This window comes from Periophthalmus magnuspinnatus, chromosome 24 (genome assembly GCF_009829125.3).
Source record: "Periophthalmus magnuspinnatus isolate fPerMag1 chromosome 24, fPerMag1.2.pri, whole genome shotgun sequence".
Classification (NCBI taxonomy): Eukaryota; Metazoa; Chordata; class Actinopteri; order Gobiiformes; family Gobiidae; genus Periophthalmus; species Periophthalmus magnuspinnatus.
Window position 1 is genome coordinate 26133973 of NC_047149.1, and position 71152 is coordinate 26205124.

General features: G+C 40.1%; 3 protein-coding genes across 4 annotated transcripts; 2 read left to right on the forward strand and 1 right to left on the reverse strand.

Moving 5' to 3' along the window:
* Positions 1-31073: 31073 nt before the first annotated feature.
* On the reverse strand, positions 31074-34093 carry arf6a (ADP-ribosylation factor 6a). The gene has a single exon (XM_033991161.2). The coding sequence runs from the start codon at positions 33326-33328 to the stop codon at positions 32801-32803; it is 528 nt and encodes a 175-aa protein (XP_033847052.1). The 5' UTR covers positions 33329-34093; the 3' UTR covers positions 31074-32800.
* Positions 34094-35518: 1425 nt separating this feature from the next.
* Positions 35519-50909, forward strand: prpf39 (PRP39 pre-mRNA processing factor 39 homolog (yeast)). 2 transcript variants are annotated; one of them, XM_033991160.2, is made up of 15 exons: positions 35519-35658; positions 36313-36645; positions 37389-37573; positions 37806-37931; positions 38198-38316; positions 39314-39481; positions 40383-40563; positions 40919-41026; positions 41540-41704; positions 42149-42275; positions 43445-43713; positions 45734-45918; positions 47029-47112; positions 48587-48713; positions 49881-50909. In XM_033991160.2, the coding sequence occupies exons 1-15, from the start codon at positions 35646-35648 to the stop codon at positions 49965-49967; spliced, it is 2277 nt and encodes a 758-aa protein (XP_033847051.1). In that variant the 5' UTR covers positions 35519-35645; the 3' UTR covers positions 49968-50909. The 2 variants fall into 2 exon arrangements, with proteins under 2 accessions (XP_033847051.1, XP_055088031.1); XM_055232056.1 differs by having other exon boundaries at positions 35541-35658; positions 49878-50909.
* A 1144-nt stretch (positions 50910-52053) lies between these two features.
* On the forward strand, positions 52054-54294 carry faua (FAU ubiquitin like and ribosomal protein S30 fusion a). The gene is made up of 5 exons (XM_033991164.2): positions 52054-52164; positions 52603-52681; positions 53424-53568; positions 53953-54008; positions 54087-54294. Exons 2-5 carry the CDS (start codon positions 52607-52609, stop codon positions 54210-54212), a joined length of 402 nt encoding a protein of 133 aa, XP_033847055.1. The 5' UTR covers positions 52054-52164; positions 52603-52606; the 3' UTR covers positions 54213-54294.
* The last annotated feature ends 16858 nt before the right edge of the window (positions 54295-71152 follow it).

Here is a 71152-nt window from a genome sequence, read left to right on the forward strand (position 1 = left end):
CTCTTCTTCTTCTTCCTCCTCCTCCTCTTGATCCTCTTCTTCTTCTTCCTCCTCCTCCTCTTGATCCTCTTCTTCTTCTTCCTCCTCCTCCTCTTGATCCTCTTCTTCTTCTTCCTCCTCCTCCTCTTGATCCTCTTCTTCTTCTTCCTCCTCCTCCTCTTGATCCTCTTCTTCTTCTTCCTCCTCCTCCTCTTGATCCTCTTCTTCTTCTTCCTCCTCCTCCTCTTGATCCTCTTCTTCTTCTTCCTCCTCCTCCTCTTGATCCTCTTCTTCTTCTTCCTCCTCCTCCTCTTGATCCTCTTCTTCTTCTTCCTCCTCCTCCTCTTGATCCTCTTCTTCTTCTTCCTCCTCCTCCTCTTGATCCTCTTCTTCTTCTTCCTCCTCCTCCTCTTGATCCTCTTCTTCTTCTTCCTCCTCCTCCTCTTGATCCTCTTCTTCTTCTTCCTCCTCCTCCTCTTGATCCTCTTCTTCTTCTTCCTCCTCCTCCTCTTGATCCTCTTCTTCTTCTTCCTCCTCCTCCTCTTGATCCTCTTCTTCTTCTTCCTCCTCCTCCTCTTGATCCTCTTCTTCTTCTTCCTCCTCCTCCTCTTGATCCTCTTCTTCTTCTTCCTCCTCCTCCTCTTGATCCTCTTCTTCTTCTTCCTCCTCCTCCTCTTGATCCTCTTCTTCTTCTTCCTCCTCCTCCTCTTGATCCTCTTCTTCTTCTTCCTCCTCCTCCTCTTGATCCTCTTCTTCTTCTTCCTCCTCCTCCTCTTGATCCTCTTCTTCTTCTTCCTCCTCTCCTCTTGATCCTCTTCTTCTTCTTCCTCCTCCTCCTCTTGATCCTCTTCTTCTTCTTCCTCCTCCTCCTCTTGATCCTCTTCTTCTTCTTCCTCCTCCTCCTCTTGATCCTCTTCTTCTTCTTCCTCCTCCTCCTCTTGATCCTCTTCTTCTTCTTCCTCCTCCTCCTCTTGATCCTCTTCTTCTTCTTCCTCCTCCTCCTCTTGATCCTCTTCTTCTTCTTCCTCCTCCTCCTCTTGATCCTCTTCTTCTTCTTCCTCCTCCTCCTCTTGATCCTCTTCTTCTTCTTCCTCCTCCTCCTCTTGATCCTCTTCTTCTTCTTCCTCCTCCTCCTCTTGATCCTCTTCTTCTTCTTCCTCCTCCTCCTCTTGATCCTCTTCTTCTTCTTCCTCCTCCTCCTCTTGATCCTCTTCTTCTTCTTCCTCCTCCTCCTCTTGATCCTCTTCTTCTTCTTCCTCCTCCTCCTCTTGATCCTCTTCTTCTTCTTCCTCCTCCTCCTCTTGATCCTCTTCTTCTTCTTCCTCCTCCTCCTCTTGATCCTCTTCTTCTTCTTCCTCCTCCTCCTCTTGATCCTCTTCTTCTTCTTCCTCCTCCTCCTCTTGATCCTCTTCTTCTTCTTCCTCCTCCTCCTCTTGATCCTCTTCTTCTTCTTCCTCCTCCTCCTCTTGATCCTCTTCTTCTTCTTCCTCCTCCTCCTCTTGATCCTCTTCTTCTTCTTCCTCCTCCTCCTCTTGATCCTCTTCTTCTTCTTCCTCCTCCTCCTCTTGATCCTCTTCTTCTTCTTCCTCCTCCTCCTCTTGATCCTCTTCTTCTTCTTCCTCCTCCTCCTCTTGATCCTCTTCTTCTTCTTCCTCCTCCTCCTCTTGATCCTCTTCTTCTTCTTCCTCCTCCTCCTCTTGATCCTCTTCTTCTTCTTCCTCCTCCTCCTCTTGATCCTCTTCTTCTTCTTCCTCCTCCTCCTCTTGATCCTCTTCTTCTTCTTCCTCCTCCTCCTCTTGATCCTCTTCTTCTTCTTCCTCCTCCTCCTCTTGATCCTCTTCTTCTTCTTCCTCCTCCTCCTCTTGATCCTCTTCTTCTTCTTCCTCCTCCTCCTCTTGATCCTCTTCTTCTTCTTCCTCCTCCTCCTCTTGATCCTCTTCTTCTTCTTCCTCCTCCTCCTCTTGATCCTCTTCTTCTTCTTCCTCCTCCTCCTCTTGATCCTCTTCTTCTTCTTCCTCCTCCTCCTCTTGATCCTCTTCTTCTTCTTCCTCCTCCTCCTCTTGATCCTCTTCTTCTTCTTCCTCCTCCTCCTCTTGATCCTCTTCTTCTTCTTCCTCCTCCTCCTCTTGATCCTCTTCTTCTTCTTCCTCCTCCTCCTCTTGATCCTCTTCTTCTTCTTCCTCCTCCTCCTCTTGATCCTCTTCTTCTTCTTCCTCCTCCTCCTCTTGATCCTCTTCTTCTTCTTCCTCCTCCTCCTCTTGATCCTCTTCTTCTTCTTCCTCCTCCTCCTCTTGATCCTCTTCTTCTTCTTCCTCCTCCTCCTCTTGATCCTCTTCTTCTTCTTCCTCCTCCTCCTCTTGATCCTCTTCTTCTTCTTCCTCCTCCTCCTCTTGATCCTCTTCTTCTTCTTCCTCCTCCTCCTCTTGATCCTCTTCTTCTTCTTCCTCCTCCTCCTCTTGATCCTCTTCTTCTTCTTCCTCCTCCTCCTCTTGATCCTCTTCTTCTTCTTCCTCCTCCTCCTCTTGATCCTCTTCTTCTTCTTCCTCCTCCTCCTCTTGATCCTCTTCTTCTTCTTCCTCCTCCTCCTCTTGATCCTCTTCTTCTTCTTCCTCCTCCTCCTCTTGATCCTCTTCTTCTTCTTCCTCCTCCTCCTCTTGATCCTCTTCTTCTTCTTCCTCCTCCTCCTCTTGATCCTCTTCTTCTTCTTCCTCCTCCTCCTCCTCCTCTTCCTCTTCTTGATCCTTCCTCCTCTTCTTCCTCTTCTTCTTCCTCCTCTTCTTCCTCCTCTTCTTCCTTTTCTTCTTCCTCCTCTTCTTCCTCTTCTTCTTCCTCCTCTTCTTCCTCTTCTTCTTCCTCCTCTTCTTCCTCTTCTTCTTCCTCCTCTTCTTCCTCTTCTTCTTCCTCCTCTTCTTCCTCTTCTTCTTCCTCCTCTTCTTCCTCTTCTTCTTCCTCCTCTTCTTCCTCTTCTTCTTCCTCCTCCCTCTCATCTTTTTCTTCCTCTTCTTCCTCCTTCTCCTCTTCTTCTTCCTCCTCTTCTTCCTTTTCTTCTTCCTCCTCTTCTTCCTTTTCTTCTTCCTCCTCTTCTTCTTCTTCCTCCTCCTCCTCTTGATCCTTTTCTTCTTCCTCCTCTTCTTCCTTTTCTTCTTCCTCCTCTTCTTCCTTTTCTTCTTCCTCCTCTTCTTCCTTTTCTTCTTCCTCCTCTTCTTCCTTTTCTTCTTCCTCCTCTTCTTCCTCTTCTTCTTCCTCCTCTTCTTCCTTTTCTTCTTCCTCCTCTTCTTCCTTTTCTTCTTCCTCCTCTTCTTCCTTTTCTTCTTCCTCCTCTTCTTCCTTTTCTTCTTCCTCCTCTTCTTCCTTTTCTTCTTCCTCCTCTTCTTCCTTTTCTTCTTCCTCCTCTTCTTCCTTTTCTTCTTCCTCCTCTTCTTCCTTTTCTTCTTCCTCCTCTTCTTCCTTTTCTTCTTCCTCCTCTTCTTCCTTTTCTTCTTCCTCCTCTTCTTCCTTTTCTTCTTCCTCCTCTTCTTCCTTTTCTTCTTCCTCCTCTTCTTCCTTTTCTTCTTCCTCCTCTTCTTCCTTTTCTTCTTCCTCCTCTTCTTCCTTTTCTTCTTCCTCCTCTTCTTCCTTTTCTTCTTCCTCCTCTTCTTCCTTTTCTTCTTCCTCCTCTTCTTCCTTTTCTTCTTCCTCCTCTTCTTCCTTTTCTTCTTCCTCCTCTTCTTCCTTTTCTTCTTCCTCCTCTTCTTCCTTTTCTTCTTCCTCCTCTTCTTCCTTTTCTTCTTCCTCCTCTTCTTCCTTTTCTTCTTCCTCCTCTTCTTCCTTTTCTTCTTCCTCCTCTTCTTCCTTTTCTTCTTCCTCCTCTTCTTCCTTTTCTTCTTCCTCCTCTTCTTCCTTTTCTTCTTCCTCCTCTTCTTCCTTTTCTTCTTCCTCCTCTTCTTCCTTTTCTTCTTCCTCCTCTTCTTCCTTTTCTTCTTCCTCCTCTTCTTCCTTTTCTTCTTCCTCCTCTTCTTCCTTTTCTTCTTCCTCCTCTTCTTCCTTTTCTTCTTCCTCCTCTTCTTCCTTTTCTTCTTCCTCCTCTTCTTCCTTTTCTTCTTCCTCCTCTTCTTCCTTTTCTTCTTCCTCCTCTTCTTCCTTTTCTTCTTCCTCCTCTTCTTCCTTTTCTTCTTCCTCCTCTTCTTCCTTTTCTTCTTCCTCCTCTTCTTCCTTTTCTTCTTCCTCCTCTTCTTCCTTTTCTTCTTCCTCCTCTTCTTCCTTTTCTTCTTCCTCCTCTTCTTCCTTTTCTTCTTCCTCCTCTTCTTCCTTTTCTTCTTCCTCCTCTTCTTCCTTTTCTTCTTCCTCCTCTTCTTCCTTTTCTTCTTCCTCCTCTTCTTCCTTTTCTTCTTCCTCCTCTTCTTCCTTTTCTTCTTCCTCCTCTTCTTCCTTTCTTCTTCCTCCTCTTCTTCCTTTTCTTCTTCCTCCTCTTCTTCCTTTTCTTCTTCCTCCTCTTCTTCCTTTTCTTCTTCCTCCTCTTCTTCCTTTTCTTCTTCCTCCTCTTCTTCCTTTTCTTCTTCCTCCTCTTCTTCCTTTTCTTCTTCCTCCTCTTCTTCCTTTTCTTCTTCCTCCTCTTCTTCCTTTTCTTCTTCCTCCTCTTCTTCCTTTTCTTCTTCCTCCTCTTCTTCCTTTTCTTCTTCCTCCTCTTCTTCCTTTTCTTCTTCCTCCTCTTCTTCCTTTTCTTCTTCCTCCTCTTCTTCCTTTTCTTCTTCCTCCTCTTCTTCCTTTTCTTCTTCCTCCTCTTCTTCCTTTTCTTCTTCCTCCTCTTCTTCCTTTTCTTCTTCCTCCTCTTCTTCCTTTTCTTCTTCCTCCTCTTCTTCCTTTTCTTCTTCCTCCTCTTCTTCCTTTTCTTCTTCCTCCTCTTCTTCCTTTTCTTCTTCCTCCTCTTCTTCCTTTTCTTCTTCCTCCTCTTCTTCCTTTTCTTCTTCCTCCTCTTCTTCCTTTTCTTCTTCCTCCTCTTCTTCCTTTTCTTCTTCCTCCTCTTCTTCCTTTTCTTCTTCCTCCTCTTCTTCCTCTTCTTCTTCCTCCTCTTCTTCCTCTTCTTCTTCCTCCTCTTCTTCCTTTTCTTCTTCCTCCTCTTCTTCCTTTTCTTCTTCCTCCTCTTCTTCCTTTTCTTCTTCCTCCTCTTCTTCCTTTTCTTCTTCCTCCTCTTCTTCCTTTTCTTCTTCCTCCTCTTCTTCCTTTTCTTCTTCCTCCTCTTCTTCCTTTTCTTCTTCCTCCTCTTCTTCCTTTTCTTCTTCCTCCTCTTCTTCCTTTTCTTCTTCCTCCTCTTCTTCCTTTTCTTCTTCCTCCTCTTCTTCCTTTTCTTCTTCCTCCTCTTCTTCCTTTTCTTCTTCCTCCTCTTCTTCCTTTTCTTCTTCCTCCTCTTCTTCCTTTTCTTCTTCCTCCTCTTCTTCCTTTTCTTCTTCCTCCTCTTCTTCCTTTTCTTCTTCCTCCTCTTCTTCCTTTTCTTCTTCCTCCTCTTCTTCCTTTTCTTCTTCCTCCTCTTCTTCCTTTTCTTCTTCCTCCTCTTCTTCCTTTTCTTCTTCCTCCTCTTCTTCCTTTTCTTCTTCCTCCTCTTCTTCCTTTTCTTCTTCCTCCTCTTCTTCCTTTTCTTCTTCCTCCTCTTCTTCCTTTTCTTCTTCCTCCTCTTCTTCCTTTTCTTCTTCCTCCTCTTCTTCCTTTTCTTCTTCCTCCTCTTCTTCCTTTTCTTCTTCCTCCTCTTCTTCCTTTTCTTCTTCCTCCTCTTCTTCCTTTTCTTCTTCCTCCTCTTCTTCCTTTTCTTCTTCCTCCTCTTCTTCCTTTTCTTCTTCCTCCTCTTCTTCCTTTTCTTCTTCCTCCTCTTCTTCCTTTTCTTCTTCCTCCTCTTCTTCCTTTTCTTCTTCCTCCTCTTCTTCCTTTTCTTCTTCCTCCTCTTCTTCCTTTTCTTCTTCCTCCTCTTCTTCCTTTTCTTCTTCCTCCTCTTCTTCCTTTTCTTCTTCCTCCTCTTCTTCCTTTTCTTCTTCCTCCTCTTCTTCCTTTTCTTCTTCCTCCTCTTCTTCCTTTTCTTCTTCCTCCTCTTCTTCCTTTTCTTCTTCCTCCTCTTCTTCCTTTTCTTCTTCCTCCTCTTCTTCCTTTTCTTCTTCCTCCTCTTCTTCCTTTTCTTCTTCCTCCTCTTCTTCCTTTTCTTCTTCCTCCTCTTCTTCTTCCTCTTCTTCATCCTTCTCTTCTTCTTCCTCTTCCTCTTCTTCTTCCTCCTCTTCTTCCTCCTCCTCTTCTTGATCCTTCTCTTCTTCCTCTTCTTCTTCCTCCTCCTCTTCCTCTTCTTGATCCTTCTCTTCTTCCTCTTCTTCTTCCTCCTCTTCTTCTTTCTCTTCTTCTTTTTCCTCCTCTTCCTCTTCTTGATCCTTCTCTTCTTCCTCTTCCTCTTCTTCTTCCTCATCTTCTTCTTCCTCCTCTTCTTGATCCTTCTCTTCTTCCTCTTCCTCTTCTTCTTCCTCCTCTTCTTCCTTTTCTTCTTCTTCCTCCTCTTCCTCTTCTTGATCCTTCTCTTCTTCCTCTTCTTCCTTTTCTTCTTCTTCCTCCTCTTCACACAGTGGGCGTGTCACAGGTGGAGGTTATACAGGGCCAGTTTGACAAAATGGCGTCTTGAAAATAGTCGATTAAAGATTAAACTCAAACATGAATCAGTCCAAATAAACTTCAGAGGCTCAACGAAAAGAAACGACTAGAACATGAAGAAAAACTCTGAACACAACAGTTTGCTGCTTTAGGTCTTTAAATTTCCAGACTCCTCCCCCTCTGTTCTGCCACGCCCCACCTGGATACACGACTCCTCCCACTTTTACAACACTTTATCACTTTATCTGGCAGCGTGGTGATGAGTCCTCGCCCGTAGAGTCTGATCCCAGAGACTTCAGCGACATAAAGAGACTGGACGAGCCGGTTGAACGAGTGTGTGCGTGTGCGAGTTTGATCATAACCTCAGAATAAGCCCCGCCCTGACCACACCCATCGCTGTGACTCACACTTCCTGTTTGTAACGCTCCTCTGATGTTTAACTCGCATCAGTGCTTCAGTTCATTGGTTTTACATGTGCAAATCTGAATTATAACTCAAACTCTCACGTGTTTATCTCATAAAAATGTTACAGCTTTGCGTGGAATTTTCCGCAGTATGGCATTAAACGTATCTATCCTGCGTTTATTCAATTAAAAGTGTGTATATTGCTAAAATAAACCCTTGAAAGTCATGCATTCTTACAGTTAGTGACCTGGAATAACACTTGGAAACACCTGCTCGTCTCCATGGAGATAGGTAACTTTAATCCCGTACTGTGGAACATTCCAGGCAAAAAAATAACATAAAACAAAATCTCCATGGAAACAAGCAGGTGTGGGACTCTCTGCCAGAAATTGACATATTTAGGCTTTAGAGTTCTTCCCTCAAACTGAAAACACTATGGGGTATTAAAGAGGAGGTATTTTACTTCTATGTGGTATTAAAGAGAGGGTATTTTATTTCTATGGGGTATTAAAGAGGAGGTATTTTACTTCTTTGGGGTATTAAATCACTAACACATTAAATATTACGTCAAACATATGCACCATGTTTCATTTTATTGTTTTAAAAATACTGTATTCACCAAAAACGCCATTTTAACGTGTTTAATAAGTCCCTCCTCCCTCCACTGTCCACTCTAACATGAAGTTTTTATTTAAATGTTCAAGAATTGCTACGTCATAGGCAAATTTGTCCTCTGCATTTGACCCATTGCTCTTCCTGTATCGCCACATGATGATACAAGTAAATACCTCCTCTTTAATACCACAAAGAAGTAAAATACCTCCTCTTTAATGCCCCAAAGTAAATACCTCCTCTTTAATACCCCGTAGAAGTAAATACCTCCTCTTTAATACCCCGTAGAAGTAAATACCTCCTCTTTAATACCCCGTAGAAGTAAATACCTCCTCTTTAATACCCCATAGAAGTAAATACCTCCTCTTTAATGCCCCAAAGAAGTAAATACCTCCTCTTTAATACCCCGTAGAAGTAAATACCTCCTCTTTAATACCCCATAGAAGTAAATGCCTCCTCTTTAATACCCCGTAGAAGTAAAATACCACCTCTTTAATATAATGTAACTTTAGTCCAATAAAATACTTGTAGTAACATATTTAACAGTGTAACAGTACTCCTCCTTGAGTAAAAGTCTGGATTACTCTTCACATTCTCATTTGTGTCCTCAGACTCACAGACAGAAGAAGCCGCTGATGCTAAGATTTCTGGGAACTCAGAGCTGCAGATGCGAATTATAAAAGTCGTCATGTGACATAAAGAGTCAAACTCCCACTGACGCAGCCTGCACTTCTGTTTAGACGTTACAAGTTTGAACCTGGGTCACGTAGGCCAAATAAATAAAAATGAAAAAAAACTGTTCCCTGCACTAACTGTTCAACTAAAAACTATATTTGAAGTATTATGTAGTAAGTGCGTAAATATTTGGCAGCCTGTGCGATCAGAGTGAGGTCAGCACATGAAACCAAATATGGGGGAATTTTAACTTTCCACGAGTCCTGTGTGCTGACCAGAGACTGTTTATATAAATGGACATAGCTAACCTGCTAGCCACCGCGTTACAAACAGGAAGTGATCATGTGTGCACTTCCTGCTTCATCGACTCTGGCTCCAATTCACTTTCTATTGAAAAACTGTGTCCTCTCTCTGTACCTGCTGCTGTCAGACTCATCATTTTGGTCTTAAATGTTCGTATTAACCCTCTACATGATCCTGGGGTTTTTATTTCACTTTTGTGTCTGTAAATCAAGATATGAACACATAAAACCAACAGTGCGGGTTCTGCTAGCCTCGATTAGCTTCATTTGGAGCTAAACGCTGTGGGTGACGTCACACTCACTCCGTCACTTCTTTACACAGTCTGTGGTTTTGTCTGATATCACTGTCAAAATGAAGAGCTAATACATTCAGTTCAAATTATTCATCTGTTTATTTATTTTTTACCATTTTAAAGATGCTCCGTTTCACTTTTTGGCAGAGAGCCCCCAACTGTTTGTCTCCATGGAGATGTTACTGCTTTTAGAACATTTAGATCATTTCAGTGACAAGTGGACAACAAGTGTAACTTTAAAGAGCCTATATTACCCAAATTTGACTCTTGCAGCTTTAATCCATGTTCTAATGTTGTTCCCTCCGCTTAGCAACGCTGTCAATCAAACCTGTTACTAACGCTAACAGGAGCGAAAGAAGGCGCCGGATTTGTCTGTTATTAATGTTCAGATCTTGATTTGTGAAATAAAAACTCCAGGATCATGTAGAGGGTTAATACGAAATATATGATCCAATACTGCAGTGTGTTCATCTGATTTGAGAAATTAACTCTAAAACTCTAAAAAAAAAAACTCAAATTACAAAAAAAACCCCTCAAAATGACAAAAAAAACCCCTCAAAATAACAAAAACAAACAAACAAATAAAACTTAAAATAACAAAAAATAAAGAAATAAACAATAAAGAAATAAATAACAAAAAAAATAATAAAAATAACTAAAATGAAACCTAAAAATAACAAAAAAAACAATAATAATTTAAAAAAACAAACTCAAAATAACTCAAAAAAATGAACCCCAGGATCATGTAGAGGGTTAATACGAACATTTAAGACCAAAATGAGTCTGACAGCAGCAGGTACAGAGAGAGGACACAGTTTTTCAATAAAAAGTGAATTGGAGCCAGAGTCCATGGAGCAGGAAGTGCGCAGATGATCACTTCCTGTTTGGAACGCAGCAGCTAGCAGGTTAGCTCTGTCCATTTATATAAACAGTCTGTGGCAAACTCTTTTAAGCACTTATCAGCTGGAGAATTACTGTTCATTAGCTTCAGATATTAGCGTTAGCATTAGCATTAGCACACACTGAAGTCTCCGTATGTGGCAGTTTGACGCTTACATCAGCTGCGTTAGATTCTGCAATAACAGACTTTAAAATGATGATGAAATTTGAAGAACAGGTTTATTTCTGCTGTGTTTTTATCTGTGGTTCCATATTTGGACACGAGCAGATCAGATACATGTGGAACACATTACCTCATCGCCGCACACGGGGCCAACGCCAGAACACAAACCGACCGCCCGGGAGGAAGGACACGGCCCGTAAATAGATTTTTGTAATTAACATGTTCATTTTAGGCGACAGTGGCTCAGTTGGTAGAGCGTTTGTCCACGGATCTGAAGTTTGAACCTCGCTCTCGACATGAACGTCATTGGTTGAGGGGGTCAAATCTGGTGACCCACAGGTTGGCGGTGCGATTCCAGCTCCCACAGATGAACGCTGTTGTTGCGTCCTTGGGCAAGACGCTGTGGTTCTTTGATGTAAAGCGCTTTGAGTGACTTGAAAGTGGGAAAAAATATATAAAAATGTGGCCAAAATGCAACCTTTTTGTACAATAACTGAAACATTCTGAACAAAAACACAGATATTTTGTATTTTGTATAAATATGCCGGGATTTTGGTCACTGAATAAACAAATACGAAACACGGGGAGACTTTTTTTTTACTTTAAAGGACCTGTGCCTGATTTTGTCCCATGTATTTGACCAAAAAGTGTCTTGCTCCAGTCCAGTTTTAAGCAGCTCTTGAGGTCAAAATGAGTCCGCTGTGTGCTCTCTGCGTGTATTGTTCGATAACCAGGAAGTGCACGTCAGCATGCTAGTTGTTTTTAGCATTACTGTTATGGCTCTGGCCTCTGAAAGTTGTGGAAAGAGCTTATAAACTCATCATGGTGAATATACATAAGTTAAGTGAGGAAGAACTTGGGACCACAACAAACACGTACAGCGCCTTTAAAACAGATACATTATTTTGAACTTTCTGTCGTTCAAATATTAGTTTTAGTTCAATAAATGAGTCATTTTTACCCCTTCAAAGTGTCAGCTGTTTCCGAGGCTTTGTCAGCGTTACTATGGCGACAGAGGCAAACAAGGAAAAGGGGTTTTGGCCATTTTACAGTCGTCTTCACAGCTGCACAAAAGGTCAAAGGTGATCTGTGTTAGAACAGGTTGCTGTTTGGCCGTTAGAGAAAAGCTCTCCATTTATGGGTCAATCGAAGCTCCTGCCCTCGTCTATGGTCCACGGGTCAGTCCTGGTTCAGTTTAGATCTACGTTCTCACTCTCATCTTTGGTCATGAGCTTTGTGTCATGACTGAAAGGACAAGATGGAGGATACAAGAGTTTAAATCAGTTTCGTCTGAGGGGGAGGAGCTCAGTCACCCGGCAGGAGCTCGGACTAGAGACGCTGCTCCTCCACATGGAGAGGAACAGCTGAGGCTCGGGCGTCCTGGGCCTCCTGGACGTCTCTCTGGGGAGGTGTTCATGTCCCACCGGGAGGAGACCCCAGGGAAAACCCTGGACACACTGGAGAGACTCTCGGCTGGGTGAAGTGTGTGTGGAGAGGGAAGTCTTCTTTTTCCTTCACTTGTTCTTCCTCTTCCTCTCTTCTCTCCTCTCTTAATCCCCATCCAGACTCTTCTCCTGATCCAGACTCTTCTCCTGATCCAGACTCTTCTCCTGATCCAGACTCTTCTCCTGATCCTGATCCAGTCTGCTCACAGTGAGGTCTAATTACACAGTCTCAGGTTTGTTACTAAACACAGTCTCTCAGTTCAATCTGTGTCGTCTGTTTGGTTTAAAAAGCCGCCGCAGCAGTGACCCGTCTGACTGGTCGTCTGACTGGCCGTCTGACTGGTCGTCTGACTGGTCGTCTGGTCGTCTGACTGGTCGCGTTCTTTCTATAATTTGATGATGTCAATTTTCGTTGATTAAGGGAATGCAAAAAAAAATTTTTTTTTTGTTTCTTGGTCAGTTTGGTCTCTTAGCAACAAGCTTTCATGTGGAAACAACAAAATGCACTTTCCACCGAAAGATGTTTAAATATTTCATGGCTCCATCTGCCTCTGTAGAGTTTTATGGGACAGTTTTCTCCAGATGCATTTGTCCCACAGAGACAGAAGGACGAGCCCTTAAAGCGGCACCTGAACACACCAAACTTTACAATTTACACAAGATTTTAACAAAACTCACAGAAGGGTTTTGTGAATCTAACTCCAAGTCTGATTTGTTCAAGGTTTAAGTCCATAAAATGAGATGAAATTAGAATTTTTAGGCAAATTCAGTTAGATATAATTTACTCAAATACTAAATGAGATCCAAAATCCTCTGTGTATTTTTCAATATCTGATATGACAAAAACAAACAAGAACTTTAAACCTGGTTTTATGTTTGTTTTGAACGTCCCAAAAATGCTCCATTTTGTTGGTTTTTTACACATAAAACGCCTTATTTCTATATAAAACCATTCAATGACAAAAACTTACAATATATTTGTTTCTTACATTTATCTGACTAAACTACAGCAGAGGTTTTAAATTAATATCTGTAAATTTAAGAGTTTTTCTTTTAACCTGCAGCGTCTCACCTTAAAGGGCCAATACGTTTATTCTAATGTTTCCTCATCACAAACAGCACATGTTTATCACACAAACCTGCAGATTTAGACTGAGCTCTTCTCTCAGACTGAAAACACTCTGTTCCACCTTGTGATGTAATCATGTGGTGATACAGGAAGTGCTCCACTGTGTTTTTAAACTCCACACACCTTCATTTCTAGAAACATTTGAATCATTTCAGCTTCTGGAATTGTCCAATCTCGACTGAACTAAAGGTAAAAGGAGCTGTTTTAACTTGAAAACTACCACTTGATGACATCACAAGGTGGAACGTCGCATTTTGAGCTTTGGAGATGTTACAGACTAATGATAAAGTGTGACTCAAACGTGTGAATGAAAAAAAACAGTTGATGTGCTCTCCACCAGAAATGATATGCAGTGCTGCTTTAAGAGAGAAGGACACAAAAGAAAATAACAATGATTTTTTTTTTTGAGGGGGGGGTTTAATGTTTGGGGTTTTTTTTGGTTTTTTTAATGCATCTTGGATTGTTGAAGTGTCCTCTCAGTGAGTCCTCCCAAAGAAGTGACTCCTCCTAAAGGACACACGGCCGCTGTCCAGCAGGCGCTCTTCTTAGGCTTGCCCCACCGTGAAAAGGATCGGTTCTTGAAGGTGTTGCGGCCCATGTTCAGATGTTTCATGGTGACCGTCTGGAACTGTGTGGGCTCTGGTCCCACAGCCGCCCCCAGGAGCTTACAGGCAGAGTCCCCTGTCCCACTCCCCCTGTGGAGTGTAACTCTTTCAGATGCCCCGATGACAGCTGGACCCTCTCCTCCTCCCCGCCTGGCCCTCCTCCGCACCCCTCCCTCTTCTCGTCTGGCTGATTTTTCTTGTTTTGTCTGATTTTTCCTGTTGTTTTGTTTTTGTGTGTATATCACGGTGGCTGAGTGGCTCATGTCTCACAGCAGAAGGTTTGGTTCGATCCCCGGGTCGCCCAGGCCTTTCTGTGTGGAGTTTTTCATGTTTCTCCCCGTGTCTGGATGGGTTTCCTCCGGGTACTCCGGTTTCCCCCATCAACCAAAACATGAACGCCCTTCTCAACTGTTGTTGTGATTTTGGGCGTTACAAAAATAAAATGAATTGAATTGAATAGAGCCGTATTCGTAGATCAGCTTCTTGATGTTCTTGGGTTTGAGGTAAACTTCATCTGGGACTCTGAACTGGTCCAGATCCTTCTCCAGAGTCTCCACTACTTTGTCGTGGTGAGACTTCATTTTGGCTGGCGGCTTTTTGAGCAGTTTTTTGACGAGAGCGTGGACCACCAGGTTCTCCACTGAGCCCAGGGTCTGTGAGGCCTGAGGAGCTGCAGTGGGCTCTGGAGCTGAGTCTGGCTCCTCTTCAGTTTGGAGCTCCACCTCCTCTCAGTCAGTTCTTGGATGGGACACCACAGTGGACCAGCAGTGTCTCTAGTGCAAACTGTTGTTGTGTCCTTAAGCAAGACACTTCTAGAATGAATGTGGTGTCAGTGCTGGTGGTAGTGGGAGGGGCTGATGGTGCAGATTGGCAGCCTCACTTCAGTCAGTCTGCCCCAGGGCTGCTGTGGCTCCACTCGTGTCCTACCAGAGAGTGTGGAGTGTCACATTAAAGGACTGTGTCTGTTCAAACCTGGTGTAGATCTCCCCGTGCGTGACTCGGCTCATCTGTTTATCTGAATGGATCCATCTGTTGCTGCGGCGACGTGTGCTGCACAGGAAGTCTGCAGCGATGTCATTTCCTGTTTAAGTCAAAACTGTGTCACACATCATAGACTTCAGCTTATAGATGTGTTCAGGACAGGTCAAGGCATGTCTGGAATCTGAGGAACATCATAACATCCTCAGTGAGTTAAAACGAGTTAAAGCCACATCACGTAACTTTTTTAGCTGGATTGAATTGCCTGGAATGTTCCGCAGTATGGCATTCGAGGCTTCCTTTTACCTTTAGTTAAGTAGGCAATTCCAGAGCTGAAATGATCCAAATGATTCTATAAATGAAGGTGTGTGGAGTTTAAAAACACAGTGGAGCACTTCCTGTATCACCACATGATGACATCACAAGGTGGAACAGACTGTTTTAGGTTTGAGGGAAGAACTCAGCCTAAATCTGCAGTGTTTGTGTGTTAAACATGTGAGAATGAAACAAAACACAACTCCAGGTCTGTGTGTGACGAGGAAACGACATTATAAACGACATATATTGATTCAAAATGATAAATCAACAAAATGATGGTCAACAGCAACAATATCAATCCATTTTTACATTTTTCTCATTTGTTTTGGTTATTAATTTTTATTTTGTGACTTTATTTTTGTTTTGTATATTTTTATTTTGTCTGTTTATTTTTATTTTGTATATTTATTTTTATTTTGTGTATCTATTTTTGTTTTGTATATTTATTTTTATTTTGGATATTTATTTTTATTTTGTGTATTTATTTTTATTTTGGATATTTATTTTTATTTTGTGAATTTATTTTTATTTTGGGTATTTATTTTTATTTTGGATATTTATTTTTGTTTTGGATATTTATTTTTATTTTGGATATTTATTTTAATTTTGTGAATTTATTTTAATTTTGTGAATTTATTTTTATTTTGTGTATTTATTTTTATTTTGTGTATTTATTTTTATTTTGTGTATTTATTTTTTTGTTGCTCAAAGCCGAGGCTTGAAGTCGAAAACTTGAGTCAGGATGTTTCCACGAACAAAAAAATAAAAATAACCCCTCAAATCAGATGAAAAGTGCTTTTTACTTTTCAGTCCTGTTCAAAAACGTAGTGGAGTAGAAAGTACAGATACTGCTCTCAAATGTACTGAAGTAAAAGTAAAAGTACCCACTGTACAAAGTACTTAAGTAGGAGTTTTAGGTATCTGTGCTTTACTTAAGTACTTTCCACCACTGCAAAAGGGTAAAGTTAACACAACAACCTTTAAAGTTCAGTTATATTCTGTAGTAAATATTTAAATACTAAAGCCTATTGTGCCGAGCAGGGTGGGGGAGCGGACCGGACCATTGTGAGCTCTGGAGGGGGGTGGAGCGTCGCACTTCCTCTACCTGTTTGTTTACTCTGGCATTCACTTTTATCTCTGCCCTTTATCCAAAACCGGAAATCTATTGAAATGTGACAGTGCGTTCGGGCCTTTGAACCTCTCGCTCTAATCACATGAACGACATTACGTAACACCGCTCCGTATCCGAGTCATGAATCAACACGGATCCAAACGGCTAATTCGCTTTTAGAATTAGCGCGTTACAATAGCGTGATCGTCTTACCGTGTCGCTCTGCAAACAAAATAACCAAATCTGTTCTGAAATGCATGAGATTCTCGCGTTAAAGCTGCGCTGCGTAATTTTTCCGGTGGATCGTCTGCCGCATGCTCGTCTCCATGGAGATGTTGTGTTGGAATACCTGGAAAGACATCGTGGACTTGAGTTTACGGACGCGTTCAGGGCGGTTCAACGCGTTCACACACGGAACCCGAGCGACGTTGTAAAGTCATCAAAGCGTTAAAACTAGTTAAAGCTCCGCCGCGTAACTTTTTTAGCTGGATTGGATTGGTTGGTGTTTCGTGCTGGCGCTGTTTTGCACCAATATCTTACGAGTATTTTATATTTATGCTTGTATAAATAGACCGTTTATCCATGGCGTGTTTTCTTGCGTTGTTGTTCTTGTTCTTGCTCGTGGTTACTGCACACCGCCTCATCCTCCACACAGGGGGGCGCTCACTCGTCGTCGTCGTCGTGCTCGCTGCTCTGGCCGTGCACGAAACCTGTTGGCTGCAGTTCGCCTTTTTGCGTTTGACCCAGTGGGAGCGACTGTCCTGTAATTTCACGTTTTGTTTGATAAAGTTACTTCGGGAATGTTGTGGGAAAATTACAATTCTAGATGAAAAGTGATCCATTTGTGAAGCTCTGCGAGTTTGGAAATACAGAAAAAAGGTTTATTTTTTGTTACAGCAGATACAGACAGGACGGGGCCCCTCAAGTCTCTGAGTCCCCTCGTCTGTCCTACTCTCTGTCCCATATCTCAGTCCCTCGAGTGTCTGAACTCTGAGTATTTTATACCAGAACGACAAAGCTACAAATGTGTGAATTTTGTTTCACACCTCTAAGATGATAAACTTTTACACCTAAACAACACAGAGTTTCCTGTTGGACGGAGTCAGAGCTTCACACGTTTTCATGTCGGGTCTGGGTCTGACACTGACACAGATTAAATGCATTTAAACACTGTGGGGGAGCTGGCCCGAAGTGATCAAGTAGGAGGCAGACTCAAAAAAAGTCCCATTAGACAGAATTTATCATCAGCGTTGTGGTCCCCCGTGAACAAAAAAATAATACATATTTACAAAAATTAACGGTGCTCAACAAAACTAAGCAACAGAACTTAAACAGCTAAGGGAAAAGGCCTCGTGTGCCCTGGCGACACTGAAGTCCCCCTCTGTCTAACTAACCCTGCTCAAATACCCTCCTGCACTTGAAGCTCCTCCCCCTGGTCCACACCACACCCTCCACAGAATTTTTGATGTAAAATCATCTCTCAGGCCCAAGTCCCTTAACTTAAGTGTTTGAAAAAATAACTATAAACACTTAAAACATTGAAACAAAATACATAAGACATTAACACAAATAAACAAACTTAAACCAGTTCTCCCTCCACATGGTCCGGCCCGTGACCACGCCCAAGCCTATAAACATGGCTGACATAGGCCACGCCCCCTCTTTGTCTGGACCATGTGGAGATGCAGGTAAGTGGATTGATGTATTAAACTGAATTGACACGTTTAACTAAATAAAATATATTTAAACTAACAAGTGTGTGGTGATTTAACTCATTGAAAACTAAACTAAACAAACCCGGGATGGCTCTGTTTAGTTTTGTGTTGCAAAATTATTGAAAATGAACATGTGAAAGTGTGAACAAACAAAATGGTAATATTACACATTTGATAAGATTATTTTCTTCACAACATGAATAAACTTAAATGTCGCTCACGGGGACGTTTTCGGTTTTAGGTGAGTGACGTTAGCACCGGCTTCCACGCCCTGTTTGTCCCGACGCCGCATCCTTTTGTTCAGTTTGACTCATCAGGTCCACCTTTCTGTTGTTACTTTGCTTTTTTTCGACACGTGAAAGGGTTTGGAGCATTTTAAAGTTGATTAAAATTAACTGTAACTTTTTGTAACCCGTTTGACTCCTGTTTCCTCTTTACACCTGGAATGTTCCACAGTATGGCATTCAGCTTAACCATTTTTGGAATTCATGCTCAACTAGATACTTTTATGCCAAACGAATACCTAAAAAAAACAACAGATTAATAGTGTGAGCGGGGTCGCCTGTCCACAGATCTGACCTGTAACGTGGCCTGGAAACATCATCTGCTCGTCTCCAGACTGAATTAGATAAGATATAAAAACTGACAGAAGATCGATATCGATATTGCGATAAATGAGCGGAATTGAATAAATGCAAGATAGGATCGTGTAATGCCGTATTGTGGGACATTTCAAGTAACCAATTAAGTGTCTTGCCCAAGGACACAACAACAGCGTTCACCCGTGGGAGCCGGAATCGCACCGCCGAGCTTCAAATCAGCGAATCCGACCCCTCCAACCAACACCGTTTATGTCGAGAACGGGATTTGAACCACCAACCTTCAGCTCATAAAACCAACGCTCTACCAACTGAGCCACCGGCATCGCCACGGAAACCGCAACCACAAAAACTCACCCGAAAAACCACATTTCAAACTGAATTCTGACTTAAAAACAACACCGTGAACTGGAAGTGTCAGCGCAACCTCGCCAGTGAGCGCGATGTGATATTTTTCCCAAGCCCTTCATCCGTACATCCCCCATAACGAGTGTTTTCCCATTGTAGCCGGTCTAACTTTAATTACTAGCTCTGTACGCGGTCGGATTTAAAGGGATAGAGTTTTGACAACATCAGACGGGCCACAGCGCCGTAATGGCAGTTTACCTCGGCCCAGATTACCGCTTTCATATGAACGGGTGAGATATTACGGCGACCTTTGACCCTTTGGTTAATTAGTAACGGTACACTTCTGTAAACTGATCAGCTTCAGGTTGCAAATGGGAACTGCAGCGTAGATAGAGAAACGCAGAAGCCCCAGGACGGTTTTTAGGAGTTTATTTGCGCAAAGATGATACGATCAAAAGGGAACGAAACCCGTAATTTAAGATGGACCAGACCAGGGAACTCGCCAATAACTACGCTAGGACAAGAACACTGAGGTCGGAAGCAATAGGCAAAATCCGTGAAGTATCAGCTTTATTTTTTACATTATTCTCTCCGTTTTTGTCTGTAAAACCCCTCACCACACACTTTATACACTTTTCTCACACAGGCGTTAACATTTTCTCACATTTCTCTCTCGTTTAAACTCTCTCAAAGTTCAAACCTTCGTCGGCGTCTTTGTCGGTGCAGAACGTTTCATCGACATTGTGGGTTTCGTCAGGGAGAAAACAAATCGCAAACGTACAGCACTTCAGAGTCACACTGAGATCCGACGTTTATGTAAATTTGTCTGAACATATTCTGTACTGGACAGGAGACACGGCACGGAGGAGACTGATGGACAATGGTCTACAGTCCAACAGCCAATCAGGACGCACGACACAATGGTCTACAGTCCAACAGCCAATCAGGACGCACGACACAATGGTCTACAGTCCAACAGCCAATCAGGACGCACGACACAATGGTCTACAGTCCAACAGCCAATCAGGACGCACGACACAACGGTCTACAGTCCAACAGCCAATCAGGACGCACGACACAATGGTCTACAGTCCAACAGCCAATCAGGACGCACGACATAATGCACGTTCATACACTGTAAAAAAGCATGTGAAATTGCACTAAAAAAACTCCAGGAAACAGCGAAACCGCGAAAGGTGAACTGCGTCATAGTGAGGGACAACTGTTTATATAAACGGACACCGCTAACCCGCTGGTGTAACAGGTTAGAATGGCACTATATGCCTCTAAAACTATGCCCTTTTCTTATGTACAGTGATGTAAGTCATAATGCAATTTCATGCTAAGAGAGAAAATAGTTAAAAACAGTAAAAGGTTTGCAATAAATAGTCTTTTACATAAGCCTTAAAAACAATATATATACAGCTGTCCCTCATTATAACACGGTTCACCTTTCGCAATTTTTTTTCTAGTGTATGAACGTGCATTGTATTCCGCGTCCTGATTGGCTGTTGGACTGTAGACCATTGTGTCGTGCGTCCTGATTGGCTGTTGGACTGTAGACCATTGTGTCGTGCGTCCTGATTGGCTGTTGGACTGTAGACCATTGTGTTCTGCCGCTGTATATTTTATTTTTCTGTCACATTCCTGTTATTTCATTCAAGGGAAACGTAATCATATCATCAGTAATCGGCTACTAAGCCTGGGATCCTTTTTGGTAATGCCTTCACCCGCCACTTGGGGGACGCTGTTTCTTCTCATTGCATTCAATTCCTGTGTGAGAAAAACAACAATAATCCCTATTTTCAGGGGTACAACACTAACCGCCACGTTCCAAACAGGAAGTGATCATGGGCGCACTTCCAGCTTCATCCACTCTGGCTCCAATTCACTTTCTATTGATAAACTGTCTCTCCTCTCTCTGTACCTGCTGCTTCAGACTCGTCATTTTGGTCTTAAATGTTCGTATTAACCCTCTACATCAGTGGTCCCCAACCTTTTTATCACCGCGGACCGGCCAACGCTTGACAATTTTACCGTGGGGGGTTTGTGGGTTAAAATGCTAATGCTAATTTGTTAAAATGCTAATTTGTGGGTTAAAAACCCCTTAGCATTCCGGGTCATTTTGGTGAAATTGCCTTTGTTCTGACCTCTCCAAATTAAAATAATCACCACTATTAAACCCTCAGTAGTAAATGTAAAAGTTTGGGTCTTTGTAAAGGAAACACTCTATAGTTTTACCCACAGGCGTCAGAATCACTGTAAGTTTGTCTGCTGAGCGTTTATACACTTTGGGGCGCAGATTGGCATTAGCTAATGCTAATGATTACACATGATACACATTTGACCCACAATAGCAGAATAAACCACACTCACCGATCAGGAACAGCATCCAGTCCATCAGCACATCAGGTCCTCTGCTCCTCAGTCCATCATTAGATCTTCACTCGGCTCCATGAGCCGCTCCGGGTCCAGATGTCTCTAGTTTAACTTGTACAAACATCCACAGTGTCCTCCGTCGTGTACTTCCTTTGTTTTGTCCGTTTCGTCGTGTTTAAAACGCAAAACTGCTGCGTAAAATTACGCAATGCGCGCGCGGGCCGTCGGAACGCTAAGTGGTTAAGTTGTCGCGCTCAAGTGACGGAAATGTAACCGAGAGAATCCGGTCATTTTTCAAAATAAAAGATTTTTCAAAATAGACGATTGTTCAGACTCAGAAAATAAATACAACGGAAATAATTAATTATTTCTTGGCCGGTGGCCCGGTACCAATTATTTTTAGGTTTCATCTTTTTCTTTTTTTTATATTGAGGTTTATTTGTTTGTTTGTTTTTAGTTATTTTGAGGGTTTTTTTTAGTCATTTTGAGGTTTTTTTTTTGTTTTTTGTTTTTGTAATTTGAGTTGTTTTTTTTTAGAGTTTTAGAGTTAATTTTCTAAAATCAGATGAACACACTGCAGTATTTGATCATATATTTTGGCTCAAACTGCACAGAGTCAATGAGAACGATGTAAAACTCAGCTCTTGTGGTGACGCAGGTGAGAATTTTCACTTCTCCCATGAGTGATATGAAACACAGAACAGCAGTGAAACAAACAAAGCTGTTTTTAATCCTTTGTTTTGTTTATACTCGATAATTTAAATAAAACTTGATGTAGTATTCAGAATAAATTAAGTATTGTTCCATCATCCATGAGTCAAAAAGGCCTAAAAACAGAACTTTAAACCTGCTCTTAAACACAAACAAAATGGTAAACAGACACATTTTTATACAGTGCTTTTCCTCCTTCAAGGCTCTACCACTACTACTTTTTTTTAGGTCGAGTGTGGGATTCGAACCGCCAACAAAAGCAGTAATAAGTAACATTCTGATCAGTGAAAACTCTTTATAGATGTGTGTTTTCAGACGCAAACACACCCAGCTCATGTGTCTCATTTAAACACCAGGAAAGTGTAAAGATGAGCCGAGCGAGAGGGGACACGAGGCCACAGGCGACGCTGAGGCAGAGTCGGGTTTAGTAATGTGTGTGTGTGTGTGTCTGTGTGTGTGGTGTGTGGGTGGGGGTGTGTGTGTGTGTGTGTGGTGAGGACTATAATCTGTACACACACTCACGCACACACATCATGGGGACGGCCTCATTCATGGATGTAAAAATCATATCCCGATTGTGATCAACATGATTTAAGTTTAGGTCTGGGGTAAAATAGCCTAAGGTCAGAGGTCAGGTTAAGGTCAGAGGTCAGGTTAAGGTCAGAGGTCAGGCTAAGGTTAGGCAACAAGTGGTGACTATGGTTACGATTACGAACAGTCTACAGGAAATGAATGTAAGTCAATGTAATGTCCCCAAGAAGCATGGAGTGTGTGTGTGTGTGGGGGGGGGGGGGGGGGGGGGTGGAAGTGTGTGGTGTGTGTGTGGTGTGTGTGTGTGTAGGTGTGTGTCGGGGTGTGTGTGGAAGTGTGTGGTGTGTGTGTGTGGAAGTGTGTGTGGTGTGTGGAAGTGTGTGTGGTGTGTGGGGGTGTGTGTGTGGTGTGTGTGTGTGTAGGGGTGTGTGTGTGGTGTGTGTAAGTGTGTGGTGTGTGTGGGGGTGTGTGTGTGGTGTGTGTGTGTGTGTGGTGTATGTGTGTGTACGTGTGTGGTGTGTGTGTGTGTGTGGTGTACGTGTGTGTGGTGTGTAAGTGTGTGGTGTGTGTGTGTAAGTGTGTGTGGTGTGTGTGTGTGTTCACTGACACTGGGACAAAGAGCCGCTGACTCTGGACTGATTCATGCTGATGTCACTGTTTAAACGCTACTTTCGCCGCGCTCTCCCTTTTCCACTGAAACTTTCAACCTGAAACAAAGAACGACAGAAACAAAAAACGACAGAACTCCTCGTGCGATGAAAGAGTGGGGCGGTTAAAGGCACAGTGCGTAACTTTACTCGTGGAAGGTGTCACACGTCCTCGTCTCCATGGAGATGTCATTGTTTAGCCTGACTGTTTCACTGTATCCGGCGCCGACTGTAACGATGCCAATGGAGACAAACAGGTAGACATCACTAGTTATCAAGTTACAGGTCAGATCTGTGGAGAGGTGACCCCGCTCAGTGTGAGGATGGGACTTTTGAGCAATAAAAACTCCATATTGTGAAACATTCCTGGAAGTGCTTTGAGTCAAATCAAACCAAAGACTTCTACAGAATTCACATTACACAGATATGGCGTCATTTGACTATCTCTGTTTATATAAATATGCATAGCTAACCTGCTAGCCACCGCCGCGTTCTAAACAGGAAGTGATCATGTGCACACTTCCGGCTCGTCATTTTGGTCTTAAATGTTCATGTTAAATATTAACCCACTCTACATGATCCTGGGGTTCTTTTTTTTTTTTTTTCTTTTTTTTTTTTTTCTTTTTTGTTATTTTACATTTATTTCTTTTATATATTTTTTGTTTTTTGAGGTTTATTTTGTGTTTTTTTTAATTATTATTATTTTTTTAGGTTTTTTGTTATTTTAATTTTTCTTTTTGTATTTTGAGTTTTCTTTTTCTTATTTTGAGTTTATTTAGATTTTTTATTTATTTATTTATTTTTCATTTTGAGCATATTTTTTGTTTTTTTGAAAAACTGTGTCCTCTCTCTGTCTCTGCTGCTTCAGACTCATTCTGGTCTTAAATGTTCGTATTAACCCTCTACATGATCCTGGGGTTTTTATTTCACTTTTGTGTCTGTAAATCAAGATATGAACATTAATAACAGACAAATCAGGCGCCGCGTTTCCCCGAGGTCGCTCCTGTTAGCGTTAGCAACAGGTTTGATTGACAGCATTGCGAAGCGCTTGCGTTGCTGGTTTGGTAGGGGGCGAGCGCTAAGCAACGCTGGAAGGGTCGTTACCTTCAACAGCCTCACTCCTGATTGGCTCTTTGGTTGCTATGATACTCAGGCTCCACATTAGCCGCTATAACTGCTAGCCTCATTATACATAAATTTTGTAAATATTCTTTATTCGTCACTTTTTAAGTCACTATAATATCATTTAGTTTTTATTTTTATTCTTGGAGCTGCTCTGTGTCTCTGTTGGATCGATCCATTTTAAAGCCTGACTTCAGTTTCACATTTGTTTCTATGTTTCAGTGTTTCTAAACGGCCTGTTTCAGTGCGATTCTCGTGCTCAGTGTGTCTCTTCTGTGTGAGACACATCGCCCTTTCACTATTGGACCAGGTCAAACTCCACTCAGCCCCAAAGCAAACAGCTCCGAGCAAACAGCCTCAGACGATACCGCCACATTCCACTGGAACGCTGGGAATCGGAAAAGAATTAAAGGGGCAATACGACGCTTTTCTCTGATCTGGTCTAATGTCGTTTCCTCGTCACAAACAGACCTGGAGTTGTGTTTTTTTTATTTCATTCTCACATGTTTAACACACAAACCCTGCAGATTTAGGCTGAGTTCTTCTCTCAAACTGAAAAAAACACTCTGTTCCACCTTGTGATGTCATCATGTGGTGATCCAGGAAGTGCTCCACTGTGTTTTTAAACTCCACACACCTTCATTTCTAGAATCATTTGGATCATTTCAGTCCTGGAGTTGCCCATTTCTACTGAACTAAAGGTCAAAGAAGCTGTTAACGTCAAAATCAAAATATCACTTGATGACATCACAAGGTGGAACAGAGCGTTTTGAGCTTTGGAGATGTTACAGACTAATAATAAAGTGTGACTCAAACATGTGTGAATGAAACAAAACAACTCCAGGCCTGTTTTTGAGGAGGAAACAACATTAGAACATGACTTTAATCTCACAGGAGTCAGTTTTGTGTAATATAAAACTTTTAAACCTGAACGAGGTTTGAATCAATAGTTTATTAAAGCACCAGTGTGAAACTTTGTGGCTAAAAAATAAGCAAAAATACAAGCATGTTTGTTTCGGTGATGTCATCCATGTGACGGTGACTCGCCGGGCGTAGAAGTGTGACATCCTCCCTGCAAAAATGAGAAATATCTGAAATAGCCAAACTGCGGTTCACGATTCGTTTGGACGTGTTTTGTGTTTTGTGTTTGTTGTTTTATTTTTCTTACTTAACTTTACTTGAACAAAAGCCAAGATACTTCAAAATACTTTAAAATAGTCATAAAAGTACTGTTCAATGTGCGTTTTATTCTAAAAAGTTAACGTCACTGAGTCAAAACACCATAGCCCTATGTTAAAGACGCACTATGTAACTTTTCTAGTGGAGGGTCTGTTATAGCCGCCCGTCTCCATGGTGATATTGTTGCTATCGCCATCATCTATTTTGCATGTGTTTTAGTTCAGTGTTTTTGCTCAAACTGCATCTAATTAGAAAGCGTTTTAATCAGGAACTGCGCCCTTAGCATGCTAGTTGTGGTCAGTGTCTGAGAGTTGTGGAAAGAGCTTATAAACTCATCGTGGTGAGTAATGAGGATGTTCTGAATAAGGTCAGTGAGGAATAACTCTGGACCACAAACTGTTTAAAATGAACTAGTTTTTCATGTTTTTAAGGCGGTAAAAATCTGATAAAAACACTTAAACCAAACGTTAAAACGCTCTGTTCCACCTTGTGATGTCATCAAGTGGTAGTTTTTCAGTTAACAGCTCCTTTTTTTTTTACCTTTAATTCAGTAGAGACGGGCAATTTCAGAGCTGAAATGATCCAAATAATTCTATAAATGAAGGTGTGTGGAGTTTAAAAACACAGTGGAGCACTTCCTGTATCACCACATGATGACATCACAAGGTGGAACAGAGTGTTTTTTTTCAGTTTGAGAGAAAAACTCAGCCTAAATCTGCAGAGTTTGTGTGTTAAACATGTGAGAATGAAACAAAACACAACTCCAGGTCTGTTTGTCATGAGGAAACATTAGAGGACAGAGTTAGCATCTTTTTGGCCGTCGCTTATGAAAACTTAAATGAAAACAGGCTCCTCACGACGCACTGACCTCCCCTTTAATTGGCTCGGGCTCAACCTTAATCATTTTTTATTTTGGATGACACTTACTCATGACATCACTGTTTTCTCACCATGATGTCATCGAGTTAGCCGACCGTTTCAAGAATGTAGCTCCCGCTCTTAAAATGGACCATGTATCTCAGGATTCTTGTATTTTTTATATATGTTTTCAGAGCAAAGTGCAAAAGCAGGTCGGGTCAGCTCTGTGTCAGCTCTTTCCTGTCAGAGGATGTTTCGATAAAAATGTGCTGCCATTTCATTTTCGTTCCTACATTTGTTTAATCATTGATAAGAAAAGTAACAGTTTAACCAGGCGCTTCCATAGACTCTTTATGTTCTTTATACAGTCCACGGACGCGTTGCAAACCTTAACACGAAGGTAAAGACACATTAATGTTCATATTTAGATTTACAGACACAATAGTGAAATAAAAAGGATCATGTAGAGGGTTAATACGAACATTTAAGACCAAAATGAGTCTGAAGCAGCAGAGACAGAGAGAGGACACAGTTTTTCATTAAAAAGTGAACTGGAGCCAGAGTCGATGGAGCAGGAAGTGCCCCATGATCACTTCCTGTATCACCACATGATGACATCACAAGGTGGAACACAGTGTTTTTTCAGTTTGAGAGAAGAACTCAGCCTAAATCTGCAGGTTTGTGTGTTAAACATGTGAGAATGAAACAAAAAAACACAACTCCAGGTCTGTGTGTGACGAAACGACATTAGACCAGATCAGAAATGGGCCCTTTAATGAACCAGTTGTGTGACTTCAGTCTCTGTTTGTGTCTTTTTGGCTCCTTCAGCTGAAACGCAGGCTCCTTCAGCTGAAACGCTCTGACCTCCTCCTCACGGCGGCTTTAGTGTCGTTTACCACAATCACGTCTGTAACCTGAGATTTCATCACTAATTCAGACTCTGAGTCAGACACAGGGACAAGAGCAGAGAGAAGAGAAGAGAGGAGGAGGAGAGGAGGAGAGGGGGAGAGAGGAGGAGGAGGAGAGGAGGAGGAGAGAGGAGAGGGGGAGAGACGAGGAGAGGAGGAGGAGAGGGGGAGAGAGGAGAGGAGGAGGAGGAGAGGAGGAGAGACGAGGAGGAGGAGGTGAGAGGAGGAGGAGGAGAGAGGAAGAAGTGAGGGGAGAGAAAGAGAGAGAAGGAGGAGGAGGAGGAGGAGAAGAGACGAGGAGGTGAGGGGAGAGAAGGAGAGAGAAGGAGGAGGAGGAGAAGAGACGAGACGAGGAGGTGAGGGGAGAGAAGGAGAGAGAAGGAGAGAGGAGGAGGAGAGGAGGAGGAGAGGGGGAGATGGGAAGGAAGAGAGGATGAGGGGAGAGAAGAGGAGGAGAGGAAGAGGAGAGGGAAGGAGGAGAGAGGAGGAGAGGGGAGGAGGAGAGACGAAGAGGAGGAGAGGAGAGAGGAAAGGAGGAGGAGGAGAGGGGGAGAGGAGGAGGAGGAAGAGAGGAGGAGGAGAGAGGAGAGGAGGAGAGGAAGAGGAGAAGGGAGGAGCAGGAGAGAGGAGAGGAGAGAGGAAAGGAGGAGGAGAGAGCATAGAGGAGAAAGGAGAGAAGGATAGGACAGAGGAGGGGAGAAGTGGAGGAGAGGGGAGAGGAAGAGGAAAGGAGGAGAGGAGGAGAAGAGGAGAGACGAGGAGGTGAGGGGAGAGAAGAAGACGGGTGAGGAGACAGGAGGAGAGGAAAGAGGAGAGGAGGAAGAGAAAAGAGGAGAGAAGACGCAAAGGAGAGGAGGAGGAGAGCAGAGGAGAAAGGAGAAGAGAAGAAGAGAGGAGGGGGTGCAGAGGGAAGCAGTGGAGAGGAGAAAAGAGGAGGAGCAAAGATTGTGTGAGTTCTGACTCTGAAAAAGCCCATTCACGCCTCACACTTTCACTTCCTCTTTCACAGAAGCACAAGTTTCCATCACCAACAGTTTCACATCGAGACTCATCAAACGTGACTCATCCACAAGAGGAAATACTTCACACATCCAGGGGGTTCAGACCGTTACCGTAGCGATTAACAATTCAAACAAGAATAATTTACCTTTTTCAATTAAAAACAGCGACCAAAATGTTACATAAACAGGAAAATGAAACCTGCAAACTGTCTGAATCTTCAATAACAATTAAATGACTTATTAATGTTATTTAGTCGCCTAGAAATGTTCCACAGTGTGACATTAAACACGTCGCTTCATGAAGGAAACCGAGTGACGCCGCCAAGTCAAGTAATGTGTTAGATCTGCGGAGAGGCGATCCTGCTCATAGTAAAACCAAATGATGTTCAAGGGTTCATTTCGAGCAATGAAAACACAGATAATGGAATAAACGCGACAGATTAGCCCAATGCCATACTGCGGAATATTACCGTCAAAGCAATAACATCTCCATGGAGACCAGACCTTTATAAGAAATAATACAGCCTACTGAGTTAAATAGTAAAAGAGTTAAACAAATCTAAAGCAGATAGAACAACCCAATCCAATTATACTATTATGAATCACAGACATAGCTAACCTGCTAGCCACCGCCGCGTTATAAACAGGAAGTGGTCATGGGCGCACTTCCTGCTCTCATTCACTTTTTATTGAAAAACCGTGTCCTCTCTCTGCACCTGCTGCTGTCAGACTCGTCATTTTGGTCTTAAACGCTCGTATTAACCCGCTCTACATGATCCTGGGGTTTTTATTTTCGTTTCCGCTTTTATTTCCCGCTAGTGTTAGCAACGGGTTTGATTGACAGTGTCGCTAAGCGCTCGCTCCCTGTTAAACCAGCAGTGCCGGCAAAAAAAGGGCGTTATCTTCAACAGCCTTGCTCCTGATTGGCTCTTTGGTCGCTATGATACTTGTGGTGGGAAATCCAAATATGGAACTCTGCTCCAAATTAGCCGCTATAACTGTTAGCATCGATGAGCTTCACTTGGATTTGAACGCTGTGGGTGACGTCACTTCTTTACACAGTCTGTGCTAAAAATACAAGTTCCTTAACACATTTTTACTTCTCTCAAATGTAAATATAAAGTGTAAACATGGTGGTTTATTGAGGCGTTTTATCAGATCAGTAGAATCCATTGTGTTTGCTAACGTCGCGTAAAATATATGAATGTTGTTGTTGAAGTTTTGTGGGTGAGTCAGCACAAAACCCCAAAGCCTTTTACCATTGGCTTAGAGACTTGTAACCACAGATTGAGAAACTGTTGACGTCTGGGTGAGGCAACGACACTGTACTAGCATCCGACATTTAGCCTGAGGTGTTATCTGTTTTATTAGCGTGTGTCAGAGCCCGTGATGGGTGAAGTGCGCCATTGTGTTACTTAAAGCGCCCGTGTTACACCATTTTCTGATGTGTTATAATGTTTTTCCTCATCACAGACAGACCTGGAGTTGTGTTTTGTTTAATTTACACATGTGGATCATCTCCAGTCGAATGAAGCTCATCGAGGCTAGCGGTTATAGCGGCTAATTTCCATATTTGGAATTCTGACTGTGAGTATCATAGCAACTGTAGAGCCAATCTGGAGCGAGGCTGTTGAAGGTAACGCTGCTTCTCACCACTGGTTTAGCAGGGAGCAGGCGCTTAGCAACGCTGTCAATCAAACCTGTTGCTAACGCTAACGAGAGCAACCGCAGGGAAAGAAGGCGCCTGATTTGTCTGTTGTTAATGTTCATATCTTGATTTACAGACACAATAGTGAAATAAAAACCCCAGGATCATGTAGAGGGTTAATACGAACATTTAAGACCAAAATGACCAAAATGGAGCTGGAAGTGCGCACATGATCACTTCCTGTTTGGAACACGGCGGCTAGCAGGTTAGCTACGTCCATCTATATAAACAGTCTATGCTTATAACAAAGTACAATTACCGTATTTTCCAGACTATAACTTTGTCCGGGGGTGCGATTTATATTCAGATGACGACTTATACGTGGAATATAAGTCGCATTGAGTATATAATTTCACATCTTTGTTACGGTAACCCTGACAACCACGTTTGTTTCTTCATTATTATGCATATTTTTACTTCTAGTCCGGAAAATACCGTATATAAAAGTTTTGAATAACTATGATTTTAATATTATGAGTAAGATCTATGTTTAAACTGTCAGGAACTTGAATAATCATCATGATGTTAGCGTTAATCATAATTATTTTGGTCATGATTTGCCCTATTCGTTCGACCAATGTTTCAAAGCAACTGTGTTAATCCAATCAAAAATAACAGATGATAGCTCCCAACACCCAGGGAATTGAACCCACAACCTAACCGCTACGCCACCAATATAAAAAGGCTACCACTCCTCGGCTGATCTGGATAATATTGTTTTATTATTTCAACAGTAAATAGCAAAATAAAGTGAAGACAACTATGAAAAAGAGAAAAAAAAAAGCTGTTTTGAGGCCGATGATTGGGTCTGAGGAGCACCTTTGAAAGTCTGTGTGGTTTTTGGGGCTTCGTAAACATTCGCCAGCGTCCAAAAGTCACTGAAAAACAAACAAGACCTGGACCAGAGCGCTCCCCTCCTCCTCCTCCTCCTCCTCCTCTTACTCCTCCTCTTCTTCTATTGTACACAGGTTCCAATACCTTTAGTTTCGAGGGACAATTACCTCCCCCCATAAGGCAGCTCAAATGGGAAATACTCAACAGTAATATTTGGAAGCTCTTGGACAGTAAATACCACTGGAAAACAAGAATATTTGAGTTAAAATGACTTAATTACTACAGATATCCTTGTTTGAGTAATTCTGGCTTAATATATTTAGTTTAATTTAATTTAAACCATAAAAATGTCCAAGTTTGCAGTATTTTTTTGGACATTATGAGTTACTTTATACAGTACAATTTGACAAAACAAGTTCACGATTCAAAATTTAAGTCATTTTAAATCATTTTTCTGTTTTGCAGTGATCACAGTAACAGCTTCAAACTCGAGGTGGACGAACACAAAAGAACATCGGTTTATGTGATCAGAAAAAGCCTAAATAGAACTTTATTACCTTGTCTGAAGATTACACCATTTCATGACAATTTTGGAGATTTTCCCTTGATTATAAAATTACTCACACACTCGATAATCCAATTTTGCATATTTTTAAACAACAATTCCAGTATTTTTTCCACTACTGATACTTCGCAGCTGACGTCATCACCATTTCCTGTTAGAGCTGTCGAGCTAACTGTGGGCACTGCTCCGTCTGAAGCTCTGTTACTCAAACTCGGCGTCGTTTTAACGCAATCTAGACCAGAAAAAACTGACTTTGCGCTTGAAATTACAACAGGTGAGCTAATTTGCGCTGTTAAACAAGTCTCCCATAACAGTCACAAGCTAGCTAGCGTTAGCCAACCGCGTTTCAGTTAAGTCACTTGCACCGTTTTTTAGGTTAAACATCAAACCACAAACACTTACTGACCACAGGCTCCTGAAAACACGTAGTTTAAATCTATTTTGAGTTTCCGGATGTTCTTTTTTTTTTGGTCAGCTTTTGCATTGCGTCGCCACGGTAACTGCTGAACATTCCGCCATAGACATACACGTAGAACCGCCTCCCCGTTCGCGTGACGTCACTGCAAAGTATCAGTATATATATAAATATCGCCCACCTCTACTTCAAACCCTATTTTTGTCCATTTTCACAGTGTATCCAGTCACACAAATGTCCCAGAAACTTTTGATCGATACTAAACAAGTTCTCCACAACTAAAATACAATCAGAGAGGCCGTTTTTGTTTTGTATGGTCCACATTCAACATTCAAACAGAGGCAGTTAAAGCCACTATAGGATAATATGCTGATGACAAACTTCTCCTTTGGATACGTAGCAAGAATACTGCAAAAAAAGCTAGAAAAGTATACATGGAAACTGCCTATTAGCTTACAATACGCCCCCAAATCGAATGAAACAAAACAGAACAGAACGCGCTTTCAAAGTAAAGTGATTCAGATGTACAAAGCAAAAATATAACAAAGTCTGCGGAAGAAAAAAAAAATTGAAATTATAAGATTATAGTGAATCAACATCATAAAAGCAAACTAAACTCCAAATGCTACTCTCTTGCGTTTTTGGTAGAGAGGTTTTTAAATCGTTTGCATGTTTTTTGTTTTTTTTTTTGCTCTCAGCTACTTCTGTTGTGCCAAGTGTCCACATATTCTAATATCCAGGCTGGTGAGTGAGTAGAGACTCTGCAAAAAGGGATTTCTACAAGAGATGACATGACTAGAAATGTTCTGGCTAGTTTAGATGCAGTTGTAAAGTTTGTGTGATTATTTTCAACTACGGCTTACAAAACATTTAACAAAGATTTAGAGAGTTTCATTATCAGGTTGACCAGAAAAATGGCTAGTACATTTTATCCTGATTTCGACATCTCTTGATACAAAGTGTGTATTCACAGTTGATTTTTCTCTGAATATTAAATCATGTTTGAGAATTTACATCTCAACTCAATACTATTTATTCCCAAGCACATTTTCATCCAATGAGGTAAGAACGTTTCAAATTCCACTCTTGTGAATTTGATCATGTGACTTCCCGCTCTCAGATTTGGGTAGGACTAGTATTGCTGTATCAATGATATGATGTAGAATTTATTTTTACAAGGCATTTTTAAAAGAAAATTCCCCAAATGTTTAATGTTTAACTAATTTTAACAGCTCCTCTTCTCGATTAAACGCTAGAACTATAAAAAAAACAAAACCCAACAGCTCAAATCTTATCAAAATATAACAAAAATACCCACAATCTGAGCATTTTTGCAGAGTTTGAAAATATTTTGTTCCAGATTTCATATATTGAAGTTGATATTTGGACTTTTTAGCACGTCAGCTATCGGCCTTAAATGTCCTCCATAGGCTGATTTTTTTTGGGGGTCAATCTGCTGCTTAAAAAATAAACATAAAGCTTCATATTAACACTTTCATGCAAAGAGACGGCTGCACAAAACGTGATTACACAGCTGTCATATAGGTTTGGGGGGAGTTTTTAATAAATTTAAATGATATAATTTGGGGAAACTAATCAAAATCCCTTATCGCAGATCAGTTGTGCCGTATTCTAAACAATCGTATCAGCATCGGCCATGAACAAAACCCATATCAGTCGATCTTTAATCTTAACTAGTCAAAACTACGTAAAATTTCAGCTGATGTAGAAATTCCTTTTTGGCAGTGAAAGAGAAAACAAAAAAATATTAAGATTTGTAGTTTGAGGTAAGCCAGGTAAGTCCCTCACATAGTCCATCCCCGGTGGTGGCGCAAGAGGGCTGAACGTACCAATTCCTGTCCCGGATCCGGGTCAGACCTAGCTTCTCCTGGATCTCGTGTGGTTTCATTGCGTCTGGTAGGTCCTGCTTGTTGGCAAAAATCAGGATAATGGCATCCCTCATCTCACGATCGTTTATGATTCGGTGTAGCTCTTGTCTGGCTTCGTCGATTCGATCTCTGTCAGCGCAATCCACGACAAAAATCAACCCTTGCGTACCGGTGTAGTAATGTCTCCACAGGGGTCTTATCTTGTCTTGACCCCCCACATCCCAAACGTTGAACTTTACATTCTTGTACGTCACCGTTTCGACGTTGAATCCCACAGTTGGTATTGTGGTAACGGACTGACCGAGTTTTAACTTGTAGAGGATAGTTGTTTTCCCAGCTGCGTCAAGTCCAAGCATCAGTATCCTCATCTCCTTGTTGCCGAAAATCTTTGACAGCATTTTCCCCATCTTGAGTGCAGTTCATAAATACTTGCGTTTTTTTTAAAAACTGAAATTCAAACTTCCCTAGTGAAAGCTAAAATGGTTTCTATTCAGCTCAAAGGGTGCACCACGTGACTCTGGTTTTGAACTGTCAATACTTATGGAAACAGCAATATATATGAAGAACTGTATTGAAAAACTATAGTAGCTTTAAGGAAGGATGTTTAAAAGTCAACAATTTTGGAAAGGAATGATCTTTTTTACCCTGTTTCAGAGCAGCAGCAGTCGGCACAAACTTGTCTCTCAAAATTCGCAGTCTTGGTTGATCCGTTTATGGAATATTCAAAGCTCTCCACTGAAACTTTTGATAATTTCAGGTCCGGATGTACAGTTCTGTATTATTCCAGTTAGTTTGTGTGTAAAATAAAGACTTAATGACCCAGTTTCAAGGCAGCAGCAGCAAAAAAAACCTTCCACCAAAACAGATTTCAAGTCCTTTTTGTGGTTAAAATGTGTTTTTAAGCGAGTTGGTTTCAAAAACTGTTCAGAAAATCAGTTCTGTAATGAATCAGGCCCTGTAAAAGCCCGGGTGTCTCTCACTTCCTCCTTGGCAGCCGGGTGTCCTCTCCACACTCGCGCGTAAAGACACTTCCCAGACGCACGGCTTCAGATCCGCGTCAAATCTTGGCTAAAAACAGCGCAGAATGAATCCTGTCCGGTCCGTGTCCGTGACCAGAGATCCAGGGGAAAAAGCGCCGAAAAAGGTCATTGATTCACCCGACTTTCCTCTGTCTATGACACAAGAAGAGAAGGGAGGGGTGTTACTACAAGAGAGGACAAGTTTCAGTGCGTGAATGAAGAGCGCTACACAGACAAACGCGCTGTCAAACACGAATACAAAGGATTTACGGGTGAATATTTACCCGTGCCGCGTGTCCGAGCCGGTCCCGGGCCGTGTGTGTCGGCTGTAGGCTCTCGGTCGGTCGGGTTGCCTCCCTCCGGTGCTCTGTCTGTGGAGGAGCTGTGATACCGGAAAGGTGCGGACCAGAGCGAGAGCCACTTCCGGTACACACTGCGCATGCGCCGGGTGCTCAGCCCTAATGCAACAAAACACTTAATATTTGACTTTTATGGAGGTTATAAACTTTGAAACGTGCCTCGGCGAACAAGAATTTGAATCATGCACAAGTAGTCCTCTGTATTAGTGTTTTAGAAATAAATACGAGTCTTTTATGGGAAAAACAAACAAACAAAACGGTTTCTATTTGTAAGAAAAGGCAAGGCAAGTTTATTTATACAGCACAATTATTCGTACACAAGGTAATTCAAAGTGCTTTCCAGAACAAGAAATACATTAAAATCACAATACAACGAATCAAAACATAAATAATCATCATAAAATTAACATTAAAGGAGAAAAGTGCAGAATAAAACCCTTTTAAGTCATATGCACAGATAAACAGAACCGTTTGAGTCCGGATTTAAACATTGTCAAAGTGGAGGTCTGTCTCACATCTTCAGGAAGAATGTACCCAATGTGCATTAGTCCTGTATTTGTGCATGTGGGCTACATATACCTCATACACATAAGTACATTTACAGGTCTACTTCATATATATGTTAATTCACTTAGTTAAATATTATTTTATCTTTATCTATTACATGTTTTACATCTGCTTTTCATGTGAAGCTATTTCCCCCACGGACTGACTCAGCCTTTCAGATCCTTATTAATCCTTTAACTTCTCGTTTTAGCATTACAAACAAATAATAATAATAATTACTAAAAATAATAATTGACCAACCCCCTTCATTTAATAATAATAATAATAATAATACAGTTTATTTATAACGCACTTTACATTTGAACAACAAACCTCAAAGTGCTACAGTGCAAAAAAAGACATTAAAAACAGAAGACTTTTATTTATTTATTTATTTATTTATTTATTTATTTATTTATTTATTTATTTATTTATTTAATTACCAGGGTATAGTAAAGGCAAGGCAAGATTATTTTACAGCACAATTCGTACACGGGGTAATTCAAAGTGCTTTACAGAATAAAAAGACTAATACTTAAGACATTATATTTACTGTAAAATAAACGTGCACCACTACGACTGTATCATGTGAGACCCAAACAGGACCAGGCCCAGACCCCAGTCCCCGTGGGCCCCCTGCCCCTCCCCCCTCTGCTCCAGGGGGTCTCCTCGCGGGCAGAGTGCTGCGCATGCGCACTGGGGCCTCGTGTTAAGAATGGTCTCTGGCGCGCGCCTCGCTGTAGGTTAAACAAGTGTCGAGAAAAACTGCACTTTTTCTTTGTGAGGTGGACCATAAATTGATGGGAGATACTGGTAAGAGTCTACACATCTGTATTTTTAGTTCATAGCGCTGTAATACGCGTTATAAATGAGCTCTTTAAAGGCTCACGGCCGCGGTGGGTAATAAAATGGCTAACGTTAGCCGACATGCTAGCTCTGCTCTGTAATGGAGAACAGAGCGAGAGCCGAGTGAGAGCCGAGAGCCGTGTTTGGACAGAGCCGGAGCCTTCGCGTGTGGTTCAGTCTTGTGCACAAGTTGCGCCATGTTTGGAGTTTATAGTCGTCATTTTGAAAACATTAGCATTAGCCCTAAAATAGAAAACAATCAAACTTTGGTATGGCGTGGATTAGCCACAGTTAGCTTTACAAACAAACATAACAATTTCTCCACTGCATGTTTGTTTAATCTTAATGTCTGTAATGTGTTAGAACTTTATAAAACCACAATGTCTCAGATCACTCTATGCGCATCTCTCAGGGGAAGTGCAGAATTAAAGTGTCTTAAAATGGCACCTGCACAATCAGGAAGTGCCACAGTCTGCCACGAGTTACGTAACACATTTACCTAAAAACATTTACTCTCAGTCTGCTCCTGTGCTGTGGGCTTTTCTACCCCTGGGTTTGTGTTGTTTGAGTGTTATTAATCTGTACTTTCTGTTATTAATTTGTACTTTGTCTGTATTTCAGGGTTGCACAAAGGAGATCTGATACGTGGTATGTTGAACACTGAGTCCCCGGTCATGGAGAGTAACGGGGATGCGCTACTTCCGGACCCCGCACTGGGACAAACGGGCGAGTGGCCTCTGGACCAGGTGGCTCCGGATGCAATGAACAACATGGTCGCCAACGAGAACCAAGAAGTGCCACAGCAGAAGACGGTGGAGCAGGTTCAGTTTAGCAGCGCTCAGATCATCCTACAGGAAAACACGGCACCGCAACCCCCTGAAGTTCCACCACCTCCTGCGGAGCCAGACACGACACACCAGCCAATGACGCTGGAGTCTAAGGACGACAGTGAAGGTATGGGATGTTCCAGCTATAATAAGGAACTAGAGCAATGGTTCCCAGTCCTGTTTGTCTTGTAAACCCCCAAAGCATTGTCCCATATATTGTGTAACTGTGTTTTTTTTTGTCTTTTTCACTTCTATAGCCATAACAACAATTCCTTTTTTTTCTTTTAATAATTTTCATGTCAAAATTATCCTTCACAAACATTAAGTGTATAAAAAAAATTACTAAGAACAGTTTAGATTCACATACTTTAATTCAAATACAATTCCGTCTTAATATTGAATCTGAAATGTACCCACGTGCCCCGCGGTGAGTGCTGGCGTCGGGAAACACTGCACTAAAGAGATCGTTGCCATAAGTTGCAGTAAAGAATGTCCAGTCCCCGGAAAAGACGTGTTGTGAGTGTAAAGTTCTATTCAAGAACTCAAATAAACCAAAAGGGAGCTGCACCTTTTAAGTCATTTTCCCTTTAACACATCCTAAACAGACTAATGTTAAACAGTCACATTTTTATATAGCACTTTTTCACCTTCAAGATCTGAGCGCTCCACCAATGATAATTATGTCAAGAACGAGATTGGAACTGCCAACCTTCGGATCAGAGGACAAACGCTCCATCAACTGAGCTGCTTATCTTTTGCCCGTGTTCTTTGTCTGCTGCATTTAAAGTTTGTCTTAATTATGTCATTGTATTGTGTCACGTCATGTATTTTGAATCTAATCTGATTTGTTACCTTTCACTTTTTTACTAGATGCAACACAGCCAGCAGAAGATGGTATGGAGCTGGAGGAACCTTCCAAAGAAGCAGATTCTGAAGTGGCTCCTTCCCTCGAGTCTCAGCTGCCCAGTGAATTTGAGAAGCTCTTCACTGGCTGTCAGGACAACCCAGAGGACTTCAACGCTTGGGTCTATCTCCTGCAGTATGTAGAGCAAGAGGTGAGGAAGTTAAACGAGTTTTTCTTTGATCACAGTGTAGAATTTCAGTTTTATCAAGCTTTGTGCACACTTACCTTCAGTTTCTTTTACACGGAGCTCAACAATTTCAAAAGTTGTATTTGGAGTGATTCAAGTTTGAGTAATCTTTAATTGATTACTTTCAAGACTCCATTTTAGCAATCTACCCTCGTTGTAAAATGGATGGTCATGATTGTTTGTATGTTCCCTGCAGAATTCCCTTGACGCGGTCAGAAAGGCGTTTGACCATTTCTTCCTGCGGTATCCCTACTGTTATGGCTACTGGAAGAAGTACGCCGACCTGGAGAAAAAACACGAAAATATTCAAGTCGCTGAAGAGGTAAAACCCACAAGAACCAAACACACTGGAGTTTGCACATTCTGTCTGTTGATTATAAAGTCTGCAGATGTACCTTTAGCTGTGTTATTTCATCATAACATCTGGTTTGTATTTTCTTGTAGAATTAAATTTTGAATCTGTTTCTTTAATCTTTTTTAATCTTAATCTTTCTGCAAGTTTGCCCTCAAGATCAAATAAGTAATTCTTATTTTAAATCCAAACTGTATTTTAAAATCATAAATACTTAAAAACGTGTTATTCCACAGGTGTATAGACGTGGACTACAGGTGATCCCTCTCAGTGTAGATCTGTGGCTGCACTACATGACCTTCATCAAAGAGAACTCTGACCCCAACGACCCGGAAACAGAAGGCCGCATTAGAGCGTATGTGTTTATCACTTATCAAAGTCACGTAATTTACCTCCTAGAAGCTCTTTACTTTACTCTGTACTCAAGTTCTTTGGCTATATATGAACTTAGCTTTTAAGAGGTGACTTTCATAGTAAATGGTCACATTTTTATACAGCGCTTTGAGCCTTGAAGGTGGAAAAGTGCTGTATAAAAAGTTTCCAACTTCAAGGCACTTTACGTCAAGGAGCCACTCATGTTCACACACACATTTATACACCAGTGTACACAGACACCGCCAGCCTTCAGATCAGTGGACAAACACTCCCACTGAGCTTCATTTATCGGTTTCTGTTCCTGTCATAGGTGCCATTTTGAGGACCTTTGACCATTTACAGTGATGTATTTAGTTTTGACATGATTCATATATAATTATTCCTAATTTTGAATCACTTTGAAACCCGTGGAAACAAAAACATTTCAAAAGATCAGAGGTGCCTGCTAGTTTGGATTAACAGTTTTAAATGAGACATTTTGACCAATGTTGATTTTTTTTTTTTTTAAATAATTAGAATAAGAATACTAAATTGATAAAAAATAATAATAAAACAAAAGATTTTTAAAAACGGAAAAAGATTTAAAAAATTAAAATAATAAAACAAAGAAAACCAATGAAAAATCAAAAAAAATAAAAAAAAAAAACAATATATATATATATATATATATATATATATATATATATATATATATATATATATATATATATATATATATATATATATATATATATATATATATATATATATATATATATATATATATATATATATATATATATATATATATATATATAAAGGGAAAAAAAAAGATTTAAAAAAATTGAAATACTTAAAAATAACACTTTTCTAGCACTGTCACGCCACTCAAAGACTCCACATAGTTCAAGATGACACACAAATCAAAGAAACAGATAATGGAGGTGTCATTGTTTATCTCTGTAATAATTAAAGTATCTCTTATGTTTCTTGCACAGGGCGTATGAACACGCAGTCCTGGCGGCCGGGACAGACTTCCGCTCAGACCGTCTCTGGGAGTCGTACATTAACTGGGAAATCGAGCTTCAGAAACTGTCCCATGTCACAGCCATCTACGACCGCCTCCTGGGGATCCCCACACAGCTGTACTCCCAGCACTTCCAGAAGTAAGGACGAGTCGGCTCATTTCATTTAAAGGCGCTGTGCCTGATTTTTACCATTTTATAAACCTGAAAAACAGAACTACTGGTAGTTAATTTTAAACGGTTTGCAGTGGTCCATGTTGTGTTTCCTCATCCCAAACAGACCTGGAGTTGTTTTGTTTCATTTACACACGTTTAACGCATAAACTCTGCATATTTAGGCTGAGTTTTTCCTCAAATAGAAAACGCTCTGTCCACCTTGTGATGTCATCAAGTGGTAATACAGGAAGAGCTCCACTGTGTTTTTAAACTCCACACACCTTCACTAGAATCATTTGGATGATTCAGTCCTGGAAGTGCCAATCTCTACTGAACTAAGTAAGGAGCTGTTAACTTGAAAATTAACTCTTCGTGACATCACAAGGTGGAACAGAGCGTTTTGATTTTTGGAAATGTTATAGACTAATAATAAAGTCTTACTTAAACATGTGTGAATGAAACGAAACACAACTCCAGGTCTGTTTTAGAGAAGCTAACAGCATTATAACATGATTTAAAGCTCACGAGAATAAACTTGGTGTCATATAGCACCTTTTAAGTCTCGCTATCTGACTTTTACAGTCTTAAAAAATGTGAAAAACAGAACTAGTTCATTTTAAACAGTTTGCAAACATTTCACAACTCTTGAGACCAGCGCGGAGTCCTGCCAGCACAGTAAAGCTAAAATCTAGCATACTTTGCACACTTCTGGATTATCAGACAGTACAATGCATTCTGATTAGATGCAGACAGAACACAGCAGACTTATTTTGACCTCAAGAGATTTCTGTACTGTGCAAGACACATTCAGCTCAAAAACATGGAGAGAAAATCAGGTACCGTCCCTTTACCACTGTCCTCATTATTAACTGTGGCGTCTTCTCAGGTTCAAAGAGCACGTGCAAAACAACCACCCCAAACACTTCCTGGCGGAGGAGGAGTTTGTGCAGCTCAGAGTGGAGCTGTCTAAGGCCAGTCTGTCTTCGATGGTCGGAGAGGACGGAGACGTCGCTGTGCCCCCCGAGGAGCTGCCCCCGGGCACAGACGACCTGCCCGACCCCGCCAAGGTAAACGCAGGACACATTTCCGGTTTGAGGATAAATGCTGTTGGAACGTTGTGCTGGAGCTTGTGTTTTAAAGATCGGACAGACTGGAGCGTTGAAGAGTTGTCTTTATGTCAGCAGCCAGGCTGTGGGAATCGCTGGCAGCCTGTCAGGGACTCACTCGAGGCTCATTGACACCAGCGCCCCCTGAAGGCGATATGCAGGTTGCATACGTACCCTTCCGCTTCAAGCTTGTCGTTTGCACCCTTCTGGTGATGTACACCCTTGGCTGCAAGACGAGCCGTTTTTGCAAGTGGAGAAAGTTTTCTGCTTAATAACTGCCCCGTTTGACCTTTGACCTGTCTTTGTGTTTGTGTAGAGAGTGACGGAGATTGAGAATATGCGGCACAAGGTCACAGAGGTGCGACAAGAAATCTTCAACCACAACGAACATGAAGTCAGTAAGCGCTGGGCTTTTGAGGAAGCGGTGAGTGGCCAGTTCACAAAACACATGTGTAACGAGCAATAACTATGTACTACTAGTGCTCTCAGGACAAAGCTGGCACTGTAGTAACGTAGATGGCACCTAGTGGTGATTTGTGACAATACAACAGGGGCAAACAGCAATATTTTGTTCAACTTTCCAATCTATTCACTGTTTTTACAACACTTGAGTCTCAACTGTGGTGTTTACAGGCACATTTAAGCACTTTTCTGATGCTCAAAATGTTGTCTGAATCATCGCCTGTTTATATAAATGGACTTAGCTAACCTGCTAGCCGGCACATTCCAAACAGAAAGTGATCATGGGCGCACTTTCGTCTCCATCGACTCCGGCTCCAATTCACTTTCAATGTAAAAACTGTGTCCCCTCTCTGTAACTGCTGCTGTCAGACTCATCATTTTTGTGTTAAAATGTTCGCATTAACCTGCTCTACATGATCCTGGGGGTTTTATTTCGTTTCCACTCTAATAGCCTCCTCCTCTTTGGTCGTTTCAGATAAAAAGACCGTACTTTCACGTCAAATCCTTAGAGAAGACTCAGCTGCAAAACTGGAAGGAGTATCTGGATTTTGAAATAGAAAATGGCACCCCGGAGCGAGCCGTAGTTCTGTTTGAAAGATGCCTCATCGCTTGTGCTCTCTACGAGGAATTCTGGATCAAGGTAACGTCTTCGCCGACCTCTGACCTCCCCCCTCCCCCCCACGCGATCTCACCCCCTGCACCTCCCCCCCTCCCCATCACCATGACGATATCTCAACGCCTCAGTAACCCGCTTGTTTGCGTGTAACGTTGATATTTGACTGTATTTGTTGTATTAGGGGATGGCCAGCTTTGCCACACCAGATATGACCGCAGCAATTGCCAACTACTGCGTTGCATCGTCTTCTCCCTCTACCTTACAGAAACTTATCTAATTGGTTCCATGAAGGTGCTGATGGGTTTACACAGAAAATTTTAAGATCGATCTTTTGTCTAATGAAGAATTCACTGTTCCCTCCAAGCCAGAACTTATAAATGTGTGTTGTCTTTTTTTCCTTTCTTTGTTCCTGTTCCTTCCTCTTCCTCTGCTTCTGCGTCTCCTCTGCTTTCCTCTTTGGCTCTGAAGTATGCGAAATATCTAGAGAGCTACAGCACGGATGGAGTGAGGCATGTGTATAAGAAGGCCTGTACTGTTCATCTGCCCAAGAAACCGACCATCCATCTGCTGTGGGCGGCGTTTGAGGAGCAACAAGGTGAGGAATTTGCCTTAAGTTTATACGTTAGTGTTAAACGAGGAACTGTGCGTTATGCTGCTTTAACTAGGGGGATGGAACAGTATTGGCGACATCACTGTAGCAAATTATCTCTCTTCAGTATTAAACGACATGTATTTATGCCCAAAATAAGTTTCGAGTTTTTGTCAGCGTCCAAAAAAAACAAATACAACTACATATACCATGATCCTTTGCGCTGCATCACCCATCAGGTCTGCAGTTTGAGCGAGTCAGGTCCTACACTCGCGTTCCTTACACTCCATGTCCTTCCATCGTGTCAACAACAACACGACACTTAGATGGCGCTGTGTGCAAAGAAGGGAGAATGGATAAAGAGGAAGACGCTGCATTCCCCTCACGGTGCTGCATTTGGTTTCGCCCCGACCACGAACGCTAAGGGAGAAAAGGGGAGACATGAACAACAACGTAATCGTTTTGGAGATTTTTCTTTTACTGCTCTTCGCGGCTGCTGTTCACACTGCAGCTGTTCTTAACATAAACTGGAATTTAGAAAAGTTACAATTGAAAACCGAACACAAATGACACTAATGTGACAGTGTTACGCTCAGGCTGCGCTGTAGGAAGTGACTTGACACTCGTAACACAAATTATTCATTATCTTAAAATTCAAAGCAAGTTATTTATGAAATTTTTTGTTTTTGTTTTGTGGTTCCCTGACGTACAAGTATTGAATCGTTTTGCTCAGGTAATTACATAAACCAGCTCTGGTCTAAGGATACACCAACTTTTCTATTTCGATACCGATTCTGTTACTCTAGTTTGTCTCTGTCTATACCTGGTATCAAAAACGTGCAGAAACTGAAAACAGTATTTATTTCTTTAAGATAAGACAAAACTGATCCAGATGTGTTATGTAGTTCTTTCTTATCTCTCAGGTAACGGCAGAACAACTTTGTATAAATAAAGTTCAAACATTTCCGAGACTTTGTGACTACGACCTGTAAATATCCAGTAAATAGACTGCACCGATATTTGGAAACATCTAATCAGTGTCTCCCTAATCTTGTCCTACTCTTATCTTGGATCTTAATATCCTCGCTCCTGTTAAAAAATACTCAGGATAGGACAGAAATCAGATCTGCAGTTTGAGCCAGTAGGATCTTTACGCTCGTGTGCTGTTCCCTCAGGTCAAGTAGAAGAAGCGCGTAGCATCCTGCAGTCCCTGGAGACCATAATCCCGGGGCTGGCCGTGGTGCGTCTGCGGAGGGTGAGTCTGGAGCGGAGACACGGGAGGATGGAGGAGGCGGAGGCTCTGCTGACCGAGGCTCTGACCACAGCGAAAACGCCGACCGAGGCTTCGTTTTACGCCGTGAAACTGGCACGACACTTCCTCAAGGTGCACAAGAGCCAGGAGCAGGCCAAGAAGACGCTACAGGACGCCATCGAGAGAGACCCGGTAAGAGGGGTGGACGTTTGGGAGTGATGGGGAGATGGTGGTGAGATTTGTATGTGGGTAAATCTTGTTCACACTATATTTTCATCGAACAGGCATATTCAAAAAAAGTCAGACTAGAACCAGTAAAAATCGTCATTGTGTTTCTGTTTGAGGGGTCAGTGTGTGGAACAACCTGGATGATAAATTAAAAAGCTCCTACACAACAGAAACATTTAAAAAGAGATATAAAACATTACTTTTTTAAAATTATAGGACTCAGTAATGATTCACGTGAACTGCTGTGGTTTTGTAGTTTTTCGTTTGTTACATATTGAGTCATTTGTTGTAGAACTGATGCTGCTTTTCTTGGAATTCTTGTGCGTTATTATTAATGAATGAATGGTTTATTTTGGTAAATTTACAAAATTGGTAGAATCAAATCCACAATCAAATAAATAACCAAAAAAGGAATAAGCAGAAGCTAAAGCTTATATTTGTCTATCCTGTTCTTCTGGACATATGTCTAGAGAATCAGCTTTACATGCAAAAAAAAAGATAAATACATATTCTTCTACATGCAAACACATAAACATAGATGCATGTACAGTACATGATTACAAATAAATCTTATCTAACAATATAAACTTACTTTTTTTATACAGAATTGATACAATAGTCATTTATAATCTTCTGTTTTAAAGTTCGTTTGAAGCTCACCAGAGAAGTACGTAATTTGAAATGATCATTTAGGCCAAAAATATATACAGTTAGACATAAAATAAATAGAGTTAGACATAGTCATTTTTACTTCAGCCTAAACCCTTTCGGTCATGACAGAAATGTGACGTACAACATTATACAAGTGAATAATGTTTGATTTTGAATGTAATGTCCGGATAAAATACGTATATGAACGATATGGTAACTAGTGTGGAACATAATGAAGTAAAAGCAGTGAAGTACAGTACTTAAGTAGAATTATTTGGTACTTGTCCTTTTACTCAGGAAGCAAAACACAATAAAGCCAATATAAAGATTATATAAAGTTAATATAACTCATTTTAGTGTAGATTGTAGATTGTTTATAGATTATACAATTAACAGGTCTGGTTAGTACTCAGATATATTTACTTTACTACTTTACTTACATTACATAGATTTACTATTTAGAGAAACTGTAGCCTACTTCTCTCAGTACTTTTCAGGCAACTTCATTTCACTCCTCAGTGGTAGAATGTAGTAAAAGTAGTAAAGTACTGTACCTAAGTAAAACATGTAGGTATTTGTACTTAAGTTGATTTTACAGTGGGTACTTTTTACTCCACTACATTTGAGAGCAGTATCTGTACTTTCTACTTGACTACATTTTTTAACAGGACTGAAAAGTAGAAGAGTTTTTTTTATTGTGTGAGACCTGCTGAAAAGGCTGAGGGTTTATTTTTACCACGTTCATAATTTGAACAAAAAATATAAAAATAAAAACGGGAAGTAATTCAGTTGTTTCTGTTGAACAAAACTCAGCTCAAATCTTTATCAAAATTACCACATTTGAAGATTTCTAAGACCTCAAAGTATACTTGAAATACTTTTACTGAAGTATTAAAGTACCTGTTTAAAAATATTCTTAAAAGTATCACATTAAAAGATCTACTGGAGTATTTCTCCAGTATCTGTACTTTTAGTTGAGTAATAAAGTTGAGTGCTTCTACCACTGATGTTAACACAATAATCTACATCACGTCTGTTATTTGAAATGGAATCATGATAGTTCAAAACTTGTCTGAGAAAAAAAGTAAAATATTATTCAGAATGCTCCGGACGCACATTCTGCCTCTTTAAAAACTTTGATCAAAATGACTCATGGAAAGTCTGTGTTTATATTTTGTTTAAAGGGCCCGTATCACACTCTGATCTCTTTTCTAACGTTTCCTCATCATAAATGCACTAAAATAAGTTCAAATATTGTAAACATTCACAAAACAAAAATGACTTAAAGCTCTTCTCTTTGTGTAATATTCCTCTTATCTTTTTTCCTTTTTAGGCGAATCCTAAACTTTATTTAAACCTCCTGGAGCTGGAGTACAACGGCGACATCGCTCAGAACCAGACCGAGGTCATGTCCTGTTTCGATCGAGCCATAAAGAGCCCGATGCCGCTGGAGTCCCGCCTCCTCTTTGCCCAGCGCAAAGTCGAGTTTCTGGAGGACTTCGGCACAGACGTCAATGTGTACGTGTCGTTGACTAAAGCATTTTAATATGTAGTTTGGAGATGTTATTGTGTTTGCCTAGAATGTTCCACAGTATGGCACTAAACTTGTTTATTGCCACGAAAATAACCTTGAAAAATCTGTTAATGTGAACTGAGTCGTCTTTCCACACTTGTATTGACTTGCATATGTGGATGGATTAGTTTAGTGCAGGGGCGTCGAACACATTTTCACCGAGGGCCACATCAGCAAAATGGCTGCTCTCAAAGGGCCAAATGTAAAATAAATAACAGATTTTATAACTTGTTAATTAACTTTCTGTATTTATTACTTATTCAAGTTACACATTTTGCATATTCATTTGCATAGATGTAAAAATATGGCTGTGTAACTGTGTACCTCCTGATAAATTGAGATTTTAAGACCATCATACTTTTTAATTTACCCTCTCGAGGGCCACATAAAATTATGTCGAGGGCCGCATTTGGCCCATGGGCCTTGAGTTTGACACGTGGTTTAGTGCCGTAGTGTAGGACAATCTTGGCAAAGCATCATAGACTGTTCATACAAATGGACATGGCTAACCTGCCTGTCTAAAAACAGTGTCCTCTCTCTGTCTCTGCTGCTCAGACTCATTCTGGTCTTAAATGTTCGTATTAACCCTCTACATGATCCTGGGGTTTTTATTTCACTTTTGTGTCTGTAAATCAAGATATGAACATTAATAACAGACAAATCAGGCGCCTTCTTTCCCTGAGATCGCTCCGTTAGCGTTAGCAACAGGTTTGATTGACAGCGTTGCTAAGCGTCCGCTCCCTGCTAAACCAGAGGTGCGGACAGGAAGGGGCGTTACCTTCAACAGCCTCACTCCAGATTGGCTCTTTGGTTGCTATGATACACTCGGTTCGAATCCCAAATATGGAACTTGGCCCAAATTCGCCGCCATAACCGCTTTAGCCTTGACTGGAGCCGAACGCTGTGGGTGACGTCACACTCACTCAATCTACTTCTTTATACAGTCCATGCAAAGCAGTAACGTCTCCGTGGAAACTAGGATGACAGAACCTTTAGCACAAACATTATGCAAGTTGAAATGTCTCTTCTAAACTGTACACTGGTCTCTTTCGTAGGCTGGTCGCTGCTCATGATGAACACATTAAACTAAAGGAGGAAAGTGAATCATTAAAGAGGAAGGCGGAGAGCGTGTACGACGGGTGAGTACGTTTGTGCCTGATGTGAATTCTGTACAAAACGGCTCTGAGGGAAGCAACCTCGTTTACGCAGCTGCTAAAATAGTTCACGTTTATTTATATAGCGAGTTTAAAACAACTTCAGCTGAACGAAGTGCTTTACATAAAAGGCAACACAAAACAAACATACAGATCACACGTTATAAAGGAAAAGAACAATAAAACACCAAGATATCCTGTGAGCTTGTGTTAAATGCCAGGGAGAAGAGGTGGGGTTCAGTCTAGTCTTAAACTGTGTGAAAGACTGGGAGGAGCTGACAGGCAGAGGGCGCTATTCCGTAGTCTGGGCGCTACCACAGCAAAGGCTCTGTCACCTCTGGTCTTGAGTCTGGCTTTTCCCACACAGCAATCGAAGAAAATTAAGTTTGAAATCAACGTAACTTCAGATATTTGTTGATGTTGGTGTTAAACCTGTAGGAATGTGTTGTTTTTACATGTAAATCAAAGGAGAAACATGTCATATACTTTTAAATGTAGTGAACAATATTGTTATTATGGGGACCTTGTGTGATTTTTTGCATCGATAGGGGGCGCCATGACACAGCAGACTTTGGGAACGGCTGGTCTAGATTTTTAATTTCAAATGGTGCTCTGGGACTTTTTGTACCGTATTTTCCGGACTATTCGACGCTTTGGAGTTTAAGTCGCACCAGCTAAAAAAAAAAGTGTAATAATGAAGAAAAAATTATAAAACATGAGTTGCACTGGACTAAAGTTGCATTTTTGGGGGAAATTTATTTTGCAAAATCTGAGACCAAAAAAAAAAATAGACAAATAAAATGTGGAACAACAGGCTAAATATCAGTACATCATGCTAACGTAGCACATTTATATTTATTCAGCTCCATGAAGCGCAGACAGAACTTAACACGTGTCTGGTTTGTTAACGTAAGATAATAACAGTTAATCAGATAAATAATGCAGAAAAAACAAGCAACAAGTTTACTCTGGATCTCACTCCAAATCAATAAATCCACTGAATTCTTCATCCTCGGTGTCACTTCTGAACAACTCCACCTCAACTTTTCGCCAGTCCCTCATAAGTTTCTCATTCACTTTAAACTTTCTTCTGCTCGATTGCAGGTAATAAAATCTGCAGCCAAAAACGGGAGTTTGTAATCTGCAGAATGCCATTTTCTTTTAGGGGCATTTTTGTTCAGTGTTTCTCAGATGTCTTTTAAATTACTGTAATGTTGAAATTTTAAATGTTCAATGGTACAAGAGGAGTAGATACTGGTGCAAGCCTAGAGCCCCTTCGCGCAGTTGTTAGTGTGACAATATAGAAGATGTGAAATTATATATTCAGTCACATCCAAGTCTCCGGACAAATGTGATTTATAGTCGGTAAAACATGGTGTCTGGGTGTTACTGTTTTTGAAGGAAATATCCAGATGTGTGTATATTAATCTCACGGCTGTATATGTGACGTGGTTTGCAGCACTGGGGAGCCTGATGCAAAGAAGCAGAGGGTGGAGGACGGCACAGAACCCACCGATCCTGCAGCAGCTGCTGCCATGACGGACATGACGGCGAATAACTCTGCCTACAACTACAACTGGTACCAGGTGGGTTCATGTGGAGCACACAGAGCCTTTTGTGAACGCTGGTGTCCTACTGAGCTAAAAAACTGCAAAGATTTTAATAAAGTGAAGCGCTGATTGCTTTAACATTTCAAAATCTTAATCTTAAAGGTCCTGTATTACACAAAATGGACTCTTATGAAACTGAAGTCATGTTATAATGATGTTACCTCCTCAAACATTAGAGCAGAGATCAGAGAATGGCGTCATATGGGCCCTTCAAAAAAAAAAAAACACCCTGAAATTTCCGTTTTGCATTTTTGTGCCAAGGCAACTCAATATTTCAGAACTTCCCTACATTAGGACATAGCTACCAGTTTAAATTAAATTATTTTTAGACTTTCTGCTTCTAAATCATAACAAAAAATTGCCTTTTTTGATGAAATGGATACCTGTAAAAACATCAAGTTTAAAACGTGTTTACTACAAGAAAGAAATGACTCATGTGGCTCAAATGTCTCCATGAGTCACTGATAAATCCCAGTGTAATCCTGTGTAATTTAGTTGTAGAGTAGTCTTTGTGTTGGAGACTGAATTAACTTGTTTAGTTCTTGAATCAATGTACAAAGTTTAGATTTGCCTCCATCACCAGATCTGATCAACTCGTGTGTTAATATTAGTAAATGCTGCTTTTAACATTTATTTTCTTTGATTTAAAGTTTTGTACATGTTTTAAGTGCACACTTTTTAGGTCTTTTCTCCATGTTCTAGTCGTTTCTTCTCATTGAGCCTCTAAAGTTTTATTTGGACTGATTCATGTTTGAGTTTAATCTTTAATCCACTATTTTCAAGACTCCATTTTGTCGATCTGCCCCCGTTTTCACTTAGACTTCCTTCTCCAGTTTTATTTTCTTAATCGTTGATACTCGTAGGATCCTGCAGCGTCGCGTCGTCATTTTGGTACAAACGTTTTAAAAAAAATGCTGCTCTAGTGTGACGTGCATCTGTCCATAGGGGGCGCCGACAGCTCCCATTGGACGCCACAGTTTTTGAACGCGGAAGTCAGCGGATTTGTTTCTTTTAAGTCATTTTAGATTAAATTTTGTGACTTAAAATGTGTAAATTATAACGCAATGATAATGATTATAACTGTAGACACAAGCACAACCGGTTTTCTTTCAAACTAATTCATTTTTTTGTTCTCTTAAGCAGCAGTACGGCACTTGGGGTCAAAACTCGTGGGGACAGTACAACCAATACGCCCAATACAACCAGTACTACCCTCCCCCTCCCACATGATCGTCACGTTTGATCTGAAGAGACTGGAGCCAGCGTCCGACCTGCACCTGCCCCTGCCCCACGGAGACGACGGGACCCATTTTAACAGACTCAAGGAGCGGCACGTGTTACTAAGATACTGGAGAACTGACTTTACTATAGTGTTTTCCATCGATGAAGACCAAGATGGCGTCTCATACCATTTTTTGTAATTTTTTTTTTGTTAAATTTGGTTACTTCTTATAGTACACAAACAAAATAGCAAAGCAAATTGGTATAATTTTCATATTCTGTTGTACTAAACCTAAAAATAGCTGTAAAAGTGCCACTAAAATATTTTCTCCTAATTTTGGATTATAGATTTGCTGTTAAACTGTTTATTAGGAATGCAAAGTTCTGTTTATGCCAATTTAAGTTGCATTTTTGATCAGAAACAAACGGAAAAATGTAAACTTTAAGAACCAGTACATTTGAAGGTTTGATTTTGATATAATTCTGAATACCAGGCAAAATGTTACTGGCAAAATGGCAACGGAACTTACAAAAACATCACATTTCTACTTAATAAAGCGTATAAAAATTCATGAAACTTTAAATTGTTAAGCTAAAACATCGTAAATGCCACTTTTACGGTCCGTATCTATGGAAACACTGTTGTACCCTGAGTCCTCCTTGAATGCCTTGTTCACAAATCTGTATAAAACTCCATTTCCAAACAGTGACACTTTTGAGTAGCATGTGACGTATGTGAAGGCAGGTTTCAGTTTCCTCTGGTAAGACTTTTATTTTTAGATTGGATGTTTTGGTTCAGTCTCTTTAAATTTGTAAAAAGGAGCGTGTTCTACGTCTTGTTGAACTGATGCATATGAATGACTTTTAATATCACATGGTTTGCAAAAGGAAGATGAAGGTTGTTTTTTTATTTTGACTTGATTTCATAATAAACCAGTAACTTGTGAGAAATATGTGGCATTTGTTCTGTTTAGTCCAACAAAACACTTTTTCTAGATGAGACTAGATGGCTACACATTTTAGATTGTTTAACTACCCTATTATAAAAAGCTTATGGGGAATATTTTTTAGTATGGAGTTTAAAAACACAGTGGAGCACTTCCTGTATCACCACATGATGACATCACAAGGTGGAAAAGAGTGTTTTCAGTTTGAGACAAAAACTCAGCCTAAATCTGCAGGTTTGTGTGTTAAATGTGTGAATGAAACAACTCAACTCCAGGTCTGTGACGAAACAACATTAGAACAGATCAGAAAATGGTGTAACATGAGACTTTTAATAATTCGATGGCCAAAGAAATGTACGCAGATGTTACTAGAACAGTGTTTCTGGTACTCAAGCTCCTTCAGGTGGTACTTTAAACAGCTCTTAAGTTTACTGGTTTGCCCAAATTAAAGTTAAATGGATATTAATCTCACCAGAAAGATGAAATTTTCCTAAAAACTGGTTTAATACTGATATTTGGTCAGTTAATGCACATTTCCTTTGGAGTTTTTTTTTTACATTAGTGACTAGAACCAAGATGGATTAATTCAGAGCTACAGTGGGAATGATGTAGTCCAGTTTTAGACCTGGTTTAGTTCTAGATTAGACCTGGATTAGTCATGTTATAGACCTGGTTTAGATCTGATGGTGCTCATAGAACATAGGACAAAAGGGATGAATAACATTTTAAGATTATAACAGTTTATAATTCTTCTTCCACTGGTGAATATGTCTGTTGTGTTGTGTCCTTGGGCTAAACACTTAACCCTCGTAACTTCCAGTGTCTTGAATATTTATTAGAAGTAGAAAAAGGTTATAATTTTGTGTTTTACTAGTTTCAAAGGTTAGTGTTGTCAATCTGCAAACAAATAAAACTATAAAAGTTTGCGGCTGCATTATTTGAGTTGATTGATTTAATTAATGTTATTTATTTATTTATTTTAGAAAGTTCAGTGTTATAATGAGAACATGCGGCTACTTAAAAAAATAAATGCGGCAAAAAAATTGCTGCTACATCATAATTACAATTGTAAAAGTGTAATAATAATTACGTCTTAATTGTAACTGGACTCTGCTCCTGAGTCACTGCGCATGCGTACCCTCAGATGGCGCCGGGGCGTGATTACGTATCCCACCCTTTACGTAAGTCTGGACATGCGCAGTGCGGACCCTCAGGCAGCCCTTTTTATGCTAACCGCTGAACGACTAGCATCAAACGAGGTACGGCCTGTTCAAATACACCAAAAACACGCAGAATATGCACTTTAGGGATAAGTTCAACCTCACCGATTATCAAATATGTTCTAATTTAAAACGTACGTGCTCAGTTTGAAGGATTGTGTTAGAATTTTGAGCTTTATTGACATATTTCTTGGCATCGCGTGTTCCATGTGGCTAGAGGAGGTTAGCATGTAAACCACAGACGGACAGGGGTTAGCATAGTGCGCAGAAAAAGTACATTATTCACAAGTTTTTTTATTAGTCCTTCAGTCAAACTCTCTATATTATTTGCATTACATAGAATAAACAGTTTAAACCCCCTGTTCGTCCTCTAGGTCAGAGTTTCAGGTGTTATTGGCGCTTCCGTATTGACTTTATCTGATGAAATAAAGTGTAAATCCTTTCTCTGTCTCTCTCTTGTCTGTCTCTCGTCCTCAGCATCATGCAGCTCTTTCTTCGTGCCCAGAACACTCACACCCTCGAGGTGACCGGAGAGGAGACCGTCGCCCAGATCAAGGTACTTTAATGTTTTTATACATCTGTAAATCCTGTTAAAATGACACAATATAACACTTTGTCTGATTATCAAAGGTGCACTAGCTCATGGGGCTTCTGCTACCTTCTCGTCTTCATGGAGATGCTGTTGCTATGCCTGGAATGCTTCATAGTATGGCATTAGGCCTGCCATAAGAACACATGTTGAAGTATGATATATTGAAATAATTATAGACGATAAATGATTACACTGAAACTCATTTATGCCACTGACACAAACCCAAGAGCAGATTTAAACCACAAAACTATTATAAATCTACAATATTGTTAAAAAATCATGAGATGCAATAAATAAACAGCAGAAAAAAACACTTTACTTCTCCTATATGGCATTAAAGTGTTATTATATTTTAAATGGCAAAATATTTTCCATTTATTCCATTATGAGTTCGTATTTTTTTTGCTTCAATGCCTCAAAAAACATGTATTTATAAAAGGCCCACCACAAATCTGATCTGTAACGTATCTCCAAGATGTTTCTAGGCAAAATTAAGTTGGAACATTTTACCAAAGCAATAACATTTTCATGAAGACAAGCTTGTTGGGGAGCCTCCACCAGAGAAGTTACACACTGCAGCTTTAAAGTCAAATAAAAATGATAAACAAGACTCTAATGACAATGAACATGGACTAAATGAAACCAGTATTACAAAGCAGAATAAAACACGTTTACGCCTGTGTCTAATGCCGTGTGTGTTGTCCAGGCTCATGTCCAGGCTCTGGAGGGTCTCCCCGCTGAGGACCAGGTGCTTCTGCTCGCAGGCTGCCCCCTGGAGGATGACTTGTGCCTGGCCTCCTGCGGCGTCTCCGAGCACTGCACTCTGGAGGTGGCCGGCAGACTGCTGGGAGGTGAGATCACAACGACCCATGGGCTTCAGAGTGATAAAACAAACAGACATATATTTAGTTTAAGTCCTCGGTGTTGCATAGAACAGGACGTTAACGAGGAATAACCTATTTCTAAAGGTGGAAGTTGATGTGTAATTGGTACATTCTTGTTTGGCTGCATTTTTCTGATAAGTTTTGAACGAGTAGGTAGAATAAATTCAAGAAATTCAGATCTCAAAAATAAAACTAAAATCTCTAAGTATCTCTTATTTCAGACACCTCCTCTAAAAAGATAAAATTATAAAACTCACAATTGTCACTATTAGTACCCCCTTGTGGCAAAGTCATTGTTTGTATGTTAATATAATTCCAAGCTAAATAAAAATCCTCACTTTTCTCTTCTAGGTAAGGTCCACGGCTCTCTGGCTCGTGCTGGTAAAGTGAGAGGACAGACACCCAAGGTACTTCATTTTGAGCACCACACATGTGTCATATTTACATCTGGACATAAATGAACCTGTTTCTGTTTAATTGTTCAGGTTGATAAGCAGGAGAAGAAGAAGAAGAAGACGGGCCGTGCCAAGCGTCGCATCCAGTACAACAGACGCTTCGTGAACGTTGTGCCCACCTTCGGAAAGAAGAAGGGACCCAACGCCAACTCCTAATTTCCCCTTAGTTCAAACCATGTTCTTTTTACCAAGTTCAATGTTTTCCTGTCGTACAGAATAAAATTTGGCTTGGGACAAATCTGTGGAGTTAAGTGACTTCATTTTTATTACTTTACATTTGAAGGTGAACTTTAACTTTTGAATAGAGTAAAAGAAACATTTAAATCTAACTGGACAAAAAGTTGTAGGAGTGAACTTTTTGTCCGTAGACATGGGACGATACTGAAATTTAGTGTCACAATTATCATGGCCAAAATAATTGCAATTAACGATTATATTATTGCTGACAGTTTAAAAATGTTCTGGATATGAATAATTACAGTTTTACTTTTATGAACAGGTTCCATATTTTACCAACTGTTGAAGTCTTGTACTTTGTCATCTCTGGTAACAGCAGTGATCTAGAGATTTATCAGGGAGAAGTTTTTTTCTGCACATTCTGGTGACACAATGGCAGTTATCACAAAGTGTCACAAATGATTATTATCAACCATTTTTATCACAATAAACGATACGATTGTTTATCGTCCAATCCCTAGTTGACATATTTGAGTTCTTCTGTTATTATGGGTCAGACCTGAACGACTGAGATCAGTTATCTATGAATCATTTAAACAAAACAATCCTATTAGTTCAGTTTTGTTTTGTTTTTTTGGTAAATAGTCACAGTTTTATACAGCGTTTTTCCACCTTTAAGGCTCAAAGTTGTTTAAATCAAGAAACCACTCACACATTCACACACACTTTAATACACAGTGCACACACACACTGGGGCTGATGTGGGTTAAGTGTCTTGCCCAAGGACACAACGATAAATGAACTAATTGGCGACCTTAATATTGATCTGTTAGCCCTAACTGAAACATGGCTTCAGGAAAATGATTATGTTAGACTAAATGAATCTACACCATCAAGTCACATGAACTTTCAGAGTGCCCGGAGCACAGGTCGAGGTGGTGGTGTGGCCGTCATCTCTCATTCCAGTCTAATTCTCAGCCCCAAACCCAACTATACTTACCTCTCCTTTGAAAGCCTCGCTCTCTCCATTACGTGCCCCAATTGGAAATACCAAAAAGCTGTTATATTTATAATAATTTATCGACCTCCTGGTCCATATGCCGACTTCCTGACAGAGTTTTCTGATTTCATTTCAAGTTTAGTCTTGAATTGGGAAAGGATTGTTATAGTTGGAGATTTCAACATTCATGTAGATAACGGCAGTGATTGCCTCAGTGATGCTTTTGGCTCCTGGATGGGATCGGTTTCACCCAGAGTGTGAATAAGCCGACTCACTGTCACAATCACACTCTAGATCTCGTTCTAACCTACGGTATTGAGATTAATGATCTAATTGTCCTTCCTCAAAACCCTATACTCTCTGACCATTTCTTAATTACCTTTCAATTCATACTAAAAGACTATCCAGCCCCACAGAAAAAAAAACTATAATGAAAAGAACATTATCAGATAAATCGGTTACAGAGTTTAAAGAAATTATTGAGCCATTACTGAAAGATATGTCATGTGACAATGACAATAATTTTAATCCAATTGTCACTGATCAATTGGTTGACAGAACAATGTTCACCTTAAAATCTGCTCTCGATGTTGTAGCTCCACTAAAACAGAAAAGCATTAAACCAAGACCTCCGGCTCCATGGTACACGTTACAGCTCAGGACACTCAAACAACATGTAAGACGCACAGAGAAGCTTTGGCGCCGCTCGCGCTCTGAGCAGTCTCTGAAGGCATGGAAGCTCTGCCTGCTCACTTATAAGGCCGCTCTGCGGAAAGCCCGAACTAGATACTATTCAAATCTAATAGAAGTAAACAAAAATAACCCCAGATTTCTGTTCAGCACTGTAGCCAGGCTGACAAACTCCCACACTGCTAATGAGTCTCTTATCCCCTCCAACATTAGTTGTGATGACTTTCTTCACTTCTTCGATTACAAAATTACAACCATTAGAGACAAAATCAACAAAGCTACTCCAAAAATCAGCTCTGAGCAAATCCAGTCTGTAATACCAATATCCCACATGGATCCTCTAATAATATTAGATAAATTTACTCCTGTTGATGAGGTGGAGATTACCTCAGTCATCGTGTCATCCAAACCATCAACCTGTTTGCTCGACCCTATTCCAATCAGACTCCTCAAAGAAGCCCTCCCCCTAATAATAGATTCCATCCATAACATAATAAATATGTCGTTAGAAAATGGCTACGTTCCTCAGTCCTTTAAGTATGCTGTGATTAAACCCCTTTTGAAAAAACCTAACCTAAATCCTGATGAACTAGTCAACTATAGACCTATCTCTAATCTTCCCTTCCTCTCAAAAATTCTAGAACGAGTGGTGGTGAAACAGCTCTGCCGCCACCTGCAGGACAATAATATATTTGAAAATTTTCAATCTGGATTCAGAGCTCACCACAGCACAGAGACTGCACTGCTTAAAGTAACAAATGATTTACTACTAGCTGCTGATAACGGGCTGGCTTCAGTCCTGGTCCTACTGGACCTCAGTGCAGCGTTTGACACCATTGATCACAACATTCTACTGCAGAGGTTAGAATGTGACATTGGAATCAGAGGGACCGCCCTCAATTGGTTTAAATCCTATCTATCAGATAGGTACCAGTTTGTTAGTATAAACCAGAGCACCTCTCCAGATAATCTCACTCGACAATGTGAGTATAGCTTCTAGCCCTACTGTAAAAAATCTTGGAGTCCTATTTGATCAAAATCTCTCATTCACAGCCCATATAAACCTAGCTTGTAAAACCGCATACTTTCACCTGCGAAATATAACTAAAATTAGAAATATTTTACCTAAAAACGATGCTGAAAAACTCATCCATGCATTTGTTACTTCCAGACTTGATTACTGTAATTCCCTGCTTGCCACCTGCCCCAAAAGTGCTATAAAGTACTATAAAGTACTATAAAGTACTATAAAGTACTATAAGGAGCCTCCAGTTGGTCCAAAATGCAGCGGCCAGAGTCCTAACAGGAACTAAAAGAAGAGACCGCATCAGTCCTGTACTAAAATATCTGCACTGGCTTCCTGTCGAGCTTAGAATCAAATTCAAAGTCGTCCTCCTGACATACAAAGCCCTAAACGGTTTGGCCCCATCCTATCTGCAAGATGCTATTGTCCCGTACCAGCCAAACAGAGCACTCCGCTCTCAGAATGCAGGACTATTAGTGGTTCCTAGAGTGTCCAAAAGTACAGTGGGAGGGAGAGCATTCAGTTACCAAGCTCCTGTGCTATGGAATCAACTCCCTGCTGATGTTAAACAGGCCCCCACAGTCTCTGTATTTAAGACCAGGCTTAAAACCTTCCTCTTCGGTATAGACCAGGTTACATAGTGAGGGAGTTAGGGACAAACCCGGGATAAGATAAGCTGCAGTAGGAGTAACTAGCTGGGGGAAGTATGGCAACCTGAGCACTATCCTCTACTTTGTCCTATTTTCTCATCAGCAATGCTATTCACATGATGTCCCCTGTCCCACTCCCCCTGTGGAGTGTATCTCTTTCAGATGCCCCGATGACAGCTGGACCCTCCCCTCCTCCCCGCCTGGCCCTCATCCTCCCCGCCCGGCCCTCCTCCTCGTCTGGTCTTCCTCCTCCCCGCCTGGCCCTCCTCCTTGCCTGGCTGATTTTTCTTGTTTTGTCTGATTTTTCCTGTTGTTTTGTTTTTGTGTGTATATCTCGGTGGCTGAGTGGCTCATGCCTCACAGCAGAAGGTTTGATTGATCCCCGGGTCGCCCAGGCCTTTCTGTGTGGAGTTTTTCATGTTTCTCCCCGTGTCTGGATGGGTTTCCTCCGGGTACTCCGGTTTCCCCCATCAACCAAAACATGAACGCCCTTTGAGACAACTGTTGTTGTGATTTTGGGCATTACAAAAATAAATGAATTGAATTGAACGACAGCGTTCTTCTATGGGAGCTGGTATTGCACCTGAGAGCGGGATTCAAACCTCCAACCTTCAGACCAGTGCACAAACAAACTCTACCAACTGAGCCACTGTCGCCATTTAATTCTACAATCCCACAAAATAAAAATAAAACGTCACTAAATCAATGAAGTAAAAAAGTAATCAGGAGCTAAATCTGATCTGAAACATTTTGAAATAGATTGACACTATAAATATATTTAGTGTGTTGATTTTTAAGAAGTAAAAGTGCATGTTTTTATAAGATACTGCGAGTAGTGATGGAAAGAATTTTTCTACTTCATAATCAGAGTACTGTGTTCTGAATACTTAGAATACACAGAGTACTGTGTTCTGAATACTTAGAATACACAGAGTACTGTGTTCTGAATACTTAGAATACACAGAGTACTGTGTTCTGAATACTTAGAATACACAGAGTACTGTGGTCTGAATACTTAGAATACACAGAGTACTGTGTTCTGAATACTTGGACACAGAGTACTATGGTCTGAATACTTGTTGTTTGGGCTGAATAATTATCATCTGTGCATTTTCTTTACAATAACAGGGAGATTTTTGTTTTTTCAGTCTTAATGTGACAAGGTTTGACCAGAATTTGAAGGGTTGAATAAGTGACTTCAGTTATTGCTTCTTTCTGTTAATCATTTGCTGCAGTTTATGTTTTTTAATGACACTGTCCATGAAAATGATCCCGTTTTTGAGTCAGAGGCAAAAAATAGTTTTAATATTATCATTTATTGTTGTATTTCTCAAAATGTGTCCTCCTGACAGGCCTAAATGTACCAGAGGACTGTAACTGGGGCAGACTGACTGAAGTGAGGCTGCCAATCTGCACCATCAGCCCCTCCCACTACCACCAGCACTGACACCACATTCATTCTAGGCCATGTGGGGGAAGTGTCTTGCTTAAGGACACAACAACAGTTTGCACTAGAGACACTGCTGGTCCACTGTGGTGTCCCATCCAAGAACTGACCAGGCCCCGCCGTGTCCAGCTCCAAAGGTCAAAGGTCAGGTGGTACGGGCTCCATGAAACTCCATGATTTTCCCCTCGAATTTTCACAATTTGTTCTAGCGATTTTTCACGATTTTTTCCCGCAAATTTTCAATGATATTTCCTTCGAATTTTCAGCATTTTTTTTGCAAATTTTCAAGGATTTTCGCCTCGAAATTTCAAGATTTTTTCTTGCAAAATTTCAAGGATTTTCCCCTCGAAATTTCAAGATTTTTTCTTGCAAATTTTCAAGGATTTACCCCTCGAAATTTCAAGATTTTTTCTTGCAAAATTTCAAGGATTTTCCCCTCGAAATTTCAAGATTTTTTCTTGCAAATTTTCAAGGATTTTTCCCTCGTATTTTCAGGATTTTTCCCCACAAATTTTAAAGGATTTTTCCCTCCAATTTTCACGGTTTGTTCTCGCGAATTTTCACGATTTATTCTCGGAAATTTTCAAGGATTTTCCCCTCGAAATTTCAAGATTTTTTCCTGCAAATTTTCAATGATTTTCCCCTCGAATTTTCAGGATTTTCCCCAATAATTTTCAAGGATTTTCCCCTCGAATTGTCACAATTTGTTCTCGCGAATTTTCATGATTTATTCTCGCAAATTTTAAAGGATTTTCCCCTCATATTTTCACAATTTGTTCTCGCGAATTTTCACGATTTATTCTCGCAAATTTTCAAGGATTTTTCCCTCGACATTTCAAGATTTTTTCCCGCACATTTTCAAGGATTTTTCCCTCGAAATTACAAGATTTTTTCCTGCACATTTTCAAGGATTTTCGCCTCGAATTTTCAGGATTTTCCCCCGCAAATTTTCAAGGATTTTCCCCTCGAAATTTCAACATTTTTTCCTGCACATTTTCACGGATTTTCTCCTCGAATTTTCAGGATTTTCCCCACTAATTTTCAAGGATTTTCCCCTCGAATTTTCACACTTTGTTCTCGCGAATTTTCACGATTTATTCTCGCAAATTTTCAAGGATTTTTCCCTCGTATTTTCAGGATTTTTCCCCACAAATTTTAAAGGATTTTTCCCTCCAATTTTCACGGTTTGTTCTCGCGAATTTTCACGATTTATTCTCGGAAATTTTCAAGGATTTTCCCCTCGAAATTTCAAGATTTTTTCCTGCAAATTTTCAATGATTTTCCCCTCGAATTTTCAGGATTTTCCCCACTAATTTTCAAGGATTTTCCCCTCGAATTTTCACAATTTGTTCTCGCGAATTTTCACGATTTATTCTCGGAAATTTTCAAGGATTTTTCCTTCAAAATTTCAAGATTTTTTCCTGCACATTTTCAAGGATTTTTGCCTCGAAATTTCAAGATTTTTTCCTGCACATTTTCAAGGATTTTCGCCTCGAATTTTCAAGATTTTCCCCCGCAAATTTTCAAGGATTTTCCCCTCGAATTTTCAGGATTTTCCCCACTAATTTTCAAGGATTTTCCCCTCGAATTGTCACAATTTGTTCTCGCGAATTTTCACGATTTATTCTCGCAAATTTTAAAGGATTTTTCCCTCAAATTTTCAGGATTTTTTCCCTAAAATTTTAAAGGATTTATTCTCAAAAAATTTTAAAGGATTTTCCCCTCGAATTTTCACAATTTGTTCTCGCGAATTTTCACGATTTATTCTCGGAAATTTTCAAGGATTTTTCCCTCGAAATTTCAAGATTTTTTCCTACACATTTTCAAGGATTTTTCCCTCGAATTTTCAGTATTTTCCCCACTAATTTTCAAGGATTTTCCCCTCGAATTGTCACAATTTGTTCTCGCGAATTTTCACGATTTATTCTCGCAAATTTTCAAGGATTTTTCCCTCGACATTTCAAGATTTTTTCCCGCACATTTTCAAGGATTTTCGCCTCGAAATTACAAGATTTTTTCCTGCACATTTTCAAGGATTTTTCCCTCGAATTTTCACGGTTTGTTCTCGCGAATTTTCACGATTTATTCTCGGAAATTTTCAAGGATTTTCCCCTTGAAATTTCAAGATTTTTTCTTGCAAATTTTGAAGGATTTTCCCCTCGAAATTTCAAGATTTTTTCTTGCAAATTTTCAAGGATTTTCCCCTCGAAATTTCAAGATTTTTTCTTGCAAATATTCAAGGATTTTCGCCTCGAAATTTCAAGATTTTTTTAGCAAATTTTCAAGGATTTTCCCCTCGAAATTTCAAGATTTTTTCTTGCAAATTTTCAAGGAATTTCACGGATTTTTCCCTTGAATTTTCACGGTTTGTTCTCTGAAATTTTCAAGAATTTTTCCCTCGAAATTTCAAGATTTTTTCCCACAGATTTTCAAGGATTTTTCTTAGAATACACAGAGTACTGTGTTCTGAATACTTAGAATACACAGAGTACTGTGTTCTGAATACTTAGAATACACAGAGTACTGTGTTCTGAATACTTAGAATACACAGAGTACTGTGTTCTGAATACTTAGAATACACAGAGTACTGTGGTCTGAATACTTAGAATACACAGAGTACTGTGGTCTGAATACTTAGAATACACAGAGTACTGTGTTCTGAATACTTGGACACAGAGTACTGTGTTCTGAATACTTGGACACAGAGTACTATGGTCTGAATACTTGTTGTTTGGGCTGAATAATTATCATCTGTGCATTTTCTTTGCAATAACAGGGAGATTTTTGTTTTTTCAGTCTTAATGTGACAAGGTTTGACCAGAATTTGAAGGGTTGAATAAGTGACTTCAGTTATTGCTTCTTTCTGTTAATCATTTGCTGCAGTTTATGTTTTTTAATGACACTGTCCATGAAAATGATCCTGTTTTTGAGTCAGAGGCAAAAAATAGTTTTAATATTATCATTTATTGTTGTATTTCTCAAAATGTGTCCTCCTGACAGGCCTAAATGTACCAGAGGACTGTAACTGGGGCAGACTGACTGAAGTGAGGCTGCCAATCTGCACCATCAGCCCCTCCCACTACCACCAGCACTGACACCACATTCATTCTAGGCCATGTGGGGGAAGTGTCTTGCTTAAGGACACAACAACAGTTTGCACTAGAGACACTGCTGGTCCACTGTGGTGTCCCATCCAAGAACTGACCAGGCCCCGCCGTGTCCAGCTCCAAAGGTCAAAGGTCAGGTGGTACGGGCTCCATGAAACTCCATGATTTTCCCCTCGAATTTTCACAATTTGTTCTAGCGATTTTTCACGATTTTTTCAGGCAAATTTTCAATGATATTTCCCTCGAATTTTCAGCATTTTTTCCTGCAAATTTTCAAGGATTTTCCCCTTGAAATTTCAAGATTTTTTCTTGCAAATTTTCAAGGATTTTCCCCTCGAAATTTCAAGATTTTTTCTTGCAAATTTTCAAGGATTTTCCCCTCGAAATTTCAAGATTTTTTCTTGCAAATATTCAAGGATTTTCGCCTCGAAATTTCAAGATTTTTTCTTGCAAATTTTCAAGGAATTTCACGGATTTTTCCCTTGAATTTTCACGGTTTGTTCTCTGAAATTTTCAAGAATTTTTCCCTCGAAATTTCAAGATTTTTTCCCACAGATTTTCAAGGATTTTTCTTAGAATACACAGAGTACTGTGTTCTGAATACTTAGAATACACAGAGTACTGTGTTCTGAATACTTAGAATACACAGAGTACTGTGTTCTGAATACTTAGAATACACAGAGTACTGTGTTCTGAATACTTGGACACAGAGTACTGTGTTCTGAATACTTGGACACAGAGTACTGTGTTCTGAATACTTGGACACAGAGTACTATGGTCTGAATACTTGTTGTTTGGGCTGAATAATTATCATCTGTGCATTTTCTTTGCAATAACAGGGACATTTTTGTTTTTTCAGTCTTAATGTGACAAGGTTTGACCAGAATTTGAAGGGTTGAATAAGTGACTTCAGTTATTGCTTCTTTCTGTTAATCATTTGCTGCAGTTTATGTTTTTTAATGACACTGTCCATGAAAATGATCCTGTTTTTGAGTCAGAGGCAAAAAATAGTTTTAATATTATCATTTATTGTTGTATTTCTCAAAATGTGTCCTCCTGACAGGCCTAAATGTACCAGAGGACTGTAACTGGGGCAGACTGACTGAAGTGAGGCTGCCAATCTGCACCATCAGCCCCTCCCACTACCACCAGCACTGACACCACATTCATTCTAGGCCATGTGGGGGAAGTGTCTTGCTTAAGGACACAACAACAGTTTGCACTAGAGACACTGCTGGTCCACTGTGGTGTCCCATCCAAGAACTGACCAGGCCCCGCCGTGTCCAGCTCCAAAGGTCAAAGGTCAGGTGGTACGGGCTCCATGAAACTCCATGATTTTCCCCTCGAATTTTCACAATTTGTTCTAGCGATTTTTCACGATTTTTTCCCGCAAATTTTCAATGATATTTCCTTCGAATTTTCAGCATTTTTTTTGCAAATTTTCAAGGATTTTCGCCTCGAAGTTTCAAGTCTTTTTCTTGCAAAATTTCAAGGATTTTCCCCTCGAAATTTCAAGATTTTTTCTTGCAAATTTTCAAGGATTTACCCCTCGAAATTTCAAGATTTTTTCTTGCAAAATTTCTACGATTTTCCCCTCGAAATTTCAAGATTTTTTCTTGCAAATTTTCAAGGATTTTTCCCTCGTATTTTCAGGATTTTTCCCCACAAATTTTAAAGGATTTTTCCCTCCAATTTTCACGGTTTGTTCTCGCGAATTTTCACGATTTATTCTCGGAAATTTTCAAGGATTTTCCCCTCGAAATTTCAAGATTTTTTCCTGCAAATTTTCAATGATTTTCCCCTCGAATTTTCAGGATTTTCCCCACTAATTTTCAAGGATTTTCCCCTCGAATTGTCACAATTTGTTCTCGCGAATTTTCACGATTTATTCTCGCAAATTTTCAAGGATTTTTCCCTCGACATTTCAAGATTTTTTCCCGCACATTTTCAAGGATTTTTCCCTCGAAATTACAAGATTTTTTCCTGCACATTTTCAAGGATTTTCGCCTCGAATTTTCAGGATTTTCCCCCGCAAATTTTCAAGGATTTTCCCCTCGAAATTTCAACATTTTTTCCTGCACATTTTCACGGATTTTCTCCTCGAATTTTCAGGATTTTCCCCACTAATTTTCAAGGATTTTCCCCTCGAATTTTCACACTTTGTTCTCGCGAATTTTCACGATTTATTCTCGCAAATTTTCAAGGATTTTTCCCTCGTATTTTCAGGATTTTTCCCCACAAATTTTAAAGGATTTTTCCCTCCAATTTTCACGGTTTGTTCTCGCGAATTTTCACGATTTATTCTCGGAAATTTTCAAGGATTTTCCCCTCGAAATTTCAAGATTTTTTCCTGCAAATTTTCAATGATTTTCCCCTCGAATTTTCAGGATTTTCCCCACTAATTTTAGAGGATTTTCCACTCGAATTTTCACAATTTGTTCTCGCGAATTTTCACGATTTATTCTCGGAAATTTTCAAGGATTTTTCCTTCAAAATTTCAAGATTTTTTCCTGCACATTTTCAAGGATTTTTGCCTCGAAATTTCAAGATTTTTTCCTGCACATTTTCAAGGATTTTCGCCTCGAATTTTCAAGATTTTCCCCCGCAAATTTTCAAGGATTTTCCCCTCGAATTTTCAGGATTTTCCCCACTAATTTTCAAGGATTTTCCCCTCGAATTGTCACAATTTGTTCTCGCGAATTTTCACGATTTATTCTCGCAAATTTTAAAGGATTTTTTCCCTCAAATTTTCAGGATTTTTTCCCTAAAATTTTAAAGGATTTATTCTCAAAAAATTTTAAAGGATTTTCCCCTCGAATTTTCACAATTTGTTCTCGCGAATTTTCACGATTTATTCTCGGAAATTTTCAAGGATTTTTCCCTCGAAATTTCAAGATTTTTTCCTACACATTTTCAAGGATTTTTCCCTCGAATTTTCAGTATTTTCCCCACTAATTTTCAAGGATTTTCCCCTCGAATTGTCACAATTTGTTCTCGCGAATTTTCACGATTTATTCTCGCAAATTTTCAAGGATTTTTCCCTCATATTTTCACAATTTGTTCTCGCGAATTTTCACGATTTATTCTCGCAAATTTTCAAGGATTTTTCCCTCGACATTTCAAGATTTTTTCCCGCACATTTTCAAGGATTTTCCCCTCGAAATTTCAACATTTTTTCCTGCACATTTTCACGGATTTTCTCCTCGAATTTTCAGGATTTTCCCCACTAATTTTCAAGGATTTTCCCCTCGAATTTTCACACTTTGTTCTCGCGAATTTTCACGATTTATTCTCGCAAATTTTCAAGGATTTTTCCCTCGTATTTTCAGGATTTTTCCCCACAAATTTTAAAGGATTTTTCCCTCCAATTTTCACGGTTTGTTCTCGCGAATTTTCACGATTTATTCTCGGAAATTTTCAAGGATTTTCCCCTCGAAATTTCAAGATTTTTTCCTGCAAATTTTCAATGATTTTCCCCTCGAATTTTCAGGATTTTCCCCACTAATTTTCAAGGATTTTCCCCTCGAATTTTCACAATTTGTTCTCGCGAATTTTCACGATTTATTCTCGGAAATTTTCAAGGATTTTTCCTTCAAAATTTCAAGATTTTTTCCTGCACATTTTCAAGGATTTTTGCCTCGAAATTTCAAGATTTTTTCCTGCACATTTTCAAGGATTTTCGCCTCGAATTTTCAAGATTTTCCCCCGCAAATTTTCAAGGATTTTCCCCTCGAATTTTCAGGATTTTCCCCACTAATTTTCAAGGATTTTCCCCTCGAATTGTCACAATTTGTTCTCGCGAATTTTCACGATTTATTCTCGCAAATTTTAAAGGATTTTTCCCTCAAATTTTCAGGATTTTTTCCCTAAAATTTTAAAGGATTTATTCTCAAAAAATTTTAAAGGATTTTCCCCTCGAATTTTCACAATTTGTTCTCGCGAATTTTCACGATTTATTCTCGGAAATTTTCAAGGATTTTTCCCTCGAAATTTCAAGATTTTTTCCTACACATTTTCAAGGATTTTTCCCTCGAATTTTCAGTATTTTCCCCACTAATTTTCAAGGATTTTCCCCTCGAATTGTCACAATTTGTTCTCGCGAATTTTCACGATTTATTCTCGCAAATTTTCAAGGATTTTTCCCTCGACATTTCAAGATTTTTTCCCGCACATTTTCAAGGATTTTCGCCTCGAAATTACAAGATTTTTTCCTGCACATTTTCAAGGATTTTTCCCTCGAATTTTCACGGTTTGTTCTCGCGAATTTTCACGATTTATTCTCGGAAATTTTCAAGGATTTTCCCCTTGAAATTTCAAGATTTTTTCTTGCAAATTTTGAAGGATTTTCCCCTCGAAATTTCAAGATTTTTTCTTGCAAATTTTCAAGGATTTTCCCCTCGAAATTTCAAGATTTTTTCTTGCAAATATTCAAGGATTTTCGCCTCGAAATTTCAAGATTTTTTTAGCAAATTTTCAAGGATTTTCCCCTCGAAATTTCAAGATTTTTTCTTGCAAATTTTCAAGGAATTTCACGGATTTTTCCCTTGAATTTTCACGGTTTGTTCTCTGAAATTTTCAAGAATTTTTCCCTCGAAATTTCAAGATTTTTTCCCACAGATTTTCAAGGATTTTTCTTAGAATACACAGAGTACTGTGTTCTGAATACTTAGAATACACAGAGTACTGTGTTCTGAATACTTAGAATACACAGAGTACTGTGTTCTGAATACTTAGAATACACAGAGTACTGTGTTCTGAATACTTAGAATACACAGAGTACTGTGGTCTGAATACTTAGAATACACAGAGTACTGTGGTCTGAATACTTAGAATACACAGAGTACTGTGTTCTGAATACTTGGACACAGAGTACTGTGTTCTGAATACTTGGACACAGAGTACTATGGTCTGAATACTTGTTGTTTGGGCTGAATAATTATCATCTGTGCATTTTCTTTGCAATAACAGGGAGATTTTTGTTTTTTCAGTCTTAATGTGACAAGGTTTGACCAGAATTTGAAGGGTTGAATAAGTGACTTCAGTTATTGCTTCTTTCTGTTAATCATTTGCTGCAGTTTATGTTTTTTAATGACACTGTCCATGAAAATGATCCTGTTTTTGAGTCAGAGGCAAAAAATAGTTTTAATATTATCATTTATTGTTGTATTTCTCAAAATGTGTCCTCCTGACAGGCCTAAATGTACCAGAGGACTGTAACTGGGGCAGACTGACTGAAGTGAGGCTGCCAATCTGCACCATCAGCCCCTCCCACTACCACCAGCACTGACACCACATTCATTCTAGGCCATGTGGGGGAAGTGTCTTGCTTAAGGACACAACAACAGTTTGCACTAGAGACACTGCTGGTCCACTGTGGTGTCCCATCCAAGAACTGACCAGGCCCCGCCGTGTCCAGCTCCAAAGGTCAAAGGTCAGGTGGTACGGGCTCCATGAAACTCCCTCAACAGAACGTTAAGTCCACAGAATAGTCAAATTTTATCTTTAAATATATTTGTTATTATTTAATTTACACATTTTCAACATTCTAATCCTGTAGAGCTGCCGTTGCCATGGAGATGGTGTCCGTGGTGATGTCACATGGTGCTTAGTGACATCAGAGGATCACATTTGTGAAACTTGTACAAACCAGTTTGGTTTGAACAATTTAGTTTGAACCAGTTTGGTCAGAGACGCAGCTCAGAACGAGACAGCGCTTCAGCAAACACTTTGAATCTTTCTCCTCCACTGAACTCACACAGCTTCAACATGGCCACGCCCACAACATGACACGCCCAGACACGCCCAGACACGCCCAGACACGCCCAGACTTGCCCACCATCAGACGACTGTACGGTACTGGGTCTGCTCATGTACTACACAGAGTTCACCGTGCTACGGCCCCTCGCACCGTCTTCACCGTCCGAGTTTTCCCACGATTTTTCACTAATTTTTCCTGCAAATTTTCAAGGATTTTTCCTTCGAATTTTCACGGTTTGTTCTCTGAAATTTTCAAGAATTTTCCCCTCGAAATTTCAAGATTTTTTCCCGCACATTTTCAAGGATTTTTCTTAGAATACACAGAGTACTGTGTTCTGAATACTTGGACACAGAGTACTGTGTTCTGAATACTTAGAATACACAGAGTACTGTGTTCTGAATACTTGGACACAGAGTACTGTGTTCTGAATACTTGGACACAGAGTACTATGGTCTGAATACTTGTTGTTTGGGCTGAATAATTATCATCTGTGCATTTTCTTTGCAATAACAGGGAGATTTTTGTTTTTTCAGTCTTAATGTGACAAGGTTTGACCAGAATTTGAAGGGTTGAATAAGTGACTTCAGTTATTGCTTCTTTCTGTTAATCATTTGCTGCAGTTTATGTTTTTTAATGACCCTCAATGAAAATGATCCTGTTTTTGAGTCAGAGGCAAAAAATAGTTTTAATATTATCATTTATTGTTGTATTTCTCAAAATGTGTCCTCCTGACAGGCCTAAATGTACCAGAGGACTGTAACTGGGGCAGACTGACTGAAGTGAGGCTGCCAATCTGCACCATCAGCCCCTCCCACTACCACCAGCACTGACACCACATTCATTCTAGGCCATGTGGGGGAAGTGTCTTGCTTAAGGACACAACAACAGTTTGCACTAGAGACACTGCTGGTCCACTGTGGTGTCCCATCCAAGAACTGACCAGGCCCCGCCGTGTCCAGCTCCAAAGGTCAAAGGTCAGGTGGTACGGGCTCCATGAAACTCCATGATTTTCCCCTCGAATTTTCACAATTTGTTCTAGCGATTTTTCACGATTTTTTCAGGCAAATTTTCAATGATATTTCCCTCGAATTTTCAGCATTTTTTCCTGCAAATTTTCAAGGATTTTCCCCTTGAAATTTCAAGATTTTTTCTTGCAAATTTTCAAGGATTTTCCCCTCGAAATTTCAAGATTTTTTCTTGCAAATTTTCAAGGATTTTCCCCTCGAAATTTCAAGATTTTTTCTTGCAAATATTCAAGGATTTTCGCCTCGAAATTTCAAGATTTTTTCTTGCAAATTTTCAAGGAATTTCACGGATTTTTCCCTTGAATTTTCACGGTTTGTTCTCTGAAATTTTCAAGAATTTTTCCCTCGAAATTTCAAGATTTTTTCCCACAGATTTTCAAGGATTTTTCTTAGAATACACAGAGTACTGTGTTCTGAATACTTAGAATACACAGAGTACTGTGTTCTGAATACTTAGAATACACAGAGTACTGTGTTCTGAATACTTAGAATACACAGAGTACTGTGTTCTGAATACTTGGACACAGAGTACTGTGTTCTGAATACTTGGACACAGAGTACTGTGTTCTGAATACTTGGACACAGAGTACTATGGTCTGAATACTTGTTGTTTGGGCTGAATAATTATCATCTGTGCATTTTCTTTGCAATAACAGGGACATTTTTGTTTTTTCAGTCTTAATGTGACAAGGTTTGACCAGAATTTGAAGGGTTGAATAAGTGACTTCAGTTATTGCTTCTTTCTGTTAATCATTTGCTGCAGTTTATGTTTTTTAATGACACTGTCCATGAAAATGATCCTGTTTTTGAGTCAGAGGCAAAAAATAGTTTTAATATTATCATTTATTGTTGTATTTCTCAAAATGTGTCCTCCTGACAGGCCTAAATGTACCAGAGGACTGTAACTGGGGCAGACTGACTGAAGTGAGGCTGCCAATCTGCACCATCAGCCCCTCCCACTACCACCAGCACTGACACCACATTCATTCTAGGCCATGTGGGGGAAGTGTCTTGCTTAAGGACACAACAACAGTTTGCACTAGAGACACTGCTGGTCCACTGTGGTGTCCCATCCAAGAACTGACCAGGCCCCGCCGTGTCCAGCTCCAAAGGTCAAAGGTCAGGTGGTACGGGCTCCATGAAACTCCATGATTTTCCCCTCGAATTTTCACAATTTGTTCTAGCGATTTTTCACGATTTTTTCCCGCAAATTTTCAATGATATTTCCTTCGAATTTTCAGCATTTTTTTTGCAAATTTTCAAGGATTTTCGCCTCGAAGTTTCAAGTCTTTTTCTTGCAAAATTTCAAGGATTTTCCCCTCGAAATTTCAAGATTTTTTCTTGCAAATTTTCAAGGATTTACCCCTCGAAATTTCAAGATTTTTTCTTGCAAAATTTCTACGATTTTCCCCTCGAAATTTCAAGATTTTTTCTTGCAAATTTTCAAGGATTTTTCCCTCGTATTTTCAGGATTTTTCCCCACAAATTTTAAAGGATTTTTCCCTCCAATTTTCACGGTTTGTTCTCGCGAATTTTCACGATTTATTCTCGGAAATTTTCAAGGATTTTCCCCTCGAAATTTCAAGATTTTTTCCTGCAAATTTTCAATGATTTTCCCCTCGAATTTTCAGGATTTTCCCCACTAATTTTCAAGGATTTTCCCCTCGAATTGTCACAATTTGTTCTCGCGAATTTTCACGATTTATTCTCGCAAATTTTCAAGGATTTTTCCCTCGACATTTCAAGATTTTTTCCCGCACATTTTCAAGGATTTTTCCCTCGAAATTACAAGATTTTTTCCTGCACATTTTCAAGGATTTTCGCCTCGAATTTTCAGGATTTTCCCCCGCAAATTTTCAAGGATTTTCCCCTCGAAATTTCAACATTTTTTCCTGCACATTTTCACGGATTTTCTCCTCGAATTTTCAGGATTTTCCCCACTAATTTTCAAGGATTTTCCCCTCGAATTTTCACACTTTGTTCTCGCGAATTTTCACGATTTATTCTCGCAAATTTTCAAGGATTTTTCCCTCGTATTTTCAGGATTTTTCCCCACAAATTTTAAAGGATTTTTCCCTCCAATTTTCACGGTTTGTTCTCGCGAATTTTCACGATTTATTCTCGGAAATTTTCAAGGATTTTCCCCTCGAAATTTCAAGATTTTTTCCTGCAAATTTTCAATGATTTTCCCCTCGAATTTTCAGGATTTTCCCCACTA

What these genes read in the sequence shown, in the direction of transcription:
- arf6a (XM_033991161.2), bottom strand. Translation starts at nt 33,328, where the DNA reads ATGGGGAAAATGCTGTCAAAGATTTTCGGCAACAAGGAGATGAGGATA.
- prpf39 (XM_055232056.1), top strand. An exon ending in ACAGAAGGCCGCATTAGAGC is followed by an intron (nt 38,317 to 39,313) that starts GTATGTGTTTAT and finishes TTTCTTGCACAG; the next exon opens with GGCGTATGAACACGCAGTCC. An exon ending in ACCTGCCCGACCCCGCCAAG is followed by an intron (nt 40,564 to 40,918) that starts GTAAACGCAGGA and finishes GTGTTTGTGTAG; the next exon opens with AGAGTGACGGAGATTGAGAA.
- faua (XM_033991164.2), top strand. Translation starts at nt 52,607, where the DNA reads ATGCAGCTCTTTCTTCGTGCCCAGAACACTCACACCCTCGAGGTGACC. An exon ending in AGACCGTCGCCCAGATCAAG is followed by an intron (nt 52,682 to 53,423) that starts GTACTTTAATGT and finishes TGTGTTGTCCAG; the next exon opens with GCTCATGTCCAGGCTCTGGA. An exon ending in GGCCGGCAGACTGCTGGGAG is followed by an intron (nt 53,569 to 53,952) that starts GTGAGATCACAA and finishes TTTCTCTTCTAG; the next exon opens with GTAAGGTCCACGGCTCTCTG.